At 33.7% G+C, this 72089-nt stretch overlaps 3 protein-coding genes across 5 annotated transcripts; 2 read left to right on the top strand and 1 right to left on the bottom strand.

Annotated features, from left to right (window-relative positions):
- The first annotated feature begins 27141 nt into the window (after nt 1-27141).
- On the top strand, nt 27142-34883 carry LOC147400612 (uncharacterized). 2 transcript variants are annotated; one of them, XM_086446368.1, is made up of 2 exons: nt 27142-27283; nt 32495-34883. In XM_086446368.1, the coding sequence occupies exon 2, from the start codon at nt 32558-32560 to the stop codon at nt 34529-34531; it is 1974 nt and encodes a 657-aa protein (XP_086302494.1). In that variant the 5' UTR covers nt 27142-27283; nt 32495-32557; the 3' UTR covers nt 34532-34883. The 2 variants fall into 2 exon arrangements, with proteins under 2 accessions (XP_086302494.1, XP_086302495.1); XM_086446369.1 differs by lacking the exon at nt 27142-27283 and adding an exon at nt 29190-29538.
- A 6443-nt stretch (nt 34884-41326) lies between these two features.
- On the top strand, nt 41327-50305 carry LOC147400611 (putative protein S-acyltransferase 1). 2 transcript variants are annotated; one of them, XM_086446366.1, is made up of 6 exons: nt 41336-41647; nt 43799-43978; nt 44805-45113; nt 46019-46246; nt 47801-48276; nt 49165-49840. In XM_086446366.1, the coding sequence occupies exons 1-5, from the start codon at nt 41549-41551 to the stop codon at nt 48272-48274; spliced, it is 1290 nt and encodes a 429-aa protein (XP_086302492.1). In that variant the 5' UTR covers nt 41336-41548; the 3' UTR covers nt 48275-48276; nt 49165-49840. The 2 variants fall into 2 exon arrangements, with proteins under 2 accessions (XP_086302493.1, XP_086302492.1); XM_086446367.1 differs by lacking the exon at nt 44805-45113 and having other exon boundaries at nt 41327-41647; nt 49165-50305.
- Nucleotides 50306-51539: 1234 nt separating this feature from the next.
- LOC147400610 (uncharacterized) lies at nt 51540-57688 on the bottom strand. Its single transcript, XM_086446365.1, has 2 exons — nt 57531-57688; nt 51540-53860 (listed from the first exon to the last, which is right to left on the bottom strand). The coding sequence occupies exon 2, from the start codon at nt 53795-53797 to the stop codon at nt 51806-51808; it is 1992 nt and encodes a 663-aa protein (XP_086302491.1). The 5' UTR covers nt 53798-53860; nt 57531-57688; the 3' UTR covers nt 51540-51805.
- Nucleotides 57689-72089: the final 14401 nt, after the last annotated feature.

Raw genomic sequence — 72089 nt, 5'->3', positions numbered from 1 at the left:
CCATATCTTAGAAATCATAATTTTATGTGATTAATCAATGCCAATCCATGTGGCGGAAATCGTCATTTTCTGCAAAAAAATTCTTCTCATTTTATGAAAATTCATCATTTCATGCAAAAAATTGTGTTCCTCCTAAAAGTGGGGTCTCTAGATTTTCTCAATATGCGTAAATATTGTCGAAAGTTTATTTTCAGTCATGTTTTCCCAAAAATCAAGGTTCCTAAATAAAAGTCGAATGTCAAGGAACATTTTAGTCATTTTTATAATTATTCGTAAACTTCTCTATTTTCACTGATTTTGGTCTCATTAGACTCGAAATCACATTTCGAGAGTAATGAAAGTACTTTCGAAACATTTCAGAGGTGTAGGACCTGTAAGGAGAATTTTCATCATTTTGTCAATTTTCGCAAATTTTGACGTAAAGCTTCTTTTAATCCTAGTGTGATTATTTTTAAGTCTCAAAGTTCCATTTTCTTAGCGTGACAAAATCTCTAGATTATCAAAATGAGTTGAATCCCTATAGTTTTGAATTTCATAAATTGAACATTTTAGCTAAACATGGGTTAAACACGTGTTATTTAGTAAGAGTCAATTTGAATCGCATCCGTGGCTATAGAAAATAAAATAAAAAAAAACTAGTTATTTATTCATCATTTATATATAATAATAAAAATTTGACCCAACACAAATAAAGGGACTGGGTAAAAAAGAGACTACAAAAGTTGAGTAAAGGATTTGGAATATAGATCCAATAAAAGATGAGTAAATTTCTTATGTTAATACAATGAGTAAATTTTTCTACAGGTGTCAAGGTTCAATAACTATACTATAGACGAGGTTATACTTTTATGTTCATGAACTTCAACGATATAAAAAAAATACCAAGTTTTAGTCAATCCTATAAATTGTAAATTTTTGTGCAGGTGTCGAGGTTCTACATATTATGTTCACGAACTTCAACGATTTATCAAAAACCAAGTTTCTATCAATTCTGAAAATTATAAAATTTCCTACAAGTGTCAAGGTTCAATAAATATAATATCCTCGAGGTTCTACATTAAACATATGTTAGTTGTGGTGGTTCGATTACTAATTGTAAACCATATCGTTAATTGACGAATATTTTATCCTATGTAAAAGTATTTCGCCTTTTATATGTTGAAATGTATGTGGCGCTTGTAATTTTTATTTACGAGAGAAAAAAAGGTGGTTGTTGTGAATAGTAAGAAACATCAGGCGAGCAATTGATATGCTACTCAACTTTGAAGATTAGTATGCGTTCAATTATAGTCATTGCACAAACAAATTACACTAAGAAAATTTGAAAATTATGATTTATATTATATTTTTTCTGGTTGAAATGCTACCAAAAATGTTATATAGTGTTTATACAATCCAAGACTTTGTTGAGTCGTGGTCTAATTGGACCATTGTTAATTATGATAACCCTACAAGTAGACAAATGCAAATGACTGTTTGTTGATGAGTTTTGCAAACTAGATACTATTGACAAAAAATTTGATGTAAACATAACTTTTTATTTTTATTATCTTTCTGAAATTGTTTAAGTTTATTGTACATCTAATAAAAATTATAAATACTTCTTTGCAGACCCAAAGCAATAAAAAACTTTAGAAGATCATGACTTAGCTTATTTATGGGGAGATAAAGTAGTGAACAATATATATTTTTTGTTGGATATGTAATGGAAGAACATTGAGAGAATAATATATTTTCTTTTTGGTTGTTGGACAAGTATTATTTGAATGATGTAAGGATGTTCTCTTTTCTTTTAATTAATGCGAAGCAAGTGCTTTCTTTTATAAATATTGAACTAAACAACAATCTAGACATCTACGTAAACAAAATATAAGTACAATATGAATGGTTAATAAGTCTATTACAAAACGACCAATAAGTTTACAATCTCCCTTTGGTTCCTTACAAATAAATATTAATGATGTCTCTTAAACAACCTAGATACATATTTTCATTAGCATGACTTCATCGATCTTTAAACTCCTAATCTGCAATTCATACAAATCGACATATAAGTGAACTAATTATGCAAGAATAGTAAATGATGTTTAAGTAAAAAAATTGTAGTATGAAAATAAATTAAAATTTATATATGATGAATAAATAAATAATGTTACTTTATATATCCATGGATGAGATTGAAATTGACTTTTACTAAATAATAGGTAATCAACCCATACTTAGCAAAAATGTAAGATTTATGAAGTTCAACCCATGAAGATTCTACACATTTGTGAAATTAGTTTTTATAACCTAGTTATAATTGAAGTTCAACCATTTTTATATATTGGATATGAATAACCTCAACGTATATTTACAAACTATTGAACCTCAATTTTTGCAACTCATTTTCAATCAACATAAAAATGAAGCAAGGAAAACACGAAAAAAATGGAAACATTACTTTTGTGTGTTTCAAAACATCATCAAGATATTATTGTTTGGAAAGTAAAAAATGAAAAAGAAAACCTAACGAATGAGGGTATTTGAGATCTTGAGATTGAGGAAGAGTAGAGGATTAAGATTTGATAAAACTAGATGGGGAAGAGAGTAAAGAAGAGAGAAGGGATGTTTGCCTTTTTTTGTTCGATCGAAAGTATTGAAGAAGATAGAGGAGTTTGAAAATATTGAAAAATTGAAGATAAGGGTATTTTAGTCCAAAAAAAATGTTAATGTAGTATTTCGACTTGTTTTGCGTATTAAAAGAAAAGTGGTAGATTTTGCAATAACGTTAAACCTTTATAATTATTAGATTAAATGTCCTCATGTTTATAGTCTTTAGCAACCAAATTCACTTTAAATTTAGAGTGATTTAGACATACCCCCATACTTTTAGGTGAATATTAAAGACATGCCCCTAGGTTTTGAAATTGATGACATACCTCCCTTGACCACAATCCTCTTAATAGAATAATGGGAAAAGACTCAAATGTTCTCATCTTCAACTCCTCAAAAATTCAACTTTCTCTTTTCAAAATCAATTATCTTCCACCTTTTTGAGTGAAAATTTTAAACCTTTACTTCAACTTGAAAACTTTATCTAGATCAACCTTCAAATCTTAAGGAATGATAAATCTTTTGTTGAAGTGAAAATAATGGAATTTTGGATAGAAAAAATAATGAAAGATGACTAGTTTTAAGAATAATTATCACATCCCAAAAATTCAACACGAATCCCAAGGATTCTTTGGTTAAATCTCAAAGCATAATAATCTAACTCATCCCATGACAACACATAATAATAATAATTCATGTTTAATAGTTGTAACGCAACGAAATAATAACTAAAATTAATAAATAAGAGTTTGTGAACGCTAACAATTAATTATAATTATAATCCATAATCCTCAATCTCATAATAACAAATTAATATATCCAAATCCGACTTATGACTATAACAAAATTTAAGATAAAAATGGAACATAGTACCCTAACATAATTTCTCAAACTGGAATATAATCAACCACTGAAGTCTATGACCTATTCAAACTTATGGAGGCAACTGCTCATCAACATACACAGCCTCGGGGATCTCCTCGCACAACTCCTCACAAATTATCTTCTCATTAGCAAAAATATCAAAAATGGTGAATGGTAAGATGAGTAACAAGAATTACTCAACAGGAAGTCTATCATTCTAACAACTAGTTACAGTATGCAACATATAAAGATACTAAAATTTAAATCATGTAAGTTTTGATATAATATATTATTTAAATAAGAACTAAAGAAAATAGTAAAGCAATTCAGATAAATATCATTCTATTAGTTCTATCAAATAAATTGTTATCAGTTTTAACATGCTTTTAAAGTATAAATATTTATCTATTGACATACAATAATAAAGGATACATAATACAAACACGACAATGTAATCAATAAGCGTGTTGACGAACACGTCGATACAAACATTCTCGGCATGGCCATCAATATTCCAAACTGATTTCAGCATGAAATTCTATCATTTTTATTTGATTTTGTGGTCGGTCGTTATTACTACATTTGGTCGATCATTTATCCAGCTCAAACTGGTTATTAACCAAGGTCCAAATACTTGAATCAATTATATTGGTAATTTGTTTGACTACTACAGACTCTCAATTATTACTAACTAGTACAAAAAAGACTTTTCATGTCTAAACCTATCAAGAGACAATACAATGTGAATCTTGATTATCTCAATACTATACAAAAATCACCTTTACACTAGATGTTCCCCAAGAAATAAGAGGAAATTTTTTTTGGATCTTACGAGTTATATTATTCTCTAAGGTATCCTATACTACCAAAGAGGATAGTAAATCAAATGTTATCTTAGATTGACATGTCATTTCTAGAAATATAGTAACATATCACTATTTTTAGGTTTTCTGCAAACATATTTTAGTAAACAAAAATAATTTTATTGTGTTCATATATATAATTTTTTTCTATCAAAAAGACAAATAAAATGTATGGTAATGCCATCCAATTGCATCCATATGTAAAAACCATTCATCCATCAATTATATCTCACGTGATCTTGAAAACGTGAGATATTCATTCAACTATCTATCGCCGCGGGAAATCCTTCTTTATACAAGTTCTCATACGAGGTTTTTGAATAGAACTATCATCCATAACATGGCATAGTCACTACATAAGGTTGGAAGCATTGTCCCATCAAACAGTTAAGAACATAAATTCTCTTTATCCATCCATCAATTCATCAATAAATCATCAATCGTTCTAAGTAACTATCAATATACATTCTTTTTTAAATTATTTATAATCTTGATATATCAACCAATTCCATATGATGGTCTTAGTTGAGTAGAAAAACTTGAAAAATACGATTAAATAAAAAATAATTAAAGTTGTGAAAATTTAACTAAGTATCAAAAATGTGATTTTTCAAAGTTCTTTAAATGAAAAATGAATTTTTGGAAAAAAAAAAAGTGTTAATTATGAGATTTGTCATCGTATAATTTTTTTAAGCTTAATCTGAAGCAAAATTTTAAAAAAATCAAAGATTGAAAATCTTACAAAAATATCCAAATTTGCATTTTGTCCTTGAACCCAAAAATTATATTTTGAATCTTTGAGTTTTAAAATTTTAAACTATTTTTATTATTTTCAAATTTGGGGGTATTCTTGTTGGCATGAGTTGTATGTTGATTTGGTTGAGATATTTTAGGAGAGATTTTAGAAGTTTGACTTATATCACAGTTGGATATATTGCATTTGTTATGGAATCTTTATTGATTTGCCAAAGTTAGTTCTGTATCTATAGCTTTCTCAAATCACTGTTTGGATATATATATATATATATATATATATATATATATATATATATATATATATATATATATATGTACCTTGTAAATTGAAAGAAAATACTAAAAAATACTTATTTTCAAATTCTCTCTGAGTTAACATGGTATCAGAGCAAAGATCCTTGAAATCTCCTTACTTTTCAATATACTAGAAGTTGATGTTGTAATAATAATGACAATAGAAATCGAAGACGATGGCAACATCGACCGATTTGGTGGAACAATGCCAACATTTTTATTTTTTATTTTTTATTTTTTGAGATCAAGGTACTGCTGCTATCCTTGAAGATTTAACTACAAAAATGACTCAGGCTCTGATTTAGAACCAGACCCAGAATTCAGCGGTGACATATGATACTGTCGTTACACAGATTGATATCAAACCTGATGGTACAAATTATGCTTTATGGTCCCAAATTGTTGAGATGCATATCTTAGGTAAATACAAACTGGGATATATAAATGGTGACCTCCCACAACCAGAACCGAATGATCCTACATTCAGAAGATGGAGGACAGAAAACTCTATTGTGAAGGGTTGGTTGATTAACTCAATGGACCCCTCTCTAATCGGCAACTTTATTCGATTTCCAACTGCCAAACACGTATGGGAATCAATTGCTACAACCTATTTTGATGGGAATGACAAATCTCAGGTATATGATTTAAAGAGATGCGTAACTCGAATGAGACAAAATGGAGAATCCATTGAGTCATACTACAATGGTCTCCAAGGCCTATGGAGGGAAATCGACTTCCGCCGCCCAAATCTAATGGAGTGTGCAGGTGACATACAGAAGTATAACTCTTCTTCAAGAAGATCGAGTTTATATTTTCCTTGATGGACTAGATGACAGATTTGACAAAATTAGGAGTGATGTACTCCAACTACAACCATTTCCAACCGTTGAACAGGCCTATGCTTATGTCCGAAGGGAAGATATCAGACAATCGGTCATGCTTGCAAACAATGGTAATCTTACTGCTGCAGCTATGGCATCTAGAGGAGTTAAAACTAGTCCACAGCTACATGTGACTTCCCAAGCTGTAAAATCAAGGTCTTCCACACCAAGTGGTGGAAAACCAAATCCTTCAATAAAGGCTAATGGACAAACAAAAGGTGGAGGAAGTGGCTGTTCTCATTGTGGAAACTTGAAGCATACTCATGAAACTTGTTTCAAGTTACATGGCTATCCAGAATGGTGGAATGAACTCAAGGCTCGGAAACAAAAAGAAGCCAATAGTGGAACCGGGAGAGTACCAATGGCATATGCAGAACCCCAATTGTCTTTTGCTCCACTTGTGGAGTCAAAAGTTGAGCCTACTACTAATCTCAATGATCAAGGTAACGACTGTTGTTACAACAGCAGTGCTCTACAAATTTCTAATGAACAGAGAAAGGGTGGCTGGATAGTGGATTCCGGTGCAAACGATCATATGACATTTTGCCCAGATGACGTTGTCAGATATACAGAACTAAGACGAACTAGTATTTCTAATGTTAATGGGGTCATGTATCCAGTTACAGAGGCTGGAATAGTGCACTTATCATCCTCAATATCTTTGTCTAATACTCTTTTAGTACCATCTCTTTCAAATAAACTTATGTCTATGGGCCAAGCTACCGAAGAATTAAATTGTGTAGCACTAATGTATCCAAACTTTTGTCTTTTTCAGGATATTCTCACGAAGGAAATGATTGGGCATGGTACTAAGAGAGAAGGGTTATACTACATGGATGATTTCAGTTCTGGTAGAGTCAATAATGTGAACCATTCATCTAGTACAAAAGAGAAACAAATCTGGTTATGGCATGTTCGGTTGGGACACTCGTCATTCAGTTAAATGAAACATTTATTTCCACAATTGTTTTCTGATTTGAATTATTCATATTTTAAGTGTGAGACTTGCATTTTAGCAAAGAGTCATTGTGTACCTTTTCCCATTAGTCTTAATAAAAGTGATATTCCTTTTGCTTTAATTCATTCGGATGTTTGGGGACCGTCTCCCATCACAACTGTCCCTGATATACGTTGGTTTGTGACTTTTGTAGATGACTGTACCCGAATGACATGGTTATATATGCTGAAATGCAAAAATGAGGTATTTGGTGTGTTTCGTGCATTTCATGCTATGATCCAAAATCAATTCTCAACCAAAATCAGGATTCTTCAATCCGATAATGGGGGAGAATATGCAAATCAAGATTTTGTGGAATATTTTCACAAACACAGTCTCCTCCACGAATCCTCCTGTAGTCAAACTCCGCAACAGAATGGCGTGGCCAAACTAAAAAATCGACACATTTTAGAAACTGCTCGTGCATTGTTAATTGGAGCAAAAGTACCTCACCGCTACTAGGACAATGTTATTGTAATTGTCGTCCACTTGCTGAATCGTATGCCTTCTAAAGTCTTGGAGTTCAAAACTCCATTACAAGTTTTGTCAGAACATGTTACATTACCATCTATACTCCTTATTCCTCCTCATGTATTTGGATGTGTTACATTTGTTCATCTACATAAAAATCAACGAACCAAACTCGACCCTTGTGTTGTTTGTTGTATTTTTCTAAGGTATGGTACAAACAAGAAAGGCTACTGTTGCTATAATCCTACTACAAAACGTACCTATAGCACAATGGATGTTACATTCTTAGAATCTGAGAATTTTTACTCGCCATTATTATCGACTTCTCATCTTCGGGGGGAGACATGGAAGGAAGAGCAGAAGTGGTGGGATTGCCCAACGGCAAATGTTGATGGTCCAAGTCCAGAAAATGCTGCAATAGCACCAACAGAAGTGGACGTTGCAGCAGGCGTTACAAAAGATGCTGCAACAATGCCAGAAAACGCTGCTACAATAGCAAAAGGTGTTACAACAACCAAAGAAGATCTTGAACATCACACACCCAGTAAGGAAACCCCTCTACTCCATGTACCTGACAATAACCATCATTCTCTTGAGAATATTCATGAGGTAATCTCTATTGTTCCACCTTCTAGCCATGTTTTGGATACTCCCGTTGGTTATCACTTACCTTTCAGTCACAATAGGGGTAAGCCCCCAGCTCGATACTCACCTAACACTGAAGGAAAACAATCGAAATATCCTATCTCTAATCATGTAACCACTCAAAGGCTGACTGAATCTCAGAGACTTCACTGATAAGTTGTCCTCTTGTCATATTCCCCATGGAATTCATGAAGCCTTAATTGATCATAAATGGACTCAACCAATATAAGAAGAAATGGAAGCATTGGAAAAGAACAAAACATGGGATCTTGTTCCGCTGCCAGAGGGGAAGAAGACAGTTGGGTGTAGATGGATTTTCTCCATTAAGCATAAGGCGGATGGGTCGATTGAACGATACAAGGTGAGATTAGTAGCCTATGGCTATACACAGACATATGGAGTAGACTATCATGAGACTTTTTCTCCAATGGCAAAATTAAATAATGTCAGAGTTTTATTATTTTTAGCAACAAATTTAGATTGACCACTACACCAATTCAATGTAAAGAACGTTTTTCTTCATGGAGATCTTGAGGAGGAAGTGTATATGGACATCCCATCGAGTTATATCTCATCTCACACCACTGGAATTGAAAATGCAAGTTTCAAAAGACTTTATATGGACTGAAATAGTCACCACGTGCTTGGTTTGACTGATTTAGTATGGCTATGAAAAAGTATGGTTTTTAACAAAGCAACTCAGATCATACTCTTTTCCTAAAACGACAAGGGAAGGTAACTGCCTTAATAATTTATGTGGATGATATGATCATTACAGGAGACGATATAGAAGAAATAGGTAAACTGCAGAAACAATTGGCTACCTGTAGACACCGTATTTTTGCGCTCGCCTGATTAATCAACTCGTCAACCGATTGCAACGGTTCCCAATGATGGATGATTATTCTGATGCTATATTTTGTTGCTAGATATGTTTCAGAAATTCGGATGACAAAACTGTAGAAACCACGCTACGCTAAAAAAATATAATCCCAAAAACATAGAAATCATCATTTTTCAGACAAAAAGAAGCTTCACGATAAAAATCACTAAAAAATAATCAAATTATCAAAATACCCCTAACCTCAAAACATCCCTAGAGCCTACATTACGTTTAGGAAAATCTTTTCAAACACATAAAACAACAAACTATGAAAATGCCCTTCATAAAGTTCACAATCATTTCGCACAAAAAATTTCATAAATGACACAAACTAATATTCCCATTGAATTCCTTATGAAAAATTGATTCCAAAACATCTTAGAACATTGAAAAATGACTTAAAACACAAAAAATCTTCTCCGAGGGCAAAATGATAATTTTCTAATTTTAATAATTAAAATTTTTGAAATTAATAATTAAAACATTAATTAATTTAAAGTGAAATCCTAATTAAAATTCAAGTCAACCAAGTAAGACTTAAGTCAAAATCCTAAAGTCAAGTCAATCAAGTAAGACTTAAGTCAAAACCCTAAATTCAAGTCAATCAAGTGAGACTTAATACAAAACCCTAATCAATCTAATAAGACCAAAGTCAAAACCCTAATAGAATTCTAATTAAACTAAAAAACTATCTAAAAGAATTCTAATTAAACTATAAAACTATCTAAAAGAAACCTAATTAAATTCTAGAACTATCTAATATAATTTTAATTAAACTATAAAACTATCTAATGTAACTCTAATTAAATACTAACTCTATTTAAAAATAATTCTAATTAAATACTAACTCTATCTAAAATAATTATAATTAAACATTAATTCTATCTAAAAAGTACTTTAAAAAATCTATAAATAAGGGTTTCTACAACCTATTTTCGTATGAAAAAATAAACCCTAAGAAAAATAGGTCAAAGTACTTTCCTAACCTCCCATAAACTCTAATTTTGAAGCCCTAACTCCTTACCTAACATCCATACCCCAACTTCAGCTCAAAAAATACCTATAAGCTCTTCAAAAACACTCATAAATCCAAAAAAAAAATCAAAAAATTCAGATCTAAGAAGAAAGTACCTCGTCTTGAAAATCTAAAGTAAATCTGGTGACAGACAAAGCGATGAGTGCTGTACGAGGAGTTGTTCTATCAGATCTGAGGGAACAAAACCATTGCGTTCGTAAAGGTAATTTTTTTTTATTTAGGTTTTTTTAGCAATGTAGTTTTATTTGGAAATTAGTAGAGATCGGTGTTTATCGGGCGGGGTTGGTGCCTAACATCTTCCAACCCTGTAATATGATCCCCGGACTCAGTATATTTTTAGTAGATTAGTTGTTTTTTATCCGTTTCGAATCGATATTCGGTTCTTAGACCGCAATAACTAGGTAGCGACTCCCAAACCTCACAGGTAAAAAACAGATCCGCGCACCCCGCGGATCGAGGGCTCTTTTAGTGGCAACTCCACTGGGGATTATTAAGGATCAAATTTGAAAAGTCTCAAGTATGGGAGCATTGCCAAAAACGACCTAGTTTTTTTTATTTAGTTTGTTTTATTTTTTTGTTTATTTTTATTTTTATTGTGACTTGATTGTGGATCGTTTATGTGGATTTTGGGTATTGTTTTATTTATTTATTTATTTATTTTATATCCAATTAAGGGTCATTGTTTGATGATCCCTAAATAATGAAAGATTTAAATTGACATATGAATTGAGGATGGGATGATGTTAACATTAAAAATTTGGATATCATATTCTTGGATGCTTAGTTTTTGTGGTCCCAATCAAAAGGATGGAGACTCTAAAATAATCTAAGATTTTCAAAAGAAAATAATGATACAAAATAGATGGATGTTGTTAGGCATATGATTGGTGAGATAAAGGGTGATGTTAGTTTTTTTATTATAAAACAATAAAAATAAAAAACGTTAAAAAGAAAAAGAGAATGTTTTTAAAAAAATTTGAAAAAAAGTTTTAAAAAATAGATAAATAAAAAAATATTTTTAAAAAAATGGTTAAAATTTTTTTTAAACGTTTTAAAACACAATTAAAAAACGTTTTAAAAAAAAGAATATAAAAAAAAATTATAAAAAAAACATTTTTTAAAAAAGTAAAAAACGTTAAATTTTTTTTAAAAAAATAAACGATTAAAAAAATAAAAAAAATTAATTAAAAAAATTTAAAAAATAAAATAAAAAACGTTAAAAAATGAAAAAAAAAATTAAAATAAAAAAACAAAAAAACATTTTAAAAAATGTTAAAAAATTATATAAAAAAATTTAAAAACATTTTTTTAAAAAATTTAAAAAAAAACGTTAAAAAATTAAAAAAAACATCTTAAAGAAATTAAAAAATTAAAAAAAAAATCAAAAAAAATTTATTAAAAAAACGTTTAAAAAAAAAACAAACGTTTAAAAGGTTTGAAAAAAGAAATGTTAAAAAAATTAAAAAATAAAAACATTAAAAAAAAATTTTAATAAAATAAAAACAAATGTTTAAAAAAAGTTTAAAAATAAATAAATAAGAAGTAAAAAAAAACGTAAAAAATAAAACATTTAAAAAAAAATTTTAAAAAAAGTTTTTTTTGTTTCAAAATTTTTTATTTTAAAAAATATTCGATTTTTATATTTAAAAAAAAAAGGAAATTTAAAAAAAAAAAAAAAACTGAATTCAGTTTTTCTTTATTTAAAAAAAAGAAATTCATAACTCCTTATCTCCAACAATTATCATTCCATACTTAGTTCAATATTCTTTAGAATCTCAATTCGATTAGGGTCAACCAAAATAATCCTTGATTGGACAATACAAATATATATATATATATATATATATATATATATATATATATATATATATATATATATATATATATATATATATATATATATATATATTTGGTTTTGACTAAAATTGTATGCATGTTCAAACAATCGAATCCGATGATTAGTCATTATGTTGAATACCTATCTAATATTATCATGATCTTGATATATGTGCTTATTTTTTATCTTAATGATGTGATTGGATTGGTATATATTCATGTGGTATCAATAATGTGATGTAATGATCAGGCCTATGGGCCCATTTATTTGAAAAACGCCTTGGGCACATCCTACTTTGTTTTGCACACACCACTAGCACGTTTATTGCTTTGTACTCTTGCATGTCCTATATAACCAACATGGCACTAGTGCATGTCCCGGTCTCTTCGGAGATGCAATGTCATTCATGAAAATCACAACTCCAGTCACATACCTTAGAGTATATAAAACTAAGACATCAGTACCGTTTGATCAGATGACTCTGAAAAGTATATCGATGCACCCAGGCTGGAGCGACCTGAGCCTTTGACCTATTGTAAGCCGCACAGTCACATGTCCCGATTGCCAACGTAGTGCTAGTATGTGGTCGGTCCCCTCATGGGATGCCAAATCATTTATGAAAACTACAACTCTTGACTCGTACTCATAGGTATATCGAAAATAATATAAGTACATCAATTGCACTTCTTAGTCAAAACCAATGCCTAAGCGAGATCCTGCTCCGATGTACCACGGTACTAAGAGGATAAACTACGTATATTCTAGAAAAGAGGTAATTTAAGAGTGTCTTTGCTCAACATTGCGTGCCACCTCTGATCTGGGGATTAAACTGGCTTTTTTTGGCTTCAGAGAAGTAGGTTGGAGTTTTAGATTATCACATATACGATATATCAAACTAAGTCACCACATACCATCTGATTGAGCACGTTCGAGAGGTATATAAGTGCACTTGGACAAGGGTGGCCAGATAAATTGCATTCCACGTAGTAAACCTAGAGTCTAAAAGCCTTCCTATAGGTCACGACCTGAATTGACTATGGGTGTTCCCAGGTTGTTCTATTTAATTCAACCAACAGAAAAGTGGGTGGACTAATCCAGACCATTCAAACTAAACCCACTATATCGGCTTGAACCAATCGGTGAAATGTACCGATCAATTTGAACCAATTAAACCAGTTGGCCCAATTGACAAATGGATCAAACTGATCAATACGAACTAATTGGTTTCACTTTTAAAGATCCAGACCATTTTATATAAAGAAGATTCGATCTTAGGATCAAATTAATTTGTCTGATCAAAGGTTCAATCCCAATCAGGGGTAGACTTGCGTCTAACATTTCTCACTTTCTTAGTCACTGTAGACTTATAGTGCATTTGGATTCGATATTTCCCATCGGACGTAGGCTAATTTATATCAGAATTTTAATCATGTGATTAAGAATCAAACCTTCAAAATCGATGGTTAATCTTAGGTGCCCCTAAACATTATAAACCCTCATCTGTGTCATTTTGGGTCCGTCAAAAGAGTCGTCTAGTCAAAGTACTAATGTCAAGTCCAAGTAGTCCATCCATCCAGAAGGACTTTCTCGCTTTGTAGATAATTGTCTACGAGTTTTCTTTGAGTTTCAATCTAGTTTTTATCAGTCTTTAAATCCAGTTAGTTGTTTCAGTTACGTTAGTCTTTCTTTAATTTTTGAGTTTTATTCGAGTTTGTCAGTCTATGTTCTTTTTATTCTAATAAATAAATAAGCTTTTGATTATCATGCGTACAATAATGATGTGAACATAAAATTTGACATGAGGAATGACTCAAGGCTTACTAAGCAAATTTGATAAATATTAGAATTAGAGAGTACACTCAAAAAGTGCAAATTAGTACTACATTATTCTTAGGGGAACATAAGAAAATAATAAACTTCCTTGGAAAATTCAACAATGTTCCTACATGGTCTCATGAGAATATATTGATAGATTGCACCAAAATAGATCAAAACATAAAGTCGATGGTGATATTTAAGATCAAAGATTATCGGTCAAGAATGATGTAGTTGAAATCATCGATAAAGGTGCTAAGATCCGCAAGAAAAGATTTATCATATTTTTCACTCAAGAGAGAAGAGTTCTCATTCGCAAAAAAATATGAGATTTTTTTTTAAGTTTGAAAAAGATTGAACGAGTCAATGTCAAATACAAAGAATTCAATCATACTTAACTTCGTAAAAGAAGACTAAAGATTACTCATTTTTAAAAGAAAACTGAAGATTGCTCATTCTCAGAAAAAGACTGAATATTACTTTTTCTTAAAAAAAGACCTCATCGATAGAGCAATTAAGACATCAAGTTCTTAGAACTTTAACCAAATCAATTAGCATTTCACCAAAGGAGGCCTTCTTTGGTCTAACTATTTTCTTGTCTTACCAAGGAAAAGATAACCTTCTTTAGCCACTCGTAGCTTTTAAAAAATCAATAGTCTCTTTTTTCTAAACCACACCAACCAACTTAGGAAGGGAAATCTAAGTATGAACTACGTTTTGACTTGATCACAAAAGAGAAAAGATAGATTTTGGGTACGTAGGCAACTTGAAAAGTTACTTCAGGCCCGGTCAAGCAAAAAAAATGTATTATCTTAAGAAAAGTGTCATCCAAAAGGAAAATCCCCTATTGAAAGGTTCAAAAAAAAGAGAATATCAAACTAAGGGCATTTAGAAAAGAATCAAAATAATTGACAGAAAATATTGACAAAAAAAGAGAATATTAGACTAGGGGCATTTTGGAAAGTCAAGCCTTTTACCCTTTCTTTCTAAACCATGTCCTAAGCCCACCTATTAAGTCCTCCTGAATGCTAATTGACTCGATTAAGGTGTAGGGAACCATAAAACTGTCGAGTTGAATATTCAAGATCAACGAGAAAAAAGAGAAGTTCGCTAAGTCGAAAACCTGAAAAGACGACTTAGGTAAAAGTTAGGGCATAATCATAAAAAAGAAAGCATGCTAGGTTGAAAACCTGAAAATCTGACCTAGGCAAAAATCAATGCATCTTTAGAAAAAGAAAAGAAAAATCCGCTAGGTTGAAAATCTGGAAAGACAACCTAAACAAAAATTAGGATATCATAAAAGGGGAGAAAATGTCCCATCAAGAAGAAAAATTCAAAAGGAAGCTCCTGTAGAAACTAGGAAATACAGAACCATTCAAGCCATAACATTCGTTCTTTCAAGAGCTCACATTTAACAAAGACAATGTTGAAGTCGAAAAAATCAGAAGTCATCTTGAATATTGTAAGATCTTCAAGAGTATGTTTACTTGTTTAAGTGCTCATTAATGGAAGATGTAGAATCATCAACCACTTTGAAGAGAAAGATCTTCTATTCTAATATTTATCAAGATTTTTTAAGTTCAGCTCAAGCATTTTTCAAAAGAAATTCGAAAGAAAATGATCAATCCCTTATTGCACATATGACAATCTTAAGAGTATTAAATTTAAGGGAATGTCAGCTCTTCTATCTGTCATACATCAGAGTCCATATTTTTCAAGCGTAATTCATTCCATCAGTCTCATAGTCAAGTCCCAATTAAACCCAACCTTAAAACTAGGGGCATTTTTTACGGTCATTTAATTCCAAAGTTTTGTTCTTAATCACATGATAAAAAGGAAAATCTTACTTAAAAGTCCAATGATAATTATGAATCCAAATGCATAATAAGTCAATAAAGGCCAGATCCTTCAAACTTTGAGTTTGATTTTGAATTATAAAATGAATTAATAGGATTGTTTAAGTTCCTATAAATCTAAGCCTGAGAAACGTGGTTTAGTAAGTTCGAGTCCGAAAAACGAGACTCCAACTTTTTTTGAATCATAGAATGAATTAATAGGATTGTTTAAGTTCTTATAAATCTAAACCCGAAAAACGTAGCTTAGTAAGTTTGAGTTTGAGAAACGAGACTCCAACTGTTTTTGAATCATAGAATGAATTAACAGGATTGTTTAAGTTCCTGTAAACCTTAGCCCGAGAAGCGTGACTCTAATATGTTCGAGTCCGAGAAACGAGACTCCAATTTTTTTGAATCATAGAATGAATTAACAGGATTGTTTAAGTTCCTTAGCCCGAGAAACGTGGCTACAATAGGTTCGAGTCCGATAAACAAGACTCAAACCTTTTCAAACTCTAAAAAAGAATTTCAAACAGGATTTAACGAAGTTCCTACAATGTTATGACTCCAATTACCTCATTGTTCAATATTGTCATGATTGTTTTCATTGTATAAGCACATTTTAATTTTGAATCATTATTGTCAGTGAGAGAAGATCTCTTGGACCTGACACATTTTTACTCAATAAGCATCACACCATTGCACAGACGTGCACTTTTGCATTAGTCAGGGAGAATTTTCTAAAATTCAAGAATTTGACATCGTTAGTAAAAGTTCAAGCTCGAGGACCTGACAAACTTGTTCGGGGAGAGTTTTACCCTCAATGATCTGAACGTCTCGATGAATTGCTAAATCAGGCTACAAAATGAACTGTCACTAGCTTTGACTTTCGGATATCGCACTATCTATCGAAATAGATTTGTTATCTAATTTGTTTGAACCGTAGACACCCCATTTTTGCACTCGCCTGATTAATCAACTCATCAACCCGATTACAACGGTTCCCAATGATGGATGATCATTCCGATGCTATATTTTGTTGCTAGATATGTTTCAGAAATTCGGATGAGATATCTCAAACTAACAAAACTATAGAAACTACGCTACGCTAGGAAAATATAATCCTTAAAATATAAAAATCATCATTTTTCAAATAAAAAGAAGGTTCACGATAAAAATCACTAAAAAATGATCAAATTACCAAAATACCCCTAACCTCAAAACATCCCTAGAGCCTACATTACATTTAGGAAAACCCTTTCAAACACATAAAACAACAAATCGAAATCAAATAAATCATTTTGTCAATTTTCACAAAATTTGACAAAATTACGAAATACCCTTCTAAAGTTTACGATCATTTCGCACAAATTTTTTTATAAATGACACAAACCAATATTCTCATTGAATTTCTTACGAAAATTAATTCTAAAATATCTTGGAACATTGAAAAATGACTTAAAACACAAAAAATCTTCTCCGATGGCAAAACGATAATTTTATAATTTTAATAATAAAAAATTTTGAAATTAATAATTAAAATATTAATTAATTTAAAGTGAAATCCTAATTAAAATTCAAGTCAATCAAGTAAGACTTAAGTCAAAATCCTAAAGTCAAGTCAATCAACTAAGACTTAAGTCAAAACCCTAAATTCTAGTCAATCAAGTAAGACTTAAGTCAAAACCCTAAATTCAAGTCAATCAAGTGATACTTAAGTCAAAATCCTAATTAATCTAATAAGACCAAAGTTAAAATTCTAATAGAATTCTAATTAAACTAAAAAACTATCTAAAAGAATTCTAATTAAACTCTAAAACTATCTAAAAGAAACCTAATTAAATTCTAAAACTATCTAATAGAATTCTAATTAAACTATAAAACTATCTAATGTAATTCTAATTAAATACTAACTCTATTTTAAAATAATTATAATTAAACACTAATTCTATCTAAAAAATACTTTAAAAAATCGATAAATAAGGGTCTCTACAACCTATTTTCGTATGAAAAAATAAACCCTAAGAAAAGTAGGTCAAAGAGCTTCCCTCGCCCCCCATAAATCTTAATTTTGAAGTCCTAACTCCTTACCTAACATCCATACCCCAACTTCAGCTCAAATAACACCTAGAAGCTCTTCAAAAACACCCATAAATTCAAAAAAAAATCAGAAAATTCAGATCTAAGAAGAAAGTACCTCGTCTTGAAAATCTGAAGTAAATCCGATGACAGACGAAGCGAGGAGTGCTGTACGAGGAGCTATTCTCTTATATCTGAAGGAACAAAATCGTTACGTTTGTAAAGGTAATTTATTTATTATTTAAGTCTTTTTAGTAATGTAGTTTTATGTAGGAATTAGTAGAGACCGACGTTTGTCAGGCGGGATTGGTGCCTAACACCTTCCAACCCCGTAATATTATACCCGGACTCAGTATTTTTTTGTAGTTGATTAATTTTTTTTTATCCGTTTCGAGTCGATGTTCGGTTCCTAGACCGTAATAACTAGGTGGCGACTCCCAAACCTCAAAGGTCAAAAGCGGATCTACGCACCCCGAGGATCTAGGGCGTTTTCACTATCGAGTTTGAAATGAAAAACTTGGGAGGACTCAAGTATTTCTTAGGAATTGAAGTGGCTAGATCAAAACAAGGCATCTTTCTTTCACAAAGGAAGTATGTACTAGACCTACTAACCGAAGTAGGGATGCTTGACTGCAAGCGAGCTGACACTCCAATGGTTCAGAATCAGAAACTTGGAGATTTTTCAGATCAAGTACTAACCAATAAATATAGGTATTAACGACTAGTGGGTAAGTTGATTTACCTATCCCATACTCATCCAAACATTTCCTATGTTGTCAGTATAGTCAGTCAATTCATGTATTGTCCTAGTGAAAACCATATGGATGTTGTGGTTCGAATACTTCATTATTTGAAATCAGCACCTGGAATAGGGCTTATGTTTTTCAGAATGGTCATTTAGACGTTGAGGGTTACACAGATGTTGATTCGGCAGGAAGCATATCTGATAGAAAATCTACGTCTGAATACTTCACTTTTATCAGTGGTAACTTGGTTACATGGAGGAGCGAGAAACAAAAAGTAGTCGCTTTGTCAAGTGCAGAGGCTGAATTTCGAGGAATGGCGAAGGGACTGTGTGAACTTCTTTGGCTTAAAAGATTACTGTCAGAAATTGGTTTTGCTCCCAAATCAGAAATGAACTTGTATTGTGATAATAAAGCGGCCATTGAAATATCCCATAACCCGGTTCAGCATGACCGCACGAAACATATCGAAGTAGATCAACATTTCATTAAACAAAATCTTGAAAAAGGAGTGATTCGTTTTCCATTTGTCAGATCAGAGGATCAAATCGCTGATATTCATACAAAAGCAGTCTCTAGCAAAAACTTTCATAGCTCACTTAACAAGTTGGGCATCGAAGACATCTTTGCACCAACTTGAGGAGGGTGTTGGCATGAGCTGTACACTGATTTGGTTGAGATATTTTAGGAAAGATTTTAGAAGTTTGACTTATATCACAGCTGGATATATTCCATTTGTTATGGAATCTTTATTGATTTGCCAAAGTTAGTTCCGTATCTATAGCTTTCCCAAATCACTGTTTGGATATATATATATATATGTACCTTGTAAATTGAAGGAAAATACTAAGAAATACTTATTCTCAAATTCTTTCTGAGTTAACAATTCTCTTATTGACATTTAGTTAAATATTTTTAATAAAAATAAGATGCTAAAAATATTATGTTTGTATAATAAAACAATGCAAAAACGATGCTAAAAATTTGGTTTTGTCATCGACAGAAGCAATTTCTGTCAGTAGCTATCGGTGTTGTCGATAAAGAGCATTTTGAAGATGGCAAAGTCGATGGAATTGATGGTGGGTGTCGATGTCCCCGACAAAGATGAACTACATCGATATTTTTCTACCACAACTTCTTTGATATTACCTTAAATTCATCCAAAACTTTTCTAAAACCTATCAAATACTATAAAATAAAATAAAAACTATGGAAACTATTTTGTTTTAATATTTTAAAACAAGGTCTATGATTTTTAATCATCTAATCATGCATGTTCTTTGATGGAATAATCCTACATTGATATCATAATCATGATCACAGATCAAAAGTGAATTTCTACGAAAATTTATATAACTAGAAAGTAAAATAGAAGAAATCCTACCTGATTGTGTCTTTTACGAAAGATCAACTCAAAAGGACCACTTTTGTCCGAGCTTGAAAGTTATTTTTCGACCAAAACATTTTTTTTCTTGGATCAATGTGAAGCCTTCAACAAAAAGAAACTTTTCTTCTCTTTCTGCGAGTCTTGAATCCCACTCTATAATCTTTGAATCAAAACTTCTAGCTTTATGGAGGATAAGATTAGGGATTTAGTTCGGAGAAAAGATAAAAATTCTATAAATTTTCTCTAACTTTAGTATTTATAGTGACTTAGAGATGTAGAGGTAATTTTTTAATTTTATTTATTTTATTTAAAAATTCCATGTTCTAGGCTCTGATTTTTATGATCTTATAGTTCATTTTAGGTTATTTTTTTATACGATCTTAATGGTGTGATCAGATTTCCCAAGTTCTAACTCTAACAATTATTTCTCCTTCTGAGTATAAACTTGACACTAAATTCAAGGATTTAAAAACTTTTTTGTTCGACTTCTGATTAAGGCATGCTTACAAACTAAATTATTTTTTTCGACCATTTTGAGGAAGAAGAAACAATGGAATTTTTTTCTATAGAAAACTCAAGGTTTTCTTAAAAAAAACTAAATGCTAGGTTGAAAATGATGAATTAAAGAGAGGTTGAGTATATTACAAAAAGATACTATAGAGATTTAAAAGATTGAAGATTACTAATTTTAAGAAGAAAAATCAAGAGGTTTTAATTAAAAGTTAAATACATAGACATTTAGGTCTTTTCCCCTAATATATTAAAAAGATTGAGGTCAAGAGAAGCATGCCCTCAGTTTCAAAACATAGAGGTATCTCTAATATTCACCAAAAAATGAGGGGGCATGTCTAAATCACCCTTAAATTTATTTATGGACCCATCAAATTTTATTTTATTTTTAAATCCATTTACAATTAATTTGTTTATAATATAGAAGTAGATCAACTAACTCCCACATGTTACAATGCATTATGAATTCAATTTCACTATTGATAACTTCTCTCAAGAATAAAGCATCAGATTAGATCATTACCTTTTTAAATGTTTAAGGGTTTCTTCTACTTAATAGGCAATAAAATCATGACCTAAATTTTGTATGATCCTTGCTCGTTTGTTTAAAATCCACCAGGTATCTGTTTAGCCTATTTGTTCATGACCCTACTAAGGCCCATCTAAGTCGAGCTATTCACGTCTATTTTTTCATAAATATTAGTAATCTGATCCATCTTCTTTTTTAGAAAAATAATTAATTTTATCTCATTATCAATAAAAACGGTTGGTTCCTCGACAACTTATCTTACAAGATGAGGCAACTAAAGATTCATCACCAACAATCAAGTTTTTATATTCTACTGATTTAAGCAAACTCACGTTTCTTATTGATCACCATAAATTTGGGAGAGGGTATTAGAGTATTATTTATGATGCACTATAATAAGGTGTAATGTTTTGCAGGTGCCGACTAACTTAGTTGGTAAAGTCTTTGAGTGATACCAAAGACCTGGGTTCAAATCCCGCCAGCACCAAGTTACTGAACTCATTAAAAAAAGACTTATCGATAAATAAATAAAAGGTGTAATGTTTTACACCATATTACTCTCATAAATATTATGATGGATTTGATTAGATTATCTTTTAGAGTTTATTTTCAAATAAGATTTGCTTAATTTGCTCTTTATATCAGCTGTCCCAGGGTTCTTGTAACTCAATCAAGTGAATCAATAGATTTTTTTATATCTTTTATGAGTATTCTTATTGAAAATATAGACAATAGATGGGCATTGTGGAGAAACTTTCATCTTCTATATCATTAGATATTTCTTGAAAGGGTCAGGTTCGACAACCAACATTAAGGAGCCAACACGTTTGTCCTATATGGCTTAAAAGTTTTGGATTGGACTGATTTTTTGTGACCGATCTCTATGGTGAGAAAATTATCCTCACAAAAAATCAGCCCAATCTGAAACTTATAATCCCATATAAATGATTTAGAAATTGTGGACCATCATTTTTTACTGAAAATTTGTAAATCACTTTTTATAGACTTAGAAGTTTCATATTGGGCTGATTTTTTGTGATGATGACCTCCTCATCATAGAGATCATCCTCACAAAAAATCAGCTCAATCCGAAACTTTTAAGTCGTATTGGACAACATTGACTGTCGAACGCCACCCTTCATCAAATGATGTGGGGTTGACCTTAAAGAAGAACATTTTATCTAGTATTCTTATATAATTCATCATTGTTCGATGCTTCAAGGAAAGTGGTTAAAGGTATTGAAAAAAATGTATGGAATTTCACATAGGACACTTTCTTGGATTCTCTTATATACAACTTGATCAAGATGGAAAAAGTGTATACTCAAGAAAAAAATTGGAGGTCCCCGGCTTATGAAAATTAAGAGTATGAACCAAACATTATTGAAAAAAATGATTTAGAAGAGGAATCTTATAGATTTCAAAGGACAATTATTGTTCAAAAAATTGTTTCAAGCCATGTGATTAGGAAAGTGGACTTTTCAGGGACCCTTGCGGACATGGAATTTGGAAAGAAGTCTTGAAAAGATAAGGAGTTCAATAAAGACATCAGGTACAAAGTTGTAAGTGATGATAGGATTTGTTTTTGGGAAGATAAATGACGTAGAAACTCTTTAGAGTCTCAATTCCCTTGTCCAATTTCATTATTTTTAAAAAATAGCAACAAAAAAAAAACCCCACTCCATTTAAAACATGGCATAAGAATTAAGAGAAACCCTATCATAGAATATAGGGACTATAAGAAATTTGAATGGTTACGAAGTGAACTTAGTGATTAGGATTAAGGAATGTATTTTTCTTTGAGGATGAAAGACAGAAGGAGATGGATAAAGTATTTACCATGAAAAATCAAGGATTTTTGGGAAGGTCTCAATGGGTTGAGCCCGTGCTTTGCTTTTGATAACTTTTTGATAGGCTCAACCTAGTCAAGCTTGGCCACACAAATCAAATTCAAGCATTGAAAACCCTAGTTGAAAATGAGGATGCGTCGATCTTGTTCTATTAGTTTCTTTTCTAAACCCGTTGTCGCCCTCACCTTAAGAAAATATTTTAAATACTCAAAATACCCATTCATATATATAAAATATTCTTGTACACGGCTATAAAATATTATTGCAATCATACTTCAACTATTGGTTATGGTAAATGGCAAAAAACCATCCACATTCTCATCATTTTGGACGATTCAAGTTATTTATTAATTTTTTTGTAAAAATAATTCTTATTTTCACTAAAGTCTACATCATGAGCTACCTCAACTGACCAAGCAATGATTTTGTTGCTTGGTAACAGGAAATGGTATTGGGTCGTTGTTGGTTATTGGGCTTAGATCCATAGCTCAGTTGATCGATATTTTGCAACCCCAACTTTGAGGTCATGGGTTCAAGTCCACCTTAATTATTAAAAAAATAAAATAACAAACTCAAGCAACAACTTTACTTCTTTTCTAGATTTTGAATCGATGAATTCACAATTATTTTTTTGAACTTTTTTAAGTGTTGAGCTCATTGTTTCTAAGAAAAATAGTAACTTTTGATCTTAGCATTCGTTTGCTATTACTAAGTTTATTGGGATATCTTTGTGAGCTCCCCGAAAAAACATAAATAAAAACGTGAGAATGTATGTCTAAATCAAACATAGGGGAATTTTTTAGGAGCGACGGGCTCACTCTTTTTTTGTGTGCTTATCGTGGGTATCCCCTCCCTTCAGGTGAGACTAATCCCATAGTCACACACACCACCCCTCAGAAAGTCCTACGTGCAATTGGTGGAGTCGAGGGTCAACTGGACCCTAAAGGGTGGCCCCAAGGAATTTATAACTCCTTAGGTTTCTAACACTTGACCTACCCTTCTTGAGGAGCTTTCAACTATCGAGCTCACTCTACTTCTAAAGAATATATACCATAACTATTGAACCTTGAACATGTTTGGGTTTTTTATTTTTATTTTTATTTTTTAATATCATAGGGTATCCCCACACCCTTTAGGATGGAACCAGTATCATTGGTCGTACCCTTAAATCTATGGAAGTTTTCTATCATGCGATAGTAAGTTAAGAGGTCATCCAATTTCAAAAACACAACTAGAGAGAGGCAACCCTTATTGCTAGTTCTACCGCTAAGCCAACCCCTAGGGGTATGTTTAGGTAGATTGCATAATCTACCTAAGAAATATATAATATAATTGCTAAATTGGTCATAGTTCTTTTAAAAGTGTCAAGCTCGCTGTTTTTAATTGTGATGAGCTTGTAAATTTTAAAACTAAAAAAAAAAAAAATTAGTGAATTTTGTAGCTTTAAAATCTATAAGTTGCAATTTCTCCACTTGAAGTTAACAGATAAGTTAGTTCATAAAATATTTTTTTGTGAAAATTATAAATATTTTTAGAAAACATTAATGAATAACTTGAATATTCAAAAATGATGAAAATGCTAATAATTGTTTATCTTTTGTCATTACAAATCATCAGCAAATGATCGCAATATTCGCCGGCTTCAAGGTTGGTGAGGGGAATTTAGGGATGACAATTTTAGTAACTAAATTAGAGAGATGCTATTGGCATCCCAACTTTTACTTATTACACCCCAATTTCGTAGATTATTTATCAAACCCTAATTAAAGATTAAAACACGGCATTCAAACATTACAAAAGTTTGGTTCAAGTTATTACTTCAACATTACAAAGCATTAGGACATTTAAACAACATCAACACTTGTTCACAATTAGGATCTATAAATCCTAAATCTAAAAAATAAAACTCTGAGTTTTTATTCTCACCCCAACCCTAACTTTTACTTATCTTCAACCATTGATTGATTTATTTATTTTTTTCGTTGAGGTGTGATAAGTAAAAGCTAGGGTGTCAATAGCAACTCTACTAAATTATTAGTTTTGGTGCATAAAGAAAATGCTACATTATGGTGCACTAAATTTTTTTTTCCTTCTAATTGTTATCATCAACATATATTCTGATAGCCTATGTTCTTTCGTCACGTGTCCAAGATGAGAGAGAGCACACATTGAATCAACTAACGTGAGTGAGTCAAAGCAAACTTCCCCCTTTTCAATCATGATTTCAAAACTCATTTGAGACGTATCGCTCGAGTTGTCTTGGTATCATGCATGGACAAGGTTTTTTGATTTTGCAGAATCTCACGAGATGAATGATAGGTCTCGAACAAGATATAAAAAATCTCATTCAAGATATCCAAGACCAATAAGTTTGACCAATTTTTATAATTGAAACCCTATCATTTTCACCCCCAAACATGGTTTTAAAACTCGTTTTGACATCTCGTCTTGCCCATGAACAAGATCGAGTAATCTCGAATGAGTTTTCCGATATGTTTGAGTCATCTCGTTCAATAATGAGAAAAATGAACTGTAGTTTTAAATCTCGTTTGATATGTTTGACTTGTCTATCTATCTCGTTGGTAAATGATACCGAGATGTATCAAACGAGTTGTCTCGGTCTCGAACGAGATTTAAAATCATGCCCTCAAATCGATGTTTGTTCCTCTTCTCAACCAAGTAAACCAGAAAAATCAGAGAATAAAGGGTTTGGGTCCAAATTGGGTGAAAAACTTAGGGTTTGTTCTTTACAACTTGCAATTTCAACTGCAGGCTACTATACCTGGGAGAAAGCAGAAGCCCAGAGTTTGAGAAGCTGCTTATAGGGAAAAATTGTTTGTTACAAAAACTGAAATATACTGGGCTCTGTAGAGAAGTCTGAAATTGATGTTTGTTTGATAGCTTCTAGTTGTTGGCTTCTGAAAAATTTACCAATTTACCCTTACATGTACCAAAACTATCAAATTATATATTTTTGACATATGAGGACAAAAAATATTAAAGTAATATTAAATATTTAAATAATAACTAATTGAAAACTTAAAAATTAATCAACTAACATATAAATTAACATCTAAACAATATATAGTCATCTACATTAGCATTGTAGCAAACATATAGGTCATACAACGTGTTTTACTTTGTTTCATCGTCGATTAAGTAGAAATGCTACTACTAACACTGTAAACAAAATTAAAACAAATGTTATAAGTAAGATATTACATCCTATCAATGCATATTTTATATTCTCTCCTTCTTCAGATTGTGCTTAAGTTTTTTTACCACAACATTATCCAAATCATCCTCTATTTCATCTGCTTATAAATTTAACTTCACTGATTTTCAACTACTAACCTATGTCTTTGTATCTATTAAAAGGGGGTGTGAAACTTTGTTATATGGTTAATAGTATTCGTAAAATAAGCTAATGAAAGCTTTTCACTATCTCATTATCCAAAGAGAAGTTTTTGAAATGAAAAATGATAACAAAAAATAATTCCTTGAAGATAAGAAAGGCCAAGCTCTTTCATTGTGCAGTTCTACAGATCTACAAAATTGATTGGGTCTAATGGGTCTAACACCCACAATACCTAAAAATCTTTCCAAAACCTTTGGGTTTGTGATCTACATAAAAACCTACAACGAATAACGACTTATGTTGAGATCTTCCCCATTAGATCATCAAATCAAGGATAACCAAAAATAAAACCTAACATGTTTGTGAAGAAGAAGATAATCAAAAAGATGGAAAGAAATCAAATCTCAAAGTGTCGTGCAATGTACTTGATTGAAAGTATGTGAAGGTATTGTTCGATATCTTCAAGCAAGTCCTAATGGGTTCTGTGAAGAGACAAAACAAAAAAGGTTTTTATTTTTAACCAAGGAAAAAAATCGATGGAAATGTGTGATTTCATCAAAGGTACGTTAGACATTTCAACTAAGTTGTTTTTCGGTGATTTGAGAAGCGTAAGTGCTTTAGAGCATCTAAGGTGACCTTATTTCGATACACATTTTGAAAAAATCTATAAAAGTATACAAAACCCAAACTAACATCGATAAAGGGCTTTTGCTTTTCAAAAAAAAGTCGTGAAAACAATAAAAGTTGCACGCAAAAGCCCAAACGAACAGGCCCTTAATCCTATTCATCAGATTTTTTAAAGGGTTAAAAACCATTGTCTCAATGCTGAACGAGATGTATCGTCCGAGTCAACTCGGTATCTGGCAAAGACGAGACGAGACGCAAACCGAGTTTTAATACCATGGCTTTTTCACTACAGTTCTCCGAGTCGTAGCCTCTCTAAAAATCTATTTATCTTACAAAACCCTAGAAAACGAGAGAAGAAATTCTGCAGCGATCCTACGAGACCTCGCAATTTTTTTTCTCTCTGATCAGAGTCCTCACATCGCCAGGCAAGTTCATCAAAACCTTCTCACTCTTCATGCTTTTGGTTTAGATTGGGGTTTCGTTTTCGGTTTTTGAGTTTAGTTTATCTATTATATTGGTTAAAGTGCTAATGATTAGATATGGGGGCGTTGATTCTTGATTGATTTCGATTTTGATGGTTTTGGATTCATGGGTTATATCTTTCTAATTGAATTTGTTAGTTTGGAATATGGGTTTTGTGTTATTTGATGGTTATGGATCTGAAATTTGAGATTAGGGTTTTGATTTTTCTGTTTGGTATTGGTGTTTTGTGATGCCGATTGTGAGTGATTGTTCCTTCTGAAAATGATTTATATGGTATAAATATCACCACGAAGTTAAGAATTGGTGGCCTCATGAAAGTATGTTTGAATGAATAACCATGTAGTAGGTAGGAAATTAGAATGGCTTCTAGAGCAATAATTTCTATTAATTCAAGTTTGTTGACAAGTGAGTTTTTTTTTTTTGTAGATAAGTTCAAATTTGGTTAGAGAATAAACGTGAAAGGCGGTCGAAATGACCATCCCAATCCAAGAAAGAAAAATGAAAGTTATATTTTTGTGAAATTTGTGGTCAAAGTTTTGGTTTTTGTGAAGTGGAGTTTTATATTTTGTAAAGGAAAAAAGGAGGTTGAGAAGACCTACCTAGATACGAAAAAAGGAAAGAAAAAAAAAACACTAAAAACTGACAAGAGCACAAGGTCCCATTTAAAAGCAAAATCTTTGAAAAATAAACTTTTGAACACATCGAACATTTTACCCCAAGTGGGTTTTGAATTCTTATGAGACATTCTTGATTATCTACTTGTGCGAACAAATCTTGGTTACAGTTCCATGTTTGTAGTGTCATATTTTCTTTCTTTGGGAATTTCTTGATAGTAGGGCTAATTCAAGAGTTTTAAAAATATTTTGGCTGCACTTGTATCTTACTTGAATAGAGTTGGGAGTTTAGTCACCTAGATCAAACTTCAGGGAGCTGATAATGTAAAAGAGAAAATATTCAATGAATAGGCATCCGAGATGGCTAGTCGCCTAAGATCAAACCTTGGGTAGTTGATAACCAAAAACAAAAGACGTCAGTTAGTAGGGTTTCAAGTGTGAGGCTTTCAACTATTGTTTTTATTATAGTTAGTACTGTCCTGGAGGATGGGATTGTTTATTGAAGCTCTTATTTTGGTTATTGGTAGTAAAATTAACCCCTTTTAATAGGATATTGTCTAGTGTAGTTGACACCTCACAGAATATCTCAGTACATAGAAGTTCTCTCTCATAGTTTCATATATCAGGTTATATATAGGGTCAAGTTCAAGGCCATATACAAAACCAAACATTGTGCCTAACATTTTTCAATACATGGGTTAGAAGTTTTGGAATGGGCTGATTTTTTGGGAGGATGATCTCTATGGTGAGGAGATTATCCTCACCAAAAATCAGCCCATTCCAAAACTTCTAACCCCAGTTTACAAGTTGAAGAATTGTTGTGGACCGTCCTATCTTTTTAAACCACTTTTGATGGAGTTAGAAGTTTCAAAATGGGCTGATGATCTCCTCACCACAGAGATTATCCTCACCAAAAATCAGCCCATTCCAAAACTTCTAACCCCAGTTTACAAGTTGAAGAATTGTGGACCGTCCTATCTTTTTAAACCACTTTTGATGGAGTTAGAAGTTTCAAAATGGGCTGATGATCTCCTCACCATAGAGATCATCCTCACAAAAAATCAGCCCATTCCGAAACTTCTAATCCATATATTGAAAAATATTTGGCACAATGTTTAGTTTTGTATATGCCCCCCCCCCCTTATATATATATATATATATACATGGGTACATATATCTTTTATTGCGTATGTGTGGGGTGGAATGGGGGGGGGGGGGGAGGGAGGGGGATTTTGTGTTAGTATATGTATAATATTCAAATTACATCATCATATGGCCCCCATTCAATTTTGGCTATAGCCATGTCTTCAATTAATTAGTGTTCATATCGGTTCAATAGTTCTATTAGAATGTAACGCTTCGGTGTAGCAAATTGTAAAGGTTCAACCGCACCAATAGCTCCCGTTTCTAAGCTTTAATTTGAATTCACACAATGGCACAAACTCTTGACCAGGGATCTCACGAAAAGAAAGGCCCCTTCCGATCGAAGAAGTAAAGGCTCCGTAAGGAGTCGACTGCAAGGCCCGGGAGGGGATCGACCACTAGGGAGATAGAGAGGGCTGTTCGTCTCGGCGAATCTCTATGTACACTTCGGGACACTGAACCTAATGTATTTGGATGAAGCTATCGAATAACGAAATACGACTTACAAACCCATTGAAGATTTGTAGCTCTCATGTTAGCTGTGCTCTTTCCTAAGTGCACAAAGAAAGAAAGGGAACTCTCTTTCATTACCCGTACACAACAGGTCTTTAGACACTCGCCCTATAACAGATAAGCAGGAAAAGGTGCCTAAGAGAATAATAGGTTGTCCGATTCCCATACTTCCAATCTTGAGCACTCGTCAAACAAACAAATAAGTAGGATAAGGGCCCTCGTTTCCTTAAAATCAATCAAAAAGGACGGAAAGATGACAACTCGTTACTCTTTTTCCAATAAAGGCGCACTCCAAGTACGATTCTGTATATCAGGGATAGATTATTGAACGGTTTAGGGGACAGAGATACGGCTCTTTGCAGGTTCGAACCCTGCTTGTCTCTAATTGCTTTATAGTAATTGCGTTTCTAGTTCCAGCTGCTCTCCAGTCAAGTGTCAAGAGACAAGGTGATGCAGGATTATGAGGGGAGATAAGAAAATAGAATTTAATTTAGGAAAAATAGGGAAAACTGGTTGGGGATTGGGTTAAGGATTTGAGATTAGGTTTACGATTTGGATTAGGATAGGGTAAACCCAAAAGGTAAAATGAAGATTTTATTTCAATTATTGTAGGATAGAGAAAAGGGTAAAGGTTTGTAGGGGGTAAGGAAAGAATTAAAGGTTAAAGAAAGTGGGGAAGGATTAAAGGGTAAAACAAAATGGGGTTTCAAGAATCAAGAATCAATAAAGGGATTTCAAGAATCAAAAATCAAAAAAGGGGATTCAAGAATCCAAGACTTTAAGAAATCAAGAATCAAGAATTCAAAATTTTTTGAAAAAAAATCAAGAAAACAAAGTTTATGGGTTGAGTTCTTGATGGTTTCTTGATTTCACAAATAAACAAAAGAGGATAGCAGATAAGAAGAAGATAAAAAAAATGATATTTACCTTGAAATCATCCCAATGATTTCAATGGCATCAACCATGTTCAATGCACCAACATTCAAAAGAAAACCAAAACTTCTTGTTTATTCCATTCATTATTCATAAATAAATCCTAATACAATCTATAAATAAGGAAAATCAACCAAGAGCATGGTTTTTAAACTCGATATCGCATCTCGTCTCGTTCAACTCCGATACCGAGTCGTCTCAGACGAGTTTTCCGATACGTTTGAGACATTTCGTGAGACAGCTCAAAAAATTAAACGTGAGATGTTAAACTTGGTCAAAAAAATGACTTTGTGAGTTGGTCTCGTTCAGCTCTGATACCGAGTTAACTCGGACGATACGTCTCGGTCTCGGACGAGTTTAAAAACCATGACCAAGAGTCTTAATAAAACTAAAATACCTAATTTTTTTTAACTTTCTCTCTTATAAATTTTCAACCCTAATAAACTTATATAAAACACATCATAAAGTTATCAAACTTCCTCTAAATATTATATTAAGACCATAGGCCAATAAAATATGAAAATAAGTCCAAAAAACATAAAAATAAAGACCTAAAATTACCCAAAACTAAAAAAAGAATTAATCTAAAATAATCTTGATGATAAATCTAGATTTAATTAAGTGAAGACCTAAATAATTATAAAATTTTCGTCATTACCCTTGACCGTTGACTTGATTTGTGTTTCGCATTATAGGGGGTTTGCAAAAGATCGCGGCCCAGGGACTCGTTTAAGGCCGGTAACCCAACGATTCTGCCTTCTCAAAAATAGTCATTTTTCATCTTCAATTTGCTTTTTTAGAACCTTCAAATTGTTCTAATTGGGGGTTACATTGGTCTTTGTTGCACAGACCAAACAATCTCAATCAATTTTCCATTACTTTTTATCAACTATTGGGGATCCTCTTAGATTTTTTGTGAGTTCATCAATTTCTAATTTTATTTTTCTTAGTATTTCCACTCATCCATCCCAACATCCTCGTCTCTGGCATCTAGGACATGTTATTTCTTGATTGTCCCAAAACACAACTCTATTATGCATAATCGTTCATATAGTTTTTTTTAATTTGAATGGTATGCATTGGTCACATAGCACTGCTGAAAGACTCATCATTTTTAGCCTTCCAACTCTAATTCTATGGACAACATTATCCCCAATCTCTCCAACCTTATGGGTAATAGACCCAAGATAACTAAGAGGGTCGCTTTGGTATATTTCATGGCTATACATTTTTTCAGGCTTTTCTTCTGTGTCATTACTAAAGTTGCATTTCATGTACTCTGCTTTGGCTCTTTTTATTCTATAGCCACTCCTAACAGCTATCCAGAGTTCAATTTTTTTTTTTTTTTTTTTTATTTATTTATTTATTATTTTTTTTTTTGCATTGATTTCAATTCGATTCTCATCAGCTAACACTCAGTTATCGACAAATAACATACACCAAGGTACTTGCTCTTGTATTTGAGCAATTACATTATCTTTTACTAGAGTAAATAGGTATCGTCTCAAAACTAATCCTTGATGTAAACCAGCTAAAATATTTATTTGATGAATTGATCTATACTTCATATCATGTAGCTTTGCCAAACATTGTGTTGGCGGCAGCAGGTGCGTTTGCTTATTGACTAGGACTGTTCAATTATTGGGCCATCTCTTTGATGACCATAATCTGGAATTTTTTCAGTCAGAAAATCCCACCCTTCGGTTTAATTAATTTCCTTTCCATCGTTGCACATATTTGTGTATCATTCATCTTGTTAATTGTGTTTTTGACCCATGAATGGAAGATTCAACAATAACAAAAAAACAAAAGTGTGTCAGTATTTGTGTTATCACATTTACTATGTCTAATCAATATGATTTTATTTATTGGAATTGCTTTTGAAATGCAGTATGTGTTTATTTAATGTATTCCCTTAACTGAACGGGTGTACAATTGATCCTTTTGCAGCCTCGACTTAGAAGACTCTGGAGTTTACTCTTTCTTGACTAAGTGGATTCTTCTGCAAATATCATGACTACCCAACTGAGGTTTCGGCTCATTTCCTATTCAACGGAGATCATTGATGGAGAGCCAATATATATCTCATCAAATGGTCTTCCTGTCAAGGCTAGAAACTTTGAACCTGCAGGGCATGCATTCCATCTGGCTGTGCTTAAATTGCATGGTTATTGTGAGGAAGAAGACAAAAATGTCGATGATCAGAACACGTCCACAGATAAGGGACAAGCATATATGGCATCCTCAGATTCATATAGCAGTAAAGGGAAAAAGAAATCTGGTTCTGGAGACATGCAACAAGACCACTATGCGTTGTTGGGTTTGGGGCATCTACGATTTCTTGCTACTGAGGAACAAATAAGAAAGAGCTACAGAGAGACTGCCTTGAAGCATCACCCTGACAAACAAGCTGCTCTTCTTCTTGCTGAGGAAACTGAAGCTGCAAAGCAAAGAAAGAAAGATGAAATAGAAAACCATTTCAAATCCATCCAAGAAGCCTATGAGGTCTTGATAGATCCTGTGAAGAGAAGGGTTTACGACTCCACCGACGAATTTGATGATGAAATCCCGACCGACTGTGCTCCGCAAGACTTCTTCAAGGTGTTTGGTCCAGCTTTTATGAGGAATGGGCGGTGGTCGGTTAACCAACCGGTCCCGTCTTTAGGCGAAGAGTGTACACCATTTGGAGAAGTAGATAGCTTCTATGATTTTTGGTATAGCTTTAAAAGCTGGCGGGAGTTTCCCCATGCAGATGACTTTGATCTTGAACAAGCCGAGTCTCGTGACCATAAGAGATGGATGGAGAGACAGAACACCAAACTTAGAGAAAAGGCGAGGAAGGAAGAATATGCACGTGTACGTGCTCTTGTCGACAACGCTTATAAGAGGGATCCAAGAATTCTTAAGAGAAAAGATGAGGAGAAAGCAGAGAAGCAAAGGAAGAAGGAAGCCAAGTTCCTTGCGAGGAAGTTACAAGAAGAAGAGGCCACAAGGGTTGCTGAAGAGGAAAAGCGCCGGAAAGAAGAAGAGGACAAACAAGCTGCTGAAGCTGCTTTGACTCAGAAGAAGATCAAGGAGAAAGAGAAGAAACTCCTGCGCAAAGAGCGGAGTCGTTTACGTACAATCTCAGCACCCCTTGTTTCCAAACATTTACTTGATCTCACGGAAGATGATGTCGAGAGTCTATGTATGTCATTTGAAATTGATCGGTTGAGGAGTCTATGTGATGAGATTGAGCACAAAGAAGGGATGATTGAACAAGCCCAACTTCTCAAAGATGTACTTGGAGGGAATGAGAAATTTGATGGAGCAAAGCAAGATGAGAAGAAGAAACCACAATTGAATGGTTCTTTGAAAGTTAATGGAAATGGCATCAATCCACAATTGAAGCAAAAGAATCCATTAAACGGGTATGAGAAAATTGAGAAACCGTGGGGTAGAGAAGAGATCGAGCTGCTGAGAAAAGGGATACAAAAATACCCCAAAGGAACATCTCGAAGATGGGAAGTTATCTCAGAGTTCATTGGTACTGGAAGATCGGTAGAAGAGATTCTCAAGGCAACCAAGACAGTTCTTCTCCAGAAGCCTGACTCTACGAAAGCTTTTGATTCATTCCTCGAGAAGAGAAAACCAGCGCCAACCATTGAATCCCCTCTGACAACCAGACAAGAATCAGAAGGTCTATCGACCCCGACCCCCGTTGTTGTGTCGAAAAACAATGCTCCTACAATGGTTGTTAATCCTAATCAGTCCTCGAGCAGTGGTGATGTTGAGAGAGTCGCGAATGGGGTTCCTTGTGTGGAACAGGACTTGTGGTCTGCTGTTCAAGAAAGAGCATTGGTTCAAGCTCTAAAAACATTCCCCAAGGAAACAAGTCAGCGCTGGGAACGAGTTGCAGCTGCAGTCCCTGGGAAAACTGTTAACCAATGTAAGAAGAAATTTGCATCGTTGAAGGAGAACTTCAGGAGCAAAAAAAATGTGGATTAGATCACTGTTTTTGTCGTGATGGTGTAGCCAGGCAAGGCAGACAAGTGGTCTTGAGAGATGGGTCGTTGTTGCATGTCTGTTCTAATGATTCTTTTCTTTTTTTAAAGATAGAATTAGCCCAACCAACATCACAATTCACACCGTGAGAGAGGGAGAGAACATTTCCATTTTTCTTGAATGATTTTCATTGTCATAATTTATTCCAGATTGTAATATCTTAATATTATTCTTGAGGAGGGAAGGATATCAATGCCGATAGCTTTCCTGAAGAATCTACTATATGTCACGGAGCTTTGAGCCAAGAAATTTTCCACTTAATCAGATGATGCAAAGGTAATATTTTCAGTATAAATGTCTTTCATATTCTTTTTCAGATCTTACATTGTTATCCATACTATGACATTGGAAATAGTTGGAGTAATTTTTTATTATCAATTTTTGTCGAAAATTTGGATGATGTCATGGTTCGTTTGCGTGTTTTGAGGTAAGTATTTTTGGACTGAATTTACAGACTTGTTTCTTCGTGTGCTACATTCCTTCCACATGAACTGTTTTTCACTTGGAAGTACTTCTTGGCTCCAAAAAAGCACTTTTAATGGTATCGATTGAAACAATCAACAACTACTGAAAGGAGCACCACTTATCCATTCTATTGGGCTTTCTTCATGAATCATAAAAATGTAGGGAAAGTTACTTAAAAGGACCCTGATGGAGGGATTTTTTCTGATTAATCCCAAAGTTTTGGGCAGTTGCTTGATAGTACATTAGTAAATATTTCTTAATGGTCTCTCAGTCTCATCTCAGCATATAATGTTTTTGAAATACTCAACATACCCTCTTTGTCATCTTCTTCACATACTTAGATTTTTCAAGGGTGATTCCAATCATTTTTTATATTTTTTTATCGTGAATGATGAATGGAAATGATATATTTCTAATTGTGAACATTTAGATGTATTTTTTGATTTATTTTGACGATTCATAACAAAAAATGAAGAACGAAACTGAGATTCAAATCTTTTTAAATCTTTTTATACAATGTTGAGCTCACCACTTTTTTAGTTATTGTCGAGTTCAACATTTTTATCCTCGAGTTTGACAAATTTTAAAAAATTGTTGAACTCAACAATAAAAATGTTGAAACCAAAAATAAAAAGTGGTGAGCTCGATATTGGTAAAATCCCACCCGTTTTTGTTTTTAGAGTTGTTTCGACTAAAATACCTGGAAAAATCAACTAAAAACTTGACAGAACAACTTGTATAGTGATTTCAAACCAAAAGAACCATCTTTGATCAATTTTCATCCGAACACGAAACAAAAAAAATTGAAAGAAATTCTAACTTTTTACATACATTTTTTAAATATTTGAAAAAAATCCTTGAAAATATGGCTTCTTCTTCCTTCTCAAATCCTTTTCATTAAAATGAAATCTTCGAAACTTGACTAGGATGTCAGAAATCCTTTTTTTTTTTTTTTTTTTGACAAAAATAGTGAATTCAAATGGTTAAAGACAGTTTCAACATCAAAATCGTAAGAGATGGATTAGAAATTAAGTTTTTTTTTTTTTTTTTGGAACGTAATCATGAATTTGGGTTCTAAGAGAGTCGAACTTAAGACCTGGGAACACTTTCCACACATCTTACCAACTTGCTAATTTGGCAGCTTCAAAAATGAAGTTTTATTAAATGGATTATTCAGAGAAGCCCTAAAACATAGGGACTAATTAGAAAGAAATCCCTCTATCAAGGCCCTTTAAGTAATTTTTCTAAAATATGATGTATTCTCATCTTCGACCCAATTTAATGCATGGCATGGTCCCTCAAAGCTTTTATATATATATATAAAAAGAGAGAGAGAGAGAGAGAGAGAGAGAGAGAGAGAGAGTAGAAAAAAGTTCATGGGATGTCATCATGGTGAAATCATAGGGGTTTTCTCTAATTTTCACCAAAACCAAATGCTCTAGGTTTCAACAATCCGATCTCGACTAACACAATAGAAGAAAACTTAAAAAATAGAAATTTCTTTAAATGTGCGCAACTTATGGCAAAATTTTGCTTCTGATATCTCTAAACATGTTTTCCAATGAATTCATCATTTTTATAATCAATGATCTCACCGATAAATTACCAGCAAGATATCAAGTAATGTTAAAGCCAAATACCCTAAATATTTTTATGGCGAGATCGGCGATTATATAAGTGACAAACTCGCTAGAAAACATGTTTTAGAAATAAAAATGGAGAATGTACTCTAACGGGAATTTTGCCATGTTCAGCGTATGAAATGGTAATTTATCCAATTAAATAATATATTAAAGACATGTTTGATTGCACAACAAATTCTAAGGAAAATAATTTGTCTTGGAAAATTGAAATTTAACGGTGTTTTTGGTGCAAAGCAAATACAAAAAGTAGGAAAAAATATTTTTCTGACGTATGGGTTTTCCCGCTTGAGGGGCAAATCTTTTCTCACCCCTCCCTCCCAAGAAAATGATTTGCCACACAACATTAAATTTGAATCTCATAAATGCTCTCAGTTTTACATTTAAACTTTATACAAGCAAGGTTATTATGGTTAAAAAATCAATAAAATTGCAACTATACCCTATAATCATGATTGTAAGTTTTCAAAATTAAAAAAAGAAAATTTCTTTTTTTAATTATATAATCTTTAAAAACCCTTTAGTCAGTATTTCAAATAAATCCTTTTGATACATGTGTGTTTGAAATCTCACTCAGGGTTGTTGTGCTCAAATTGGTAAATCCAACACTCATAACCCACTAGTTTTCCCTGGAAAAACTAAGATTAAAAAAAATCAATTTTTTTTTTGGACTTGATCCAAGGTTTTGAAAATGGATGACTACATTAAAATTAAAATTTAACAGTGAAAATAATCCTTTTTAAATTTTGTTTTGATTTTAATAGAGTTCAATGAATTTTGTCCTCTACATTCCCATGGCGTCGGATCATGTTTTTGGATTCCACAAGGTGAGCTCAACAACCATTTTAAGATTTGAAATCTTACCAAGATAATAGTAAGGCTAGACTTATTATCATGAATGGTGTGCCAATAGAAGTTCTCTTTATAAATTTACTTATAACACAATAAACTATATATAGGCAAGTAAACAATCAATTGTCTTCAAAAGGATTGATGTGTTATAAGTAAAAGTTGGTGTGCTAATATAATCTCTCTAAATTACAATTATTTCTATTTGACTCAAATGAGTCCATGTGAGTTTTTGACTTGACTCAACTCATCTAAACATGTGGAATCGAGTTTTAAATCATCATTCAAACGATGTTTGTTAGTGCGATTTTGTTGACGGGCATATTGTTGATGCATAGCGACCACGCAACTCTATTAGAGGATTACTTGGAATTTTTTTGCAACAGTCCCTCCATCTTAATTTCTTTTACAATCTTTATACTCTTTATTAATTAAATACAAATCCAAATATCGTCATTTTCAATTGAAATAGTAAAACACTTGTCTTACTAATGTGGTATGATTTTAATCCCTATTGAGGGTTGTTTTATTCATATGGATAACCACATCACCAGTCCAATACTACTACAACCCTCTAAGTTTCATAAAAAAACTCAGATAAAAATAAATAAAATTCAAGAAACAATTTTTTTTTTTAGCTTGATTCAAGTTTTTGAAAATTGATGGTAACCAAACTTTCAAATGACTCCCAAACTTAAAATTGAAATACAACAGTGAAAAATAACTATATTTTTGGGATTTGTATTTTCAAAGTTCGTATACTTTTGTCCACTACAATATTGAAACATCCGATCATGTTTTTGGATGCCACAAGGTGACTTGGTACAATAAAGTATTTTAGAGAAGCCATTTTCCTACTAACTTAGTAAAATTTGAAATCTTACTAAGGGTCGTTGAGCTTAAATGAATTACCAAATTGGCAATCCAATACCAAGATTTTCGATTATGAAAAAAAAAATCAAAAAAGTAATTTTTGTAAAACAAATTATGCTTTTTGAATGAAAATGATTTCCTTGAAAATTCAGATAAAAAAAATGAAAAAAATAATAATAATGAATGAAAAATATTTTTCTAATTAATCTGAAAAAAATAAAATGAGGTGTTTTGACTTTTTACTATGAGAGATATTTTAAGATAGGTATTATTAACACCTCAACTTTTGCTTATTACACCTCAATTACAAATAAAGAAAACAATTGAATGACTAAGAATAAGTAAAAGTTGAGGTGCCAATAGAAATTCTCATTTTTTTCATTTCTTTTGTTTAGATTCTTGTGTTTTGGGTTTAGGATTTTATATGAACATTTTTTTAATAGTAAAAAACTACTAAAATTATTTGAAGGAGTGTTATAATATTTTATTATGTTGAGATTGTAATTTGAGGCAAACCTTAGTAATAAATAAAGAAAATAGATGAATGGTTGAAAATAAGTAAAAGTTGTGGTGCCAATAAAACTCTCATTTTTTTTTCTTAGATTTTTTTGTTTTAAGTTTAAGGTTTTACATAAACATTTTTGTAATTGTAAAAAGCTATTAAAATTGTTTGAATGAGTGTTATAATATTTTATTATGTTGAAATTATAATTAGAAACAAATCTTAGTAATAAATAAAGAAGATAGGTGAATAGTTGAGAATAAGTAAAAGTTGGACTGCGAATAAAAATTCTTATTTATTTTTTCTTAGATTTTTTTGTTTTAGGTTTAAGATTTTATATGAAACTTTTTTAATTGGGGTGTGATAATTAATTTAAGTAATTAGGATGTAATAAGTAAAAGTTGGGGTGTCAATAACCCCTCTCTAAAAATATCTCTCATAGTAAAAAGTTGAAACACCTCATTTTATTTTTGCATGTTAATTAGAAAAATATTTTTCACTAATTATTATTTTTATCTAAATTTTTCGAGGAAATCATTTTCATTTAAAAAAATATAGTTTTTTTTTCATAAATTATTTTTTTTAATTTTATTTTCAGGATCAGAAACCTTAGTTTTGGATTGCCAATTTGATAATCCATTTAAGTTCAATGATCCTTAGTAAGATTTCAAATCTTACTAAGTTAGTAGGAAAAATGTTTCTCTGAAATATTTTACTATTTTTGACTAACCTTTAGCTCACCTTGTGGCATCCAAAAATATGATCGGATGCTTCAATATTATCGAGAAAATAGTATATGAACTTTAGAAAAATAAATCCCCAAAAAAATTATTTTTCATCATTATATTTCAATTTTAAGTTTGAGAGTTACTTGGAAGTTCGACAATTTTCAAAAACTTACATCAAGCTAAAAAAAAATTATTTCTTGAATTTTATTTTTTTAATTTGAGACTTTCGATGAAATTTAGAGTGTTGGACTGGTGATGTGGTTGTCCATATGAGTAAAAAGACCTTTAGTAAGGATTAAAATCTTATTACATTCGTAAGACAAGATCCCACTCGTTGTTTGGACTGCCACTTGTAAGAATATCCAATGCCCAGACAGTGAGTACTTGTCATCTGTCTGTGCAGGAAAAAGGAAAACGACAAACAAACTACGATATGAGAACAGAGACAAATTCAAAAGTTTACCTGTTAACAACCCATCCCGCAAAAGTTATTTAGAGACACCCTCAACAATTTGGTAAATGTTTAAGTTACCCTATATTTTCAAACTAATGATGTGCCCTTTGAACTAGATCTTCTTTTAGAAATTTAATTCAAAATGACTAAAACGTCCTCAAATTCAATCTCTAACTAAAAAACCCACATCATTACAACATTAATTCACACTAATTGATTTTATTATAAAACAAACTATATAAAATGAAATCTTGTCATTGTACATCTATTCACTTATAAGGTAAATTAATATTACAATGGTGTGGTAATATCATCACCTTAGATTTTTTTATTTATTTTATTATACAAAATTCTATTTTCTTTTTCCAATATCTTATTTAAATAAAGGGGTAGGGTAAAATATTTTACGCAAGAGATTAAAAATAAAATCAAGGGTTTTTGGTTATTATTCCAAATTTTAATCCAGCAATATTTTAGTGTGGGTGTCAATTTGGTTATTTTGAATAAATTCAAAACAAAAAAAAATTGTCGGAATTTCTTCGGGCCATGGATATTATTAGTGAGGGTGTCATATGATGTATTCTAACATATATTAGGCCTTTTGATGTATTGGTTTAGGTTCTTAACATTTGGTATCAGTGCAAACACCACATCTCGAGTTCGAGTCACAAAAAAGATTACTGGGAAGGATTATGGAAAAAACACTAAAAAAAAGCCCTCCAGAAATACCTAAGAGCTATAGACTACGGGGGGAAAAAACCCTGAGAAAAGTCTTGAGAAGTCCCTTGGCTAGAGTGAAAGTCATCGTGAACATTGACTACTGAGCGTGGTGGTTTGTTACGTGTCCAAGTGGACAAGGGCTTAAATTTTATGCATTCCAATAGGCTTTTTGGGCTTATCGGTTTAGGGTCTTAACATCCCACCCGTCAGTATTTTTTTTTTAATGAATTTTGTCACTATGTTTGTTGGTTAAAGGCTGAAGATAAGGACAATTAGTCATTTTTTATTAGTCTATTAGTGAAGACCGAGGTCAAACGGGGGCATGTCATTAATTTGAAAACATAGGGTGCTATCTCAAATATTCACCAACAGATGGAGTGGTATTTGTACATGAAGTTATTTTTCCCGCGCAAATTTCGCGGGAAATTGGAAAATCCGCCGTGGCTATCGTTATCTGTGTGTGCGAGAGAGAGAGAGCGTTATGGGTTTGATCCGTTAGAGAATGGTGAGCAGGGGTAGCTGGCTTTGATCGAAAGAAGAGAGAGAGACAGAGACAGAGAGACAGAGAGAGAACGAGAGAGAGAGAGAGACAGAAAGCCTTCTTCCCCTGCTTCATCCCCACCTATCAAGAACAATTAAAAATATATATTTCTCTCTCTTTAAAGAGAAATCTAGAATCAAATATAAAAAATTGATTTTTTTCTCAAATGGGTTGTTAACATATCTTATATGATTGGACATCGACATCGAAATCGGGGAGTTTCTTCTAAAAATATGGCTCCCCATTGCAGACACAAGAGGCTATATAAAATATGGAAGGGAAGCAACGTGAGTCTTCATCAATTTTCTCTCTTTTGGATGATTATTTATTTATTTGGGGTTCTAAATATCTTTCCTTATTGAATTTTCTTTCTCAGATTCTGGATTTAACATTGCTTGAATTATCTATTCGATTTAGATTTGCTTATTTATTTATAAAACAAATGGGTATTCCTTAATTTCTCTTTTGAAGAATGAAATTGGATTATAAGCAAATTGGGTTTTGTTAGCACTTTTGTTTTTTTTTTTTGCTTCATAAATCATGAAATATATCTTGTAAGATTGTCTATTTGATCTAGATGTGCTTATTTGTTTATAAAAACAAATGGGTGTTCCTTAATTTCACTTATGAAAAGCGAATTTTTGGCTTCATAAATCATAAAATTGATATTTTAAGATTGTTTATTTGATCTAGATTTTTCCTTGTTTGATCATAAATAAAATGGGTTTTGCTTATTTTTCAATAATCAATAATAAATTTGGAGAAAAAGCAATGTGGATCTTCTTATGTTTATCGCATCATCACGACGATGATCATGCTGGATAATCTATTTTACTGGAATGTGCTTTTTTTTATGATAAAACAAATTGGGTTTTTCTTAGTTTCTTTTATTTATCGCGTGAATTGATCATGTAGGATTGTGTATCTGACACAGGATGTGCTTATTTGATCGTAAAATGTATCAGGTTTTGTTAATTTCACTTAACAAATAACAAGAAAAAAGCAATGTGGATAGTCTTCTGTTTCTCTCAATATTCTTTTTTTAAATCTAAATATACGATTTTATCATGTTGGATGGTTTGTTTGAATGGCATCTGTTGTAAGATTAGAACATAAACACTTTTTGTTTCCCTAGAAGAGATTGAATTTGGACTGGAAGCATTACGGGTTTACGTCTATCTCATTTTTGTTTCCTTAATCATGGGAATTCTTCTCTTGTATCTACTTGTTTATTAGACCATAAATTTAGCTCCTCATTCGGAATTGTAACACTGAAAATTTATCTGGGTTTGACTATTGGTCATTGTAACTTGATCTTATTAGATGGTTCTTTTCGTGGGAGGGTTTTCTTATTTGATCATAAAATGATTATTGGGTTCTTCCAAATTCCAACTTTCCCCCTAGGGGGATTAATTTGAAATGCAAGAAATGCGAGTCTTGATTTCTATCCATTGCTTGTTTCATTTTTGTATGAATTTATTATAAGTTTTTAACTAACAAATCAGAGGTTTACTTATTTATTATTTTACTGTCATTCTAATAATAGATCTTGTTGCATTGGTTATTGGTGGTTACAAAACCTATTGGATGTGCTTGTTTGATCAAGATAGGAGTTGAAGTTTTTCTAATACTTATTATAACATAGGTTTTCTTTTTCATAATTGGAGTGGTTCTTGTCTGTCTACTTTTTTTTTTGTTTTGTGTTTCTAATACTACAGAAAATTGGGAGTTTGATTTTAATCAGAAACCTGGATGGGGTTTGTTCAAGTTTCTAAAGCACACACCCACACACATCTTTGTGTTTATCCTTATGTTCATGAATTTGATTTGTTGATTCGCTAGTGTGGAGGAGAATCATTGGGCTCCCACTTCAAGTTAGATTCAAAATATTGTGTGATTTTCATTTTTAATTTACTATTTATGTTTGAGATTTGCTTAGTTGAACATGAATTGTTGAATAAGATTTGTATTCTAGAAGGCCATGAGTACCATCTTCTTACCTTTTCAATGTGGTTTAGATGGAAAGCTTGGGAATTCAAATAGATTAAATATCTACATTTTTTTATCTTCTCCCATATGAAATCCTAGCAAGTTGTGATGCATATGTGAACTTTTTTACCTTGAACATGAAACCAAGGATATGAAATTTATTGTTTCTCGATGGGATCTTTGATTTGGGACAATTTGTCCTTATTTTTCATTTTTTTATAGACAAAACTAGATTCTGCTTAACATTGTTAACATTTAGTGCTTCAGTTATGAAAGTCTTTTCGGATTAGTTTTGAATCTGTAAAGATTTAAAGGACTTCATTTTGATGACTATTAATCCATCTATATCGATGGTGCCAACTTATTAAAAATGCTGAAAAAGGATTCCACATTATATATACTTAGCAAACAGACTTACCCTGACTCGAAGCTTGTTTTGATCATGTCAGAGATTTCTATGTGGTGGGAGAATTATCTTTGGTCCTGATGCGTCATCCGTATTCTTAACCACACTTCTTATAGGTGTTCCTGCAATAGCATTTTGTTTACAAGTGTTTATGAAGATTAGAGACCATGATCGACTTCTTGGGTATCCTGCATTGGTTGTGGGCTTGATCCTCACCATTTCGGTTAGTAATTTTTTTGTTATTTTACTAATGAGTTGTAATGAGTGTTATGGTTCCAATCTACTCTATCCTTTTATAGTTCCTACTGTATTTTATATTTTTCTGCTCAATTGAAAACTCCAAACTTCATGGTCTTATTCAAAGACCATTTTATCTGTTTAGATCATCCAATTGTGTTGGATTATCCATTTATATATATATATATATATATATATATATATGGTCGGGTTCTGGTGATTCATGAAGAATGACTCATAAGAAAACACATGATCTCAACCGTGTAAACACAAAATCCAATGGCTGAGATTTATACAGATCCCCATAACACACATCTTGAAGTGACTTATCTCGAGGATGAATCTCAACCATAGGATTTTTTGTGTAAACGGTTGAGATCATGTGTTTTTTCCATGAGTCATTTTTCATGAGTTACCAGATCCACACACCCACACACACATATATATAGATATATAGACATTAGAAATGTGCATGTTTAGGAAGTTTAAGCGTCGATAAAACATATATAAGCCAACCTATCATGATAACTATCTGGCAATCAAACTGGAACTAACCTATTCATCCCATTGAAAGTGTTTTTGTCTAATTTCTTATGTTTGAACTTACCCAATCTTTTATTATCATTGTACTTGATGCTCTGTGCCTATATCTGACCCCACACAAAGAAATGTATTGGCAACATTGGAACCATTTATTGTACAAACATATAGACGAGTGTGCTAAAATGGGTTCCTTTCTGGTAATAAATTGATATTGGAAATTTAATTTAGCTTGGAAGATTAAATTTGACCACTTTGAAAAAATTATGCAGAATTTGGTATTTCTCTTCTTGACATCTGGTAGAGATCCTGGTATTATCCCAAGGAATTCACGACCACCTGAATTAGATGACTCGTTTGATCTAACAACTGCATCCACGGAGTGGGTCAATGGGAGAACCCCTCATTTGAAACTACCCCGAACAAAGGATGTCATCGTAAATGGTCATGTAGTGAAAGTCAAGTTCTGTGACACTTGTTTATTATATCGTCCACCTCGTGCTTCTCATTGCTCGATCTGCAATAACTGTGTTCAGAGGTTCGATCATCACTGTCCGTGGGTGGGCCAGTGCATTGGAGTAGTAAGTTATTTCAAATCCAGATATAATAAGTGTTTTAAGCATTAAACCAATTGCTAAGATCAGATACTATCTTTACTCTACTTGATGACTGTGTGTACCCATACCGTGTCAACATTAATGTTTGTTGAGTGTATATTTTCCTCCATTCTCGGGTGTGTCATACCCCAGTTAAGCCCCGTGACCCTATTATATTCACCCTCTCCAACAAATTGGTATTTTGCAGTAGTTGGTTGGTTAACATCATAGTGACAAAAATCTGCAACTTTTAAAAAAAATCATGATTAAATTACGAATTTTTTTCCAAAAATTCCCAAAGTTTTTGAGAAATTTAATTGACGGTTTATTGAAAAAATCACAGATTATTTTTTTTTTATAGCATTTTTAAGTGTTATTTTAACATTTAATACATAAAATGCATATATATTTTTTAAAATTTTTATACTTAAAAAACTATATTTTAATTTATCCAATGTTTTCCCAACTTTATTGATCTTTTGCTGACTTTTTCTGAAACTTTTTCTTGTCAAATTATTCCTGATTTTTTCTCTATGGTTAACATGGCATCAGAGCGCTAGGTTCATATAGGTCACGGATTCGATTCTTTCCACCTTTATGAGTGAGGGGGACTGGGGGAGTGTTGAGTGTATGTTTTCCTCCACTCTCGGGTGTGTCATACCTCAAGTTAAAGCCCCGTGACCCTCTTATATTTATAGTTCTCCCCCTTTCCAACAGATCGGTCTTTTTGAATTGTTGGTTGTTTAACAATGTCAATGTATGTCATTTTTACTATAACAAAATCGTGTCTTTTACATGCTATTGTTGCAATCCATAATTTTTCAGATCCTCTAAGAAATGTCAAGCCTGTTTTTGCTAGAAACTGATGTCCTCTTTCAATCTGATTGCAGCGTAACTACCGGTTCTTCTACTTGTTTATATCATCCGCAACTGTTTTGTGCTTGTACGTCTTTGTGTTTTCTTGGATCAATATTCTTGAACATAAGCGTAAAGATACTTTATTGAGAACAATGCACAGAGAGATCCTATCGGTTGCACTCATAGTTTATTGCTTCATAGTTGTCTGGTTTGTTGGTGGGCTATCGGTTTTCCATTTCTATCTGATCTGCACAAACCAGGTGATCTTTCATACCCACTTCATTTGCAAATAATTTGCGCTACAAATGTTTTGCACTGAAAAATTTACTATCGCTTGGTAGGAATCGTGAAACAAAAGTATATCCTTCTAAATAAGTATTTTATTTTAGGAAATATTTACACAAGTGAACTTGTAATTAGTGGTTTGAGAGTAGTGAGTTCATGTGAGAATGTTTTCTTTTACCATGATCACATAGTTTGGTTCCACAATCTACCAGTAGAGAGACTTGGCAATTGATATAATACCCCTATTGTAGCATGAACTTCAGGTTGACTTACCATGGGTCTAGTTGACCCAATGAGATGCTACGTTCGAGCATGCAAGGGCAGAGGTGCAGGCAAGCATAGTGACAAAAATCAGCGATTTTAATAGTTGATTTTTTCAAAAGATCGTGAAGTTTTAGAAAAAATCATGATTAATCAATGATTTCTCAAAAATATCATAGATTTTTTTTAGCATTTTTAATTGTTATTTTATCATTTTAAAAAAAATACATAAAATAATAATTATTATATTTTAAATTATCCGTTGTTTTCCAGACTTTTTCCAAAGATTTCTCTTGCCGAACTATTCTTGGACCCCAACTTTGTCACTATGCAGGCAAGGGCTTGAGGCACATTTTGTACGTCGTGTGAGCGAAGTCACATTAGGGTCACCTCTAGACTCTTTTCACACCCAGAGGGGTGCATGGGAAGATGTATGCACCATCCCCTAGTGGTGCATCGAATGGATCCATGACTTCGTCGGCTTGATCTTTTAAATGAGGTGCTTATTCGTGGTGTCTATATAAGAGAACCACAATCCAACCATGGAATGGGTCCATGATTTGATTGGCTTGTTTTGTGAGAACTTTCCTAGGAAATCTATAAATGAGATTCTTGAATTCTGAAGATAATTTTGTTATTAATCCCTTTGCACTTTGTGGAATGCTCCAACTATCTTCAAGAATTATTTATGCGCATCAAGATTTTTGTCTGATTTTTAAAGGAATTTATCGAAACTTTGCAATCGAATATTCCAATGATGCACATATCCATGGTAGCTGGGTCTTGGGAGCCATTGCTGGATGGGTCGAACTAATGTTATCTTTTCAAACCATAGTGAAAAAAAATCTGTAATTTTTTGAAAAAGAAAACACGATTAAATCATGATTTCAGTAGTTGTCAATTAAATCACAATTTTTTTTTTATAATAAAATAAAACGTAGATTATTTTTATTTTTAGCATTTTAAAGTGTTATTTAACATTTAATATATTAAATACATATTTTATACTTTTAAAAAATCATTTTTATTTTTTAATTTATCCAATGTTTTCCCGACTTCATTGATCTTTTGCCAGCCTTTTCCAATGCTTTCTCTTGCCAAATTATTCCCGAACCACGAATTTTGTTACTATGTTTCAAACCACAATTTTTATTTTTATTTTTTTTCTAATTGTCAAAAAGAATTGGTAGATGTGATTGTTAAGAATTAGGATCATTGCTTAATTTTTGGTCAAGTTTTCTCATCCCTTGTTCTCTTGAGTATTGCAGACAACTTACGAGAACTTCCGATACAGATACGATAAGAAGGAGAACCCATATAACAAGGGAATGCTTAGGAATATTAGAGAACTATTTTTGTCGAGGATCCCACCTTCATTGAACAATTTCCGAATGTGGGTTCTTGAAGATGATCAAATAGGTGGGGGATCCATTTCTCAAAGTATTGGAAGGGGTGGGATGAGTTTAAAGGAAAAAAATGACATAGAAATGGGAAGTAAATTTGCGGAGGATGTCAGTATTCCGGTTCCTGATATTTTACAGAATTTGGATTACAGCGGAATTGACGATAACTTGAAAAGTAAGGATGCCGATGGTGGAATTGTGTTTGATCCATTTTTCTTTCCTATCATTCAAGAACCGGAGCACTATGAGCAATCCTTCACTATTGAAGATATCGATGAGAGGACCGATGAAGGTAGTAGTAGCTCACATCGGACTACAACTCCAATCCTTCGATCATAGAGGTAATATTGTTCATCGATTAAGAAGTTTTATTCCATTATACCCAAAAAAACAAAAAACAAAATCTTTGATTTATGACTCGTGCATTACGATGGGATTCTTCTCTCCTTAAAGTATGCATGCTAACCACATGCACTACCCATCGCATGCTTTCATACAGTATCTTAATTTGAATTATATGTAATGATCAATAAATTCAGTTTATTTCTACAACTTTACGTATCAAATCCTAGTAACAATTTAATGGGGATGGTGAGAAGAGATATATTTTACATCCCAGAGTGGTTATAATTGGAGATACCATTGTATCTGGGACAGGAGTTCCTATCTCAATGAGAAATGCCCTACCATGAAAAGGTGAGGACACTCAAGACTTGAAGCTTAATAAGAGGGTTGCCCCCGCTTTATACATTACACCTCCCAATAGTACCCAGGCGATGTGGGACTATTCTAATACTCCCCCTCAGCGTCAGGGCTGGAGACACTCGGCTCTCCCCCCTCCACGCAGGGCTGGAGATACTAACCCTACCCATCCCTGAGGTCACCCGCTCTGAAACGAAACAAACAAGAAACACAAGATTTACATGATTCGGCTAGGCCTACTTCCACATAAGAGAGATGAGAGAGTTTCATTACTTTGAGAATGATTACAGCCCTTGCTTATAAATCCATAGGTTTCCATTCCAAAACAAGCTTTCCTAAGATCCAAAATACCATATTTTCTTATTAGAGTTTTATTGGGACTCCAGGTTGGGTATTAGTTCAACACTTAATTACTTTAAAAAAAAAAAAAAAAAGACCCCGAAGAAATAGCAATGTAATCAATTGCTTCATCATTGCGTCATAAATGATTCATTGATTTTGATCTTTATTGTATTTTTGAATTGCAGATGTGATTAATTTCTTTTAAGAGAACAGTAACGTGCGTTTATAATGATACAAAATGCTGGATGTTCAGTTCATCGGGGCGGCTCTTGTCTGGTGGTTTTGAGGAGGCTTTGAAGTTAGTTTTCTCAAATGTAGAGTTCAAATGCAAATCTCAGCAATGTTATTTATACTGGGGAAAAAAAAAAAGGAGAAAATTTAATAATTGAATTTGGTCTTCTGTTCGTTTTGTACTTCAAATTCGTATTTGTTGTAACTTGTAAAAATGGTATGTGTAGTGAAAAATAATGCAAGAATTTGTGTGGAACAAACTTGTCCCAGAAGGGTAAATTGGTCAATTAGTCATGCCAACATAAGTAATGGTGGAATTGTCATCTTGAGAAATAGGAATGTGCCGAAGTAGGAATGTGCCAAAGTGTTTAAATATATATGTTGCATGGCCCAATAAAAATTGAGAGCTGTTATCATGGTTTCAAAACTCGTCCGAGACCGAGATGTATCGACCGAGTCATCTTGGTATCAGGCATGGACGAGATGGACGGACAAGTCAATTTTTCGAACGAGATTTAAGACCCTATGTTCATTTTTCCAATTTTGGAGCGAAACAGCTCAAATGTATCAGAAAACTCGTCCGAGATGACTCGGTATCTAGCATGAGCGAAACAAGATGGGAAATAGAGTTTTAAAACCATGGCTGTTATTGCAACACCAACTTTTACTAATACCAAACCAATTCCTATGTAAATTCAAAGGTGTATTTTTTGAAGATTTTATTTTTAGGTGGGAGCCGATGTGCTCTAGGTAGCTTTTATTGTTTTTTACTCTTTCATAGGTGGGTCAACTCGACTACATTGTACATTCTTCGATCTATGCAACAAAGTTATATTTAATTACTTTTTTTTAAAAAGAGGCTTATTAGTTGAACTAAAATAAAAATCTTATAAGATTTTAGTAAGACCAACTATGCTTTATGAAGTTGTGTATGTCGGATGGTTAAGAAGTATCAAGTTAATAAATGAAGTATAGTAAAGACGGGGAAAGACTATGGAAGATAAAATTATAAATGAATTTAGGGAAATGTAACTGTTTTACATTTGATTGGTAATCTCGGCCGACCTTGCTTTAAGTGGGGAATCATTGTGTTTCTTTTTTTCTTCTTTTTTTTTTTTTTTTTTTTTTTTTTGCATTTTTTTCTTTGTATCTCGATTTTTGGTTTGGTCAGCTCGACCATTCCCCTTTTAATAAACCATTGTTCTCATCAAAAAAAGAAAAAAAACTCTTGCTTATCAAAAAATTTAAAAAATAAATAAATAAATAATTGGGGAAATGTAAAGAGTCGTGTCAATTATAGTCACCGTTAGAAGAAATATTTCAATAAATGATCCTAAAAGATCAAGAGAAAGACTTAAATGGAGAAGGTGAAAGCAAATATAAACCAGCTCTCTCTCTCTCTCAATAACAAAAGACTTGACTTTGGACAGAATGATGGAGGAACAAGATTCGTTTAGCTGACATCAAGTCTTGAAGATAAGACTTTGTTATCGTTAAAAAGAAATGGATTGAGGCAGTAAAAGCAGTAAGAATAAACTTCCAAGTAATGAAAGACATAATTTTAAGTAGATATGGAGCAAGTCTAGCAAAAAAATATTTGAATTAAGGGTTTGATGATGTTGTGGGAGCAAGTAGGGTTTCTTCATCAAAGCTAAGGATTTGCTTTGGATACTTTGGTCATTAACTTGTGTTGGGTCTTGACACCTATCACAAGATGATCCCAACCATTTAACCACATAATCCTACTGTAAGGGTTTATGTAAATCCCTACAATACATATCTCAAGAATATTCAATTCAAGGGATTTTGCACCAACCATGAAGAAGGAACAACACTCCACACGTCTCACCTACGTAACTAAATTAGCACTTCAGAATCATGTATTGCTCACAAGCCATTTTCAACAAGTCACAGAAGCTGAACCCTAACTTAAAATGTCAGAAACATTTCAGAGGCATGATCTTTATAAGATTCATCATTTACATCCCAGGAGCCAGAATCCTAACACTGGTCTAGGTAGCTTTGGCTTCTGACCTACTTTAAATTGTCCACAAATCAAACAATAATTTAAGTCCTAACCTGAAATTTATGGTCCCTGACCAAACCAAACCTACAGTCACGTCGTGTAATAGGTAACCCACCTTCGGCCAAGAAACAAAACCTGTACATTCAGTCATTTTATCCCAAAACACACAGCATCCTATGCGTCATCGACAAAAAAATATCACAAGTTTACAGAAGATAGCATGTATGACATCAATGCATGAGAAATAACAGCTCAACTATATCCAATGTAATAGTTTGGATGAAAATGTAAGATCTCCAAAAGGATATAAAAGTTGTTTGCTAAAAATATTACCACTGCCTCAGATTGTCTGGAAAATTTCTAGGCTCAAAAGCTTGGACCAATAAAAAGATTATCTTGGAATCTACATAGAATATTGGTACCCTTTGCTTTTCAAGAATACATGATATTATAATCTGTATGACATGACGACAATTGCCATCGCCGAAAAAAAATTAAGTGCTCTAATCATTCGAATAGACATGCAACAAGGACCATCCTGGTCACATTATCATGACAAAACCAACAATCTAGTCCGCATTTTTTTTGTTCCTGAAGTTCTCCTTCAGTGACGCAAATTTTTTCTTGCATTGATTCACAGTTTTTCCGGGGACCGCAGTTGCAACTCGTTCCCAACGCTGACTGGTTTCCTTGGGGAATGTTTTTAGAGCCTGAACAAGTGCTCTTTCTTGAACGGCAGACCACAAGTCTTGTTCCACACAAGACACCCCATTTGCAACAATCTCATTTTCAGGATTTTGAAGTCCACCACCACTGCTCGAGGATTGATTGGGATGATTAACCATTGTAGGAGCATTGTTTTTCGACACACCAGCGGGGGTCGGGGTCGCTAGGCCTTCTGATTCTAGTCTAGTTGTCAGAGGGGATTCAATGGTTGGCGCTGGTTTTCTCTTCTCAAGGAATGAATCAAAAGCTTTCGCAGAGTCGGGCTTCTGGAGAAGAACTGTCTTGGTTGCCTTGAGAATCTCTTCTACCGATCTTCCAGTACCAATGAACTCTGAGATAACTTCCCACCTTCGAGATGTTCCTTTGGGGTATTTCAGCATTCCTTTCCTTAACAGCTCGATCTCTTCTCTACTCCAAGGTTTCTCAATTTTCTCATAGCCGCTTAACGGATTCTTTTGCTTCAACTGTGGATCGACGCCATTTCTATTAACTTTTAAAGAACCGTTCAATTGTGGTTTCTTCTTCTCATCATGCTTTATTCCATCAAATTTATTATTCCCTCCAACTACATCTTTGAGAAGTTGGGCCTGTTCAATCGTCCCTTCTTTGTGCTCAATCTCATCACATAGACTCCTCAGCCGACCAATTTCAAATGACATACATAGACTCTCTACATCATCTTCCGTGAGATCAAGTAAATGTTTGGAAACAAGGGGTGCCGAGATTGTACGTAAACGACTCCGCTCTTTGCGCAAGAGTTTCTTCTCTTTCTCCTTAATCTTCTTCTGATTCAAAGCAGCTTCAGCAGCTTGTTTGTCCTCTTCTTCTTTCCGGCGCTTTTCCTCTTCAGCAACCCTTGTGGCCTCTTCTTCTTGTAACTTCCTCGCAAGGAACTTGGCTTCCTTCTTCCTTTGCTTCTCGGCTTTCTCCTCTTCTTTTCTCTTAAGAATTCTTGGATCCCTCTTATAAGCGTTGTCAACAAGAGCACGTACACGTGCGTATTCTTCCTTCCTTGCCTTTTCTCTAAGTTTGGTGTTCTGTCTCTCCATCCATCTCTTATGGTCACGAGACTCAGCTTGCTCAAGATCAAAGTCATCTGCATGGGGAAACTCCCGCCAGCTTTTAAAGCTATACCAAAAATCATAGAAGCTATCTACTTCTCCAAACGGAGTAAACTCTTCGCCTAAAGATGGGATTGGTTGGTTAGTAGACCACCGCCCATTCCTCATGAAAGCTGGACCAAACACCTTGAAGAAGTCTTGCGGGGCACAGTCAGTTGGGATTTCATCATCAAATTCGTCAGTGGAGTCATAAATCCTTCTCTTAACGGGATCTATCAGGACCTCATAGGCCTCTTGGATGGATTTGAAATGGTTTTCTATTTCATCTTTCTTTGTTTGCTTTGCAGCTTCAGTTTCCTCAGCGAGAAGAAGAGCAGCTTGTTTGTCAGGGTGATGCTTCAAGGCGGTCTCTCTATAGCTCTTTCTTATTTGTTCCTCAGTAGCAAGAAATCGTAGATGCCCCAAGCCCAACAACGCATAGTGGTCTTGTTGCATGTCCCCAGAACCAGATTTCTTTTTCCCTTTACTGCTATATGAATCCGAGGATGCCATATAAGATTGTCCCTTATCAGTGGATATGTTCTGATCATTGACATCCGTGTGTTCTTCCTCACAAAAACCGTGCAATTTCAGTGCAACCAAATGGAATGCATGCCCTGCAGGTTCAAAGTTTCTAGCCTTAACGGGAAGACAATTTGATGAGATATATATTGGCTCTCCATCTATGATTTCCTTTGAGTAGGAAATGCACTGAAACCTCAGTTGGGTAGTCATGATATTTGCAGAAGAATCCACTTAGCCACGGAAGAGTAAACTCTGGAGTCTTTTAAATCTCAGCTGCACAAGATCAATTCTACCCGTTCAGTTATGGGAAAACATTTAAATAAATTAGATACTGCATTTCATAAGCAATTTAAATCAATAAAATTACATTAATGTGTCATAGTAAATGTGACAATCCAAATACAGAAAGGCTTTTTTGTTATCGTTGAATCTGCCCATTCATCAGGCTGAGCATCTCTTGGGTGGCCATGGACCAAAAACACAATTGACAAGACGAATTCTACATAAATGTATGTGCAATGGTGGACAAAATTCATTAAATAGATAATGCGGAACGCAAATCAAGTCAATGGCCAAGGGTTCCGGTGAAAAATTTGTAATTATTTAGGTTCTCACTTAATTGAGTCTAGATTTATCGTTTTATCGTTCGAGATTATTTTAGATTAGTTATTTTTTTTTAGTTTTGAGTTGTTTTAGGACTTTATTTTTATGTTTTGGGACTTATTTTCGTGTTTTATTGGTCCATGATCTTAGTATAATATTTAGGGGCAGTTCAGTAACTTTAATTTATCTTTTATTTAAGTTTATTAGGGTTGAAAAGTTAGAAGAAAGAAAGTTATGAAAATTAGGTTATTTTATTTGGTATTTTAGCTTTATTAGGACTCTTTGCTGATTTTCCTTATTCATAGATTGTATTAGGGTTTATTGACACATAATGAATGGAATAAACACAATCACAAAAGAATCTACCTTATTTTGAATGTTGATGCATTCAATGTGATTCATACTATGAAAATCATTGGGGTGATTGCAAAGTAAATATCAATTTTTTTCTTTAATCTTCTTCTTCAATCCATCTTTTCTACATTTTTTTTGTTTATTTTTATGAGAGATCAAGAAACCTCTAATTCTTTCAAGAAACCACCCATAAAATCTATTTTCTTGATTTTTTTTTTTTTTTTTTTTAAGAATTATTGATTCTTGATTTTTTTTTCCTTGAAATATCAAATCTTGAATTCTTGATTCTTAAAACCTACAAACCTCAACCCTTAATCTTTTCTCCATTTTCTTAACCTTTAATCCTTACCCTATAAATCTTAACCTTTAACCGCTTTCCTTTATCCTAAAGTAATTACAAAAATTTACATTTTACCTTTTGGGTTTACCCTATCCTAACCCAAACCCTTACCCAAAATCCTAAACCAAATTCCCTAACCCTTCAAATTTCATCTTCTTCCCTCACTGTTCTGCATCAACAGATGGGTGGGATTCAGGGCCGGAGCCAGGATTTTGCCCATGTGGGAGCAACCAAGAGTAGAAAAAATTTTGTGGGGACAATTAAGAGTGAAAAAATAAAAATAGTTGTGGGGGCAAACTAAGGGTGGAAGATATTTTGTGGGGGCAATAGGTGGCAGATTTTTTTTATCCACTGCTAAAATCTGTCACAATAGCTCACTAATCCATAGACTTTGAAAATGCTTGTGGGGGTAAGTGCCCCCACATCCCCCACTAAAAATCCGCCCCTGGTAGGATTTTTTACAGACATTTTAGATTATGTTCAATAAGCAGATACACCTGATGCTGCCAACACAACATTTTCATATATATATATATATATATATATTGGTAAGTATAAATTTATTGAAACACCAAGAGAGAGAGAGAGAGAGAGAGGAGGAGGGGGGGGGGGGGGGGGGGGACAACATGACCCCCCTTTTAAAATACAAGAACACTAAAAAGGGAAGGAAAAAAAACTGACAACTTTACTACAACTGAAAGCAACAAACAACAAGATCAATGTACACTAATAAGAGAGTAACTCAGCCCATCTAAACGCAAAGTCCTCAAAGAGCGCTCCTTCAAAGTCCTTGCTCAACTTGCTCCAAAGTAAAAGCAACCCCATAATATCCAAGATCACGACATGAGTCAAATTCTCATTTCCCTTGAAACGTTCTTTTGTTCCTCTTCTTCCAAATGCCCCAACAAATTGCAAATGGGAGAATGGCCCAAAGGTATCTTTTATGAGTAGAGTAAACATTATAACCCCGCCTAAGAAGAAGATAGACTAGGATTTGGGATGGATATATTGAGCATAAGAGAGATGAGGATTTTGGGATGGATGAGTAGAAAGATAGAGAAATAAAATTAGAAATCACTCATTTGTGAAAATGTAGGAGCCAATAACTGATAAAGTACAGGAAAGTCAATTGAGACTGTTTGATCTGTGCAACAAAGGCCGACGAAAACCCCCGTTAAAAAGTTTCAAGGTTCTAAAAAGAGAAAGTGAAAAATAAAAAAATAACGTTGACTGAGAAAGTGGACTTGAATACACTTGAATTAATCAGAGAAATGTATTAAGAAAAAAATGTATAGGGGAACATGATGATGATGATGTAATTTGGATAAAATAGCACATGTGCGCATGCACACACATGAAAAACAGAACTATGGGAGATAATTTCTATGAACTGACATGTTCTATGAAGAGTTAGACAATATCCTATTAAAGGGTTAATTTTACAACCAGCACTCTTTTTTTCTATTTTGATCGATAATTTTACTACCAATACTTGATCAGAGCATCAACAATCAACCCCCTCCCCTTTTGGTAAGTATAATTTTATTAAGAAAGATAAAAAAGGGAATATGGGGGAGACTGATATAGAGCCCTATAAGAGAAAACAAAACACCAAAACAAGAAACAAAGAAGGAAAGAGAAACAGAAGACCCCACATAAGCCTCGGCAACCCCTACTTAACTATACATAAGTCCCACTTGAACACAAAATCCTCAAAAAAAAGATCCCTTCAAATTCCTTACAGCACTTGCTCCACAAAAACAGAAGACCCAAAATGTTGAAACAATCAACCCCCTTTCTCAGGACAACACAAACCACAGTTGAAACTTGAAAGCCTATCATAATCGAAACCCAGTAAACTAAAACTCAGGTGAACAAAATATAACCATCTCAGATGACTCTTCATTGTATTTGTTTTCTGTTATCAGCTACCCAAGGTTTGAACTAGGTGACTACTTCAGATGACTCTTCATTGTATTTTTTCTTTTTTCCATTATTAGCTTCTCGAGCTTTGATCTAGGAATTTAAACTCCCAATTCTACTTAGATAAGAAACAAAACAACAGCCCAAATTTTTTCATAAATTGCACCAACCCAAAGATATAAAGGAAGAAAAAAAAATATATACCCAAGATAACAAGCTCAATTACAAAAGAAAAAACTAACGTTACCTGACACATTAAATTAACAGAAGATATGGTGATTGGGGTTCGTTTAACTGATCCAAATTTTTATCAACAAACATTCTAAATTCCTAATTGTTACTGTATGTGATTCATCCATCTATGTTTTCATGAGGTCACCAATTCTCAAAGGCAACAAAGAAATTTAGAAGAAAAAACAAAATCTACATCACAAAACATCAAAAAGAAAAATCAAAAACCCTAATATCAACTTTCAGATCCGTAATCATCAAATAACACAAAACCCATGTTCCAAACTAACAAATTCAATTAGAAAAACACAACCTACACATCTAAAAACGTAAAAATCGAATTCAATATGTAAATTAACGTGAAAACCTCAATATTAGAACCTTAACCATTATAAGAGATAAAACGAAACGTAAAGATGAAACTAAGCTAGAAAACAAAACCCTCATCTAATCCTAAATCATAAAGATTGAGAAAAGTTTAGATGAACTTGCCTGATCAGAGAGAGAAGGTATCGAAGGATCGCAGTAGAACTTCTTCTCTCGTTTTCTAGGGTTTTTGAGACTTGAGAGTCTGCGAAGTCTCGGAGAACTGAAAAGAGGCAAGTCTGGTTTGAGTCACCCGCTTTTGGGTTATTCTCTCTGTGTTTGTACTCCCATCTTTCGACACGTGGTGGAATAATATAGGATATTTTTTTCCAAGAATCTTAACGTATCCCTCTAAAATTCTTGTACATTTGAGATCCAACGATTAAGATTTACCTTAGATATCCGTGATGGATTTTAGGGATTTATCTTTGTCTCAACCGTTGGATCTTACATATATTGATATAAACGGTAGGGATTGTGTGTAAACCTATGAGTTTAGTTTTCATTAGATCTCAACCCATTAAGATGCATTAAATACTTATTAAAAAAAAGTTACTGTCCAAAATACCCCTTATAAAATGTTATACCAAAAGTACCCTCGATTGCTTATTTTCAAGGTGTTTTAAAGGCATGTTAACATGTGCAAGTAGGGCACTGTTAACAAAACCCTAAGGAGAAAATGAGTACGACTAGCCTTACTAATATAGTGAGAAAAAAAAAGTATTCCCTAAGTCTTATCTATCATCAAAAAGACCTCTAAATTCGTAAAACAAGTCCTTGAGATTCATAACAAATCTCAAAGTCTTGATTTCCACATCTCAAGGTTTTTTTCCTTGTATTATCTTATTAAGAAAAGGGTTTCTCAAAGAAAATAATTATTTGAAATAAAGAATTTTATATGAATATTAAATACATCTTATTAATTGTATTTGCAACAAAAGTAAATAGGACCAAAAAAAAAAAAAAAACTATGTAAACCCAAAGAGGCCGATTAGGAATGTTAATGGATCATATTAGACTTGACATTCGATCACTTCTGATCTGATAAGGTATCAATCAGATATCTTATAGGATCATTTCTAGATCAACTATATCTCAATCAGATAGGAACTAATCCTATTATAATAGTTGTTTTGTTTAAATATATGAAACTTATTTGGATTTTCTATATCAAACTAGGTTGCCATTTCAAATCCGACCCAATTGTCTTTGGATCAGGTTTAAATCCTAATATCGAGATCCAATAAAATCTTATCCGATAAGAGTTTGATCCGATGCTTTATTATATTCAAAATCCAGGTTCAATCATTCTTGAATTGATACCAAATCGACCCGAAACCCAAAGTGAGAATCAGTAAAATTTAAAATTTAATATAAATCATTAAAAATATTAAATTTACTTAATACAAAAAAGAGTTGATATTGCCACACCAACTTTTGCTAGTACCACCCCCAATATATGTACTTATCTTTAGTGATTTTTTTATGAATTAGGGTGGCATTAGCAAAAGTTGGTGTGTCAATAGATTCTCTCAATACAAATCTTTAAGACGTTGTATATCTAACTTATTGTATGTTATAATGCAGCAAATACATGACTGATGTCTTGAGTTGTCCACGTCATCTCTTCCAGAATGTGACGTGTCGTTAGGGAAATTTGACTAGTCAACATCAAAAATATCTCTCATTAGAAAATTGATCCAAATTAACAAAAGAGCTGCTTTTGGCACCCCAGCTTTTACTAATTACACCTTAATTTCTTAAATTATTTGCCACACCATGATTAAAGATTAAGACACACTATTCATACTTTATAAAAGTTCGATTCAAGTTATTACTTCGATGCACATTCAAACAACTTCAATAATAGTTTACAACTAGGATTAGGCCCATAAAAAATTATCTTCTAAAAATCTTAAAAAAAGAAAGAGAGAGAAAGAGTTTCTATTACCATTGAAACTTTTACCTTATTCTCATTTGGTGAGTTATTTTTTTTAAATATAAATGGGGTGTTATAAGCATGGTTTTAAATCTCGTCTGAGACCGAGGCAACACATATGATTTGTCTCGATATTGTCCACCAACGAAATATATAGACAAGTCATCTCGAACCTAACATGTCTCTCAAAGTCAAATTATATCATTTTTTAACGAGACAACTCAATCTTATTCATGGACGAGACAAAACGTCAAAACTAAGGGTAAAACTTTGACAAGTTCAAATTGAGAATCGAGCCAAATTGATATTTTTGGGTTAATTTGATTCGATTTGGAACAAGTTGCATTTTGGTTATCAATTCAAGGTTTGTACAGAAATCGAACCTCTTTATATGTATAGGGAAGCATTCAGAAGGGGTTAGAAGCTTTGGAATGAGCTGACTTTTTGTGAGGATGATCTCTATGGTGAAAAGATCATCCTCACCAAAAATCAGCTCATTCCGAAACTTTTAACCCTAGTTTGCAAATTGAAGAATCATGAACCAACCGATTTTTGTAAATCACTTTTAATGGGTTAGAAGATTCAGAATGAACTGATTTTTAGTGAGGATGATCTCCTCGTCATAGAGATTATTCTCACAAATAAACTAGTACATTTCCAAAAGTTCTAACCCATACATTGAAAAAATATTTGGCACAATGTTTGACTCTCTTTAGGATCTCTGAACACCACCTATATATATATATATATATAGGGTCGGGTTCCGTAGACCCCCATTACGACTCACATTGCGACACACCGTTTTGTCTTATATGGGCTGATTGTTTGGAGATCATCCTTGCCAAAAATCAGCTCATTATGAAACTTCTAGCCCCATGTTTACAAGTTGAAAAATTTTAGACCGTCCAATTTTTGTAAATCAATTTTGATGGGGTTAGAAGTTTTGGAATGGGATGATTTTTTACAAGGATGATCCCCTCATCACAGAGATTATTCTCACAAAAAATCAACCCATTCCAAACATTTTTCCCATATAAGACAAACGGTGTGTCGCAATGTGAGTCGTAATGGGGGTCGTAGGAACCCCACCCATATATATATGGGTGGCGTTCAAGGGCCAACTTTTTGGCAAATCATTTTTCAAAACATGATTTAGAAGTTTTGGAATGGGCTAATTTTTTGTGAGGATGATCTCTACGGTGAGGAGATCATCCCCACCAAAAATCAGCTCATTCCAAAACTTCTAACCCCATCAAAAATAGTTTACAAAAAATGGACGGTCCACGATTTTTCAACTTGTAAACATGAGTTAGAAGTTTTGGAATGGGCTGATTTTTGGTGAGGATGATCTCCCCATCGTAAAGATCATCCTCACCAAAAATCAGCCCATTCCAAAACTTCTAACTCATGTGTTTGAAAAATGTTTTGCCAAAAAGTTGGCCCTTGAACGTGACCCTATATATATATATATATATATATATATATATATATGGGAGCGGTTCAGCGGCCCTAAAGTTACCAGTTCCGTGCCAAGTTTTTCCAACCGTTAGATTTTCACACATCCGACGGTTCAGCGGTAAAAACACGATTTTAACATTAAAATCAAATTAATTACAAGCTGTCCCCTCAAATATCTTTGTATTCTATTAGAGACCCTCTCCCTCAACTAACAAGAACCTCTCTCTCTTCTTACACGAACTTTTTTCTTCTTTCAGAAACGAAATCCTTGCAAAACCTCTCTTCCCTCTCGTTACAGATCGAAACCCCCTTCCCATCTCTCTCTCTCTCTCTCTCTTTCTCTCCTTCTCTCTCTCTCGTTTCAGATCGAAACCCTCTCTTTTGTATTCACACACCATCGCCGGCATCATCGTACTCTCGCCGTTTATCTCTCTCTCTCAAATTACTGGCATTGGAGGTTCTCGGAGCCATCTTCGTCTCTTCTTCTCAACCCTCGCTCATCGTTGCCATGTACCTCTCTCAGGTTCGAAACCCCCTTCTTCTTTTTTTTTTTTCTTTTATATCAAGGAAAGATAAGATGTTGGTTTTTCATTATTTTTTTATCAGATGAGATTGTTTGGTACTTCTTGCTGTTGTTGTTCTGATTATTTTTTGGAACCTATACAATGTATATGATTGGAATTTCTATTTGTAATAGCTTAGAAGCTCTGAATCTTATTTTGTAGCAATGTTTCAGTCAAGAGAAAAATCAAAACAATCTCAACCAAAACATTGATTGTTTCGGACGAATGTTATGTTCTGGTCTTGGTCAAGATTGGAATGTTTCACTGAAACATTTTGAAACGACACAAAACTTTGAATAATGATAGCTTAATCAATTTTAAAAGTTAATCTACATTTGCCCTCCTACCAGTTTGTTGTAATTGATTGATTTTATTTATTAAAATGGCTGAAATTGATAGGATAGGTTTTTTCACCACTCACTACAACTACATTGATGCAAGGATCATGCAAATAAAAGCCCATTTGACCATTTGATAGAGTGAAAAATGCCTGAGTGCTTAGGCGACCACCTCACCTGACAAGGACCCCCAATGCCTAGACCAACCCCGGACATTGGTGTGGGCGTGTACTAAGCAATATCATAAGCGATATGTAAACAAACATAGCACCATACTAATATTCAAGTTTTTATTGGTTTTGCATGTTTATCGAACATAAACCTCATAGGAACAATGGTCAAATTATGATATTATTATGTGAATCCTATCATGTTGGCTGTATTATGTGATGCCATTATTGGTAGCACACCTCGTATCCATGTATTATACTTAAGTAATCAATAGAAATGTACATGTTGTTTGAAAAATAATGTTGGGTATAAATTCTTTATGAATTACCCATATTATAATTGACATTGATTCGTATATGAAATGGGGTATGTTAGGAAAAACAAAATGGAACTGTTGTTATAATTTTTTTTCTTCTTGAATTGTACTCTGAATTTATGAAATGGTGTATGTTTATGTTGGGATGAAAAAATTAGAAATAAACGTCTGCGGAAAAAATGTACAAATAGTTCCCAATAGTTGAACAAGTTGGAAGTCGAGGTGTCATCCTTCTCAAGTTTATGTTGAATTGATAATCCCTTTGTGAACAATAATTCACCCTCATTGAAGTAAGAATTTTGAGTTTTAAGTTTTCAAATCCTAGTTATGAAAGATAACATCCAACATCTTTTAAGTACATTATATCAAAAGAAGATAATACAAGCAAGCATAAGGATGCCACCAAAAGACTATGGTAGTTCTATGAAACTAACACACACTTTCATATTACAATTTCATACTTTAGAATTAGCTTCCAATTGATATTTTATTCATAAAAGAAAGGTGAGACACATTAGGACATTCAATATACTTACCTAAGTATTGGCTTCTGAAACAGACCCAATATTGGTGGAATCTACACAAGATTGTAATGGAAGATATGGAGAACTATGTTTAGGGGATAGAACCCAGTGTTCATCTGAAGCTAGTGATGGTGATGGACCAATTATTTGATCTATTTTCTTAGCTTGAAAGATAATGTTAAGCCTTCTTGATTTTTTCTCGATTCTTAGGAAAATAATTGGATGTTAGATATATTGAGTAAATGAATGTTTGGTAGTGAATAGGTGTTGTTGTTTATGATCATTGGTTTCTATAAAGATAGTTTATGTTATGATTGATGGTAAATTGGAAGAATTTGTAGGTAACATATATGACTGACTATTGTAAGAAATAATAAAATATTAAAATTGAATCATTTGAAGTTTATTGGTCTTTTATCAATTGTACCAATCTATCATGGACAAGATTGGTGTTGACAAAGATGAGGGAATGCCTATTGATGACATTGTGGGATCGTTGATGGTCGAAATAGATAGTGGTGAATATGCTAATTATCAGAGTCCTAACAAAGACATTAAAGATCTAAAAACACCTTATGTATGGATGTTGTTTGACTCAAGTGAAGAAGCTCAAAAGTATTATGAGGATTATGGACTTCGACAAGGATTTTGGATTCGAACTCGAACCACTACTAAGTCACGACGGGATTCAGATGAGCCGACTGGCATAACATACGTTTGTTCACATGAAGGTAAATTTCAACCAAAGAAGGTAGAAATGAAAAGTATCGATTTTTAAGGATGACCATAATCATAAAGTAGTTACAACCAGCTAGGATAATGAAAATGAGGTCAAACCGAAGCATGCCAAAGCAACTAAGATTTAGTCGAAGCATTCCATAGAGAAAATAGGCCAGTTGGGAAGTGTCATCAATTTTGGGTGGTGGGGACACGATCGGTGTTCGATAACAGAGATTGTTACAACACATTTGAGAGATGTTAGACACATGAAGCTAGAAGGGGGTGATGCACAATCAGTATTGAATTATTTCAAGAAGAAACAAGTAGAAAATCCATAATTTTTTTATGCGATACAATGCGATGACGAATACATGGCAGTTAACTTTTTTTGGGTTGATTCTCGGTCACGAATGACATATAACTATTTTGGGATGTGGTGTCATTTAACACAACTTATCGGACAAATATGCCGTTCGCCCCATTTACTGGAGTAAATCATCACCTTCAGTCAATACAATTTGGGGGTGCTCTTCTACAAGATGAGACAGAGGTAACCTTCATATGGTTGTTTGAGAGACTGGCTAGAAGCAATAGGAGGACGTCATCCAATTTCCAATAATCACAGACCAAGATTTGGGCAATGCGAAATGCAATTGCCAAGGTGTTCCCAACACCCGTCATCGTCTTTTGTATTTGGCATATCGAGAAGAAGTTCGCTGAGAAATTGTCCGTCATATATACTCTCAAGATACTATTCAAAGGTAAAATGAGAAATTGTAATAGGTCGACATACACGATTGAGGACTTTGAAAAAAATGGAAGTCAGTGATCGTGAAAAATAAATTGGAACACAATGAATGACTTCAACAATTATTTGAAATAAGAGAGTCGTGGGTTGTCTATAATCACCAACATTTTTTGTTGGTATGAATACCACTGGTGGTAGTGAAAATATCAATGCTTTTTTCGATGGGTTCGTTACTTCAAGGTCAAATCTCAAAGAATTTATTGTTAAGCATGAGCAAGCGTTGCAAAAAAATGTAGATGCTGAAAGCGCCCTCGATCCGCGGGGTGCGCGGATCCACTTTTGACCTTTGAGGTTTGGGAGTCGCCACCTAGTTATTACGGTCTAGGAACCGATCAATGACTCAAAACTGATAAAGAGGCTAATCTACTAAAGAAAAACTGAATCCGATGATCACATTACGGGATTGAAAGGTGTTAGGCACCAACCCCCGCCCGACCAATGCCGATCTCTACTTATCCCAAATAAGATTACATTACTAACAATAAAACCTAGATAGAAAAATAACAAAAATTTTACCTTTGATACGCAAAGATCTTGTTCCCTCAGATCCGATAAAAATCACTCCTTGTACCGTACTCCTTGTTTCGTTCTGTCTCCGAATCTGATTTCTGATCTCCGAGGTAAGGTATCTCTTTTTTTGGATCTGGATTCTTCGAATTTGTTATGGATTTTGGGGTGTTTTTGAAGGACTTTTAGGTGTTTTTTAGGCTAAAATTGAAGTATGGGTGTTAGGTAAGGAGTTGGGATTCCAAAACTAGGATTTATGGGAGGCTTGGGGGACTTTTTGACCTACTTCTTTTAAGGTTTATAATTTGATCTGAAAATAGGGTGTGAAGACCTCTATTTATAGATTTTTTTTAAGGGTTGATTTAAATAGAATTAGTGTTTGATTGTAATTCTTTTAGTTAGAGTTGTGTTTTTAGTTAGACTTGTTTTAGGTAGAGTTATGTTTTAATTAGAATTGTTTTAGGTGGAGTTGTGTTTTAGTTAGAACTCTATTAGATAGAGTTATTATTTAATTAGAACTCTATTATGATTTTTGACTTTTGGTCTTATTTGATTGACTTTAATATTTTGACTTTAGTCTTAATTGATTGACTTTTAATATCTTGACTTCAGTCTTGCTTAATTGACTTTAATTTTGACTTTAGTCTCACTTGATTGACTTTAATACCTTGACCTTAGTCTTGCTTGATTGACTTTAATTTTTTGGAGAACCCTCCTCTATTATATCTTTAATTCTTTGAACCCCTAATGGAGGGGTCCTTAAAGAAATATCTCATGAACCCTCAACAATTTTTCATGAGAGCCCGATTGATCGATTTTTTTAGTTCAAATTTTTAAATTAATTTCATTAATGTTTCAATTTAATTATTTAATTTTTAGTTATTAATTTCAAAAATTTAATTATAAAAATTGTGAAATTACCGTTTGTTGCCCCCGAAGAGGACTTTTTCACGTTTTAAGTCGGTTTTTAATGTTCTAGGATGTTTTAGAATCGATTTTTCGTAAGGATTTCAATGGAAATATTAGTTTGTGTCATTTATAAATTTTGTGTGAAATGGTTGTGAACTTTATGAGGGGCATTTTCGTAATTTTTGTCGAATTTTGTGAAAATTGGTGAAATAATTTATTTGGTTCCAATTTGTTATTTTATGTGTTCGAAATAATTTTTCTAAGCGTAATGTAGGCTCTAGGGTTGTTTTGATGGTAGGGGTATTTTAGTAATTTGGTCAATTTTTAGTGATTTTTATCGTGAAGCTTTTTTTTGTTTGTAAGATGATGATTTCTATGTTTCTGGGATCGTATTTTCCTAGCGTAGCGTGATTTCTAATGTTTTGTAGTTCGAGATACCTCATCCGGATTTCTGAAACATTTCTGGTAATAAAATAAAGCAATGGAAATAACATCCATCATTAGGAATCGTTGCGATCGGGTTGACGAGTTGATTAATCAGGCGGATGCAAAAATGGGGTGTCTACAGATGCAGAGAGTAAAGAAGATTTCATTTCAGAGCATAAGTTTCGATGTGTTCATAAGGGTGAGTTACTTTTAAAGCACGTAGTAAAATTATATACTAAAAATGTGTTTGAGAAATTTAAGCAAGAATGAGTCAAAGTGATTCAATTTAAAATTGAAGAAGAACGGGCAATCGATTATGGATATCAATTGTATGTGGTGAAAAGTAAATATGATGCACCTGAGGAGTTCATGGTGAAGTTTAATTTGAAAACATATGAGGGTACCTGTTGTGGACACAGGATTTTGAATGTTTTTCAAACATCCCTCCACTTTGGGGTGTTTTGGAGTCGCCACCATTCAAATATGGAATTGGGTGTGAATGGTCACCCGATGTCTCATTTTTTGAAAATTAAATTATTTTTTATGTGATGACTCTCGTAGGATAATGCACATGGTCCAACCTTTGATTCGAAGGTAAGGGGGTCCATTTATGGAGTAGGGAAGGTGTTAGGCACCCTACTCCATCCACGTGATGTGGTAACCTCGGATTCGGTCTTGTGAAAATAAAAAGAAATAAAAATGAAAAAGAAAGAAAATCGATATGTGCCCTCAAATATGAGGGACTTTCAAATTTGGATTCAATCATTAAGGGCACCCTTATATAGAAGGGGCCCTTTTGTGATTTAACCCATGGTGGTGTGTGCAAATGTGTGGGAAAGGGAGAGTAGAGGAGGGAAGTTGAGGGGGGTGTTCTTGGTCCAAACCCACCTTGTCCTTGAGTTGATCTTCAAATGTCTTCTCTTGAGTTGACTTGGACTTGCTTGAAGTTGTAGAAGATTGAGTTGAGTTGAGAGTGAGGTGTTGAGATGAGATGAGAGAGGGTTGAGTGTAGTGAAGAAAGTAAAGTAGAGTGTTGTAGTGTTTTTTAGGATTTTTTCTCAAATTTTCATTAGGTGTGGTGAGGGGAGAATGGAGGGGTTTTTATAGAGGTTGGAGAGATGTTTTTGAGGGTATAATGGGGTGAATGAAGAGAATAGTGGTTAATGGCATGGGTTTGAGAGGAAATTGGTATGAAATTTGAGATGAAAATGAGGGTATTTTTGTAATGATGGAAATGGGGTGTGTTTTTAACCAAATGGTTTTGGATCTTACCCAAATCCATTTGGGTAGAGGGTTTGGTGGGGTGAGATGAGTGATGGTTGATGGGTGTAAGAGAGTTGTTTGGAGAATGAGTGTAGAGATGGTTGAAAAGGTAAGGTGTTAGATTTGAGATGATGTGTAGTGTAAGAGGTTGATTGGTTGGATTTTGGGAGAGGTGAAGGGATGATGACATGTGGCAAATGGGGGAGATGATGAGATTGGTTGGCTTGGTGATGGTGGTTAGATGATTAGGAGCAGAGTATGGGGGTGATGATGGGAGGTATGGGTTGGGGTGATTTTGTGGGAGTGTTTTAAGGGTTGTGCTGTGGTGGTTTGCTCGTGTTCGCGCCTGGCGCCTCGGTTCGGTTCGGGTCGGGTCTGGGTTCTGCTGTTGGTGGTTGCTGATGCGCGGCTGGGGCCTCGGTTCGGTTCGGGTCGTTCTGGGTGCGTTGCTTTTTGGCGGGCAGTGCTGGCGTTGGTTCCTGTGCTGCGCGGCTGGGTCCTCGGTTCGGTCGGGTCGGCTTCTGGGTTGCGTTGCTTTTTTGGCGGGCCGTGCTGGCGTTGGTTCCTGCTGCTGCGCGGCGGGTCCTCGGTTCGGTTCGGGTCGGCTTCTGGGTTGCGTTGCTTTTTGGCGGGCCGTGCTGGCGTTGGTTTGCTGCTGCTGCGCGCTGGGGTCCTCGGTTCGGTTCGGGTCGGGTTCTGGGTTCTGCTGTTGGTGTTGCTGCTGCGCGGCTGGGGCCTCGGTTCGGGTTCGGGTCGGGTTCTGGGTTGCGTTGCTTTTTGGGCGGGCCGTTGCTGGCGTTGGTTCCTGCTGCTGGCGCGGCGGGTCCTCGGTTCGGTTCGGGTCGGCTTCTGGGTTGCGTTGCTTTTTGGCGGGCCGTGTGGCGTTGGTTCCTGCTGCTGCGCGGCTGGGTCGCGGTTCGGTTTCGGGTCGGCATTCTGGGTTGCGTTGCATTTTTGGCGGGCCGTGCTGGCGTTGGTTTTGCTTCGCTGCGGGCGGGGGCCGGGTGTGCTGCCTGTGTCCTTCTTGCGTTGGGGCTTGGTTTGCTGTGCTGCTGCTGGTTTTGGCTTGGGTTTGGGTCAGTGCGTTGGGCTTTGGTTGGGTTGGGTTTCGGCCCGTCGGTTGGCTTTTTCTGTGATGGGCTTGGGTTTAGCTTGCCATTGGGTTTATGCTGGATTGGGTTTTAGCTTGCTTGGGTTTCTGTTGGCTTGGGTTCGGCGCCCTCGTTTTTGGGTTTTCTGTGATGGGCTTCGCTTCGGTGGGGTTTTTGTGTTGGATTGGATTGTAGACTAGGATGGGCTTGGCTTAGGTTGGGTTTCGGTGTGGCGTATTTGGCTGGGCTTGGGTTTAATGAGAGTGATTGGGCTTGGGTAGAATAGTAGTGGGTTGACTTTAGGATGTAGGAGGGTGGTGAGGTGTGCGGGTCCATGGGCCACGTGGGTGACCTCGAACATTTATTAGTTGAAAATAGATTGGGTTCTTGTAGGTTTGGGCCTCGGGGCCCGTTCCAATTTTTGATTTTTGGGGGCATCTTACGTCGAGGGCCCGCTCAAATTCGGGTGTCTACACCTGTGAATGCAAAAAATTTGAATTTCTTGGAATACTTTGTCGACATTTTCTAAAGGTTTTGCTCGTCATGACATTGATAGTATACTGTCCCACTATATTCTTGGAAGATGGAGACAAGAAGCCAACCGTAAATTCAGAATCACGGGTTCATATACAATGGGCAATGAAAATGAACAGTCGGATGCAATGAGAATTAGCTTCCTATGTCAACAGACTACTAAATTGGCTTGTATTGCAGAAACTTCAATCGAGGGATACAAAATCTTCTTGGATGACTTAAATGAAACATAAAAAAAAATTGGAGAAATGAAACTTATAGTTGACGCATTGATAATAGAGATGAAGAAAGCAACAATGACCAAATGGATTTGTTACTTTTGAATCCAAAAGTCTCACAAACAAAGGGTAGGAAGAAGGATGAGAAGGGAAAAAAAAAGGTTCAGTATGTTGTTAGATTGAAAAGCAGTGTTGAGTTGGTCCAACAGAAAAAAAAAAGTATGCATTATGTCAAAAACTTGGGCATGACAAGCGGATTTGTCCTGAAAATTCAAACAGAAAGCGGATTGGATGTATCGAAGGTAATTAAATTAATGTCTGTAAGATAATACACATTTATATCTATTGAAATATGACGTAAGATTTTTTTTTGCTTGTTTGTTATTTTCAGTGAATGAAGAAGTACAAGATTTAGACTAAGAAATTGATTGCAATTACGATGCATTACAAGGTAAAGAGGTGACTTCTTTATTCAGTATTTGAAACTTCAAAATCCTAAATTTGGACTTGTATGATCTGTTACTAACCATCATGCCCAATATTTGTTTTGGTTAGGGTCAAAAACTGATGATGATGGGAACAACAAATGAAATTGTTAAAGCCCCAGAGAAGGGCCATGTTTTTATGGAATACCTTTCGGAAGAAGAACTAGTTGCTGCTGTGGTGAGTGTTATGACTTGTGAATGTTACTCTTACCAATAAAAGAAAAAGATGGTAGTCACGACTGCTTTAACAGTTAGCCAAGTCATTATCAATGGAATACATACTTATATCAACTTTCCTTAAATTATTCTCTTATGGGGCCACTTGAAATTACTTTAAATTTACTCAATTTTTATTTTCTTTGTTGTAGTTGTTTGACATGTCAGTATCAACTTCTTCGTGTTATTATATCCTTTTTGTGGTTTCATTTCCACCATTATGCTAAAAAAAAATCATGATCGGTCTTAATGTCTTGTGAATGTGAAAAAATTTCTCCTAATATATATGTCATGACATGGGTTGCGTTGCACTTCAAAAGTTTCAACCACATGAGCCAATATGAGCCAACCATCCATAATTTTATGGGCATGAGGTGGTAAAAGCTCTATTGTTCCCTTTTGACATGCTTTTTTTGTTCTGTTGACATTTACAGAGTGGGATGACAAAGAAGATGGAACAGAAGTGACTCATCAGTGGGAAGATGAGTGGGATGACGATGATGTCAATGATGACTTCTCTCTGCAGCTGAAGAGGGAACTTGAGAGCAACTCTGAGAAGAGTTAAGTCCATGGAGATTGGCATATTAACTCAATACCCCTTATATGACTGGTCTACAGTGAAAAACTTCTTTTTGATAATGACTACTTTGAAAACTTAGGTAGATTTCAGAAGCATAAATCCGTTCTTCTTGTTTGCGGAGATCTAACATAAAACTGAAAAGTTTGTTGGCATATCAAAATCCTTGAACACTTTGTGTTTTCATTTATGTTTTGTCCCAAGTGGGAACATCAAACAGAAATACTAAGTGGTGTGTTGGTTTCACTTTAGAGGATCTAGCTATTCATAATGTTAGAATGGTACTACTGACAATTTGAATCACAAAAATGTTGCATTTATTGCTCTCATTGAAATGGATTGGTGGTTCCATGTACCGTCTCTACTTTCCAAGAGGTGGTTAGTGCTATGGAATGCTGTAATGGGCAGTTTGATTTTGGAAAATTGGTTGAAGAGTTTGTTTAGTTAGTTAAAGAGATCAGGAGAGATTTTGATCTAATTAAAGTAGTTGTGGGTAATAATCTTTGTTTGTGAGATTATAATTCCATGAATGAGTTGTTAATATACTTCAATTTAACCAAATTGCAAGTTAAATTTTCTAAATGTTAATATAATCTAAATTTTACAAATTAAAGATTGAAGATGAAGCTCTTATAATTATTATTTTCGATGCCCATTCTGGTCATCGTAAAATTTGACCAAGTTGGTATAGCATTTAACTAGGTTCATAAGTGGGTGAGATTGAACCAACTTCCATTAATCCCATGGTCATGAACCAGATTTGATCTCACATTTTGTTTCAAATCTGCAATTCTCAAGTCATTGATGTGATTTCACATGTATTGTCCACAATTTGTCACCTTTTTTTTCTTGAAACTAAGGCTAGATTTGTCCGTAATTCGTGGGATTTTAAGGAGTTAAGCTAACTATGTATGAAATTATTCTAAGAATATTTTTAATTTAGTGAATTATATATAGAGGAAGGGAAAATAATTGAGTCTGCAATGAACAAGGGTCTTCATTTTTAACCCTTTAAACACCACTGTTTACATGTGACGTCCAAATCTTGAATCTTGAATCAGCAGATGAGCTTAACATGGGCACTACCTTTTTTCTTTGGTGTGGGTAAACATGGACAGTAAGAATGGGTTCATTTTGATATAAATGATTTTCTGGGTAGAGTACATCATTGAAACATTGAAGGAGGAATTTATATACAAATTAAAGATAATTTCCATTTTCAAATGATCTTGCCAAGGGCCATTGCCAAGAAAGAGAAGTATTTTGAGAACACTAAATTTATACAAATCTTTTATTCGATAAATTTATACATCAGATAAACTTCTATTCGATAAATTTATATATCATTAACACAACCATAAACACAGTAAAAAGAAAAATTATGTAAAACAACGGACATTCGCAGTTATACAATATCTTTGTTGGCCCTTAACTTTCTTCAAGAATTTCTGACTTCTTCTCTTGTCCATGACTTTCTTTAGGGAGTTGTGTTGGGTTTCGATAGTGAAGTTGATTGTAAGCCAAAAAATGCCTCTCGGCTTCTTCAAATGTCCTAAACGCTTTAAAACAATTACCCCTGTACCCATTTGTATATTTGTGACATTCTTCCCATGTTGTGTAAA

This window comes from Akebia trifoliata, chromosome 6 (genome assembly GCF_017979445.1).
Source record: "Akebia trifoliata isolate Shusen 1 chromosome 6, ASM1797944v1, whole genome shotgun sequence".
NCBI lineage: Eukaryota > Viridiplantae > Streptophyta > Magnoliopsida > Ranunculales > Lardizabalaceae > Akebia > Akebia trifoliata.
The sequence above is the reverse complement of the archived record's forward strand: the minus strand, read 5'-3'. Positions and strand labels throughout refer to the sequence as shown.

Excerpts from the sequence above, each read along its gene's own strand:
- LOC147400611 (XM_086446366.1), top strand. The coding sequence starts at position 41,549 with ATGATTGGACATCGACATCGAAATCGGGGAGTTTCTTCTAAAAATATG. Across the intron at positions 43,979-44,804 it reads GCTTGATCCTCACCATTTCG|AATTTGGTATTTCTCTTCTT; the intron begins GTTAGTAATTTT and ends AAAATTATGCAG. Across the intron at positions 46,247-47,800 it reads ATCTGATCTGCACAAACCAG|ACAACTTACGAGAACTTCCG; the intron begins GTGATCTTTCAT and ends TGAGTATTGCAG.
- LOC147400612 (XM_086446368.1), top strand. The coding sequence starts at position 32,558 with ATGACTACCCAACTGAGGTTTCGGCTCATTTCCTATTCAACGGAGATC.
- LOC147400610 (XM_086446365.1), bottom strand. The coding sequence starts at position 53,797 with ATGACTACCCAACTGAGGTTTCAGTGCATTTCCTACTCAAAGGAAATC.